This window comes from Mesoplodon mirus (assembly GCF_964341445.2).
Source record: "Mesoplodon mirus genome assembly, chromosome: 5".
Taxonomy (NCBI): Eukaryota; Metazoa; Chordata; class Mammalia; order Artiodactyla; family Ziphiidae; genus Mesoplodon; species Mesoplodon mirus.
Genome location: NC_138980.1, coordinates 46,876,959 through 46,945,983, shown reverse-complemented (window position 1 = coordinate 46,945,983; position 69,025 = coordinate 46,876,959). Strand labels below are relative to the sequence as shown.

General features: G+C 49.3%; 4 protein-coding genes and 1 long non-coding RNA gene across 13 annotated transcripts; 3 read left to right on the top strand and 2 right to left on the bottom strand.

Moving 5' to 3' along the window:
• The first annotated feature begins 2,030 nt into the window (after positions 1–2,030).
• Positions 2,031–17,079, top strand: LOC309805189 (H-2 class I histocompatibility antigen, Q10 alpha chain-like). 2 transcript variants are annotated; one of them, XM_082623081.1, is made up of 8 exons: positions 2,031–2,398; positions 6,207–6,314; positions 10,526–10,786; positions 12,034–12,309; positions 14,478–14,747; positions 15,093–15,188; positions 15,514–15,549; positions 15,797–17,079. In XM_082623081.1, exons 1-8 carry the CDS (start codon positions 2,239–2,241, stop codon positions 15,859–15,861), a joined length of 1,272 nt encoding a protein of 423 aa, XP_082479207.1. In that variant the 5' UTR covers positions 2,031–2,238; the 3' UTR covers positions 15,862–17,079. The 2 variants fall into 2 exon arrangements, with proteins under 2 accessions (XP_082479207.1, XP_082479208.1); XM_082623082.1 differs by lacking the exon at positions 15,514–15,549.
• A 5,050-nt stretch (positions 17,080–22,129) lies between these two features.
• Positions 22,130–24,435, bottom strand: LOC309805192. The gene is made up of 2 exons (XR_014294234.1): positions 24,347–24,435; positions 22,130–23,718 (listed from the first exon to the last, which is right to left on the bottom strand). It is a non-coding gene; the product is annotated as an uncharacterized lncRNA (long non-coding RNA).
• Positions 24,436–25,099: 664 nt separating this feature from the next.
• TRIM52 (tripartite motif containing 52) lies at positions 25,100–35,596 on the top strand. Its single transcript, XM_082623084.1, has 2 exons — positions 25,100–25,887; positions 30,898–35,596. The coding sequence occupies exons 1-2, from the start codon at positions 25,102–25,104 to the stop codon at positions 31,216–31,218; spliced, it is 1,107 nt and encodes a 368-aa protein (XP_082479210.1). The 5' UTR covers positions 25,100–25,101; the 3' UTR covers positions 31,219–35,596.
• Positions 35,597–38,793: 3,197 nt separating this feature from the next.
• On the top strand, positions 38,794–43,606 carry RACK1 (receptor for activated C kinase 1). Its single transcript, XM_082623083.1, has 8 exons — positions 38,794–39,019; positions 40,037–40,208; positions 40,743–40,890; positions 41,127–41,222; positions 41,632–41,742; positions 42,375–42,515; positions 43,026–43,136; positions 43,496–43,606. Exons 1-8 carry the CDS (start codon positions 38,911–38,913, stop codon positions 43,559–43,561), a joined length of 954 nt encoding a protein of 317 aa, XP_082479209.1. The 5' UTR covers positions 38,794–38,910; the 3' UTR covers positions 43,562–43,606.
• An 829-nt stretch (positions 43,607–44,435) lies between these two features.
• TRIM41 (tripartite motif containing 41) lies at positions 44,436–55,417 on the bottom strand. 8 transcript variants are annotated; one of them, XM_082623076.1, is made up of 8 exons: positions 53,218–55,417; positions 49,396–49,491; positions 47,410–47,640; positions 46,817–46,839; positions 46,490–46,719; positions 45,886–46,067; positions 45,245–45,306; positions 44,436–44,888 (listed from the first exon to the last, which is right to left on the bottom strand). In XM_082623076.1, exons 1-8 carry the CDS (start codon positions 54,016–54,018, stop codon positions 44,873–44,875), a joined length of 1,641 nt encoding a protein of 546 aa, XP_082479202.1. In that variant the 5' UTR covers positions 54,019–55,417; the 3' UTR covers positions 44,436–44,872. The 8 variants fall into 8 exon arrangements, 7 of the variants coding, with proteins under 7 accessions (XP_082479202.1, XP_082479203.1, XP_082479200.1 ...); XM_082623077.1 differs by having other exon boundaries at positions 45,892–46,067; XR_014294233.1 differs by having other exon boundaries at positions 45,245–46,067.
• Between the last annotated feature and the right edge of the window lie 13,608 nt (positions 55,418–69,025).

Below are 69,025 nucleotides of genomic sequence, written 5' to 3'. Positions count from 1 at the left end.
CCCGGGTGAGGCGTTTCAAGCAGGTGTAAAGGGGGTCCTCAACTCACAGAAATCTGGGTCTCCAAGGGGAGGGTGCTGGTGAGTGTGAAAACCCAGGTGCTCTGGGTTCCCAGAGCAGAAGTCCTGGGGTGCAAGTATTCGCTGCTTGGGGTTTGTCCCCAGAAACCAGGAGGGGGACAGGGACAGGGAATGCACCCTCTCATCCTGGAAGGGATCAAAGGCTGGGTACCTTTGATCAAAGCTGGGTACCCGGACTTCCCTGGTGGCGCAGTGGTTGAGAGTCCACCTGCCGATGCAGGGGACACGGGTTCGTGCCCCGGTCCGGGAAGATCCCACATGCCGCGGAGCAGCTAGGCCCGTGAGCCATGGCCGCTGTGCCTGTGCATCTGGAGCCTGTGCTCCACAACGGGAGAGACCACAACAGTGAGAGGCCCACATACCGCAAAAAAAAAAAAAAAAAAAAGCTAGGTACCCCGTGTGTCTCCTCCTGGTCCAAGGTGTGGATGGGAAGACTCCCTGGCAGGAAGCTCCAGCACCCCACATCCCCCCTGTAGCTCTCTCTTCCCCTCCATTAACACCCTCTTCATGGGTTTGCTGCCATAAGGCAGGTTTCTCAGGATAAGGTTGACAGGACCATGGTCACTTTAGCTTCACATCCTCACTGGCCAGGAGCCCTCATCCACTTCAACTCCTCTCTCCTTTCACACCACACACGCCCCAGTGTCCCTCCTGACTGTGGACCTGGACAACTTTTAGTATTTCTTCTCTTGCCATGTCTTTCTCTGAAGGTGAGCTAAGCAGACCTTGGAAGGTGGGGGAAGTGTGAGAGAGGGCAAGGGCTCCAGCTCAGAGAACTTTGTGGTTCCTTCGTCCTCTTAGGTGATGGTAGCCAGCCCTCCCCCACAGAAGGAGGCCTGTTTACCACCTTCCTTTCTCCTTCCTCCCCTCAAAGGCCAGAGCAGTGAAGACCTTATTGGTAGATGAAGCTTACCCAAAGGTTGTGAGGGGTGAGAATTGTTTTCTTATAAATTTATTTATTTTTATTTATTTATTTTTGGCTGCATTGGGTCTTCGTTGCTGTGTGCGGGCTTTCTCTAGTTGTGGCAAGTGGGGGCTACTCTTCATTGCAGTGCGTGGGCTTATTGTGGTGTCTTGTTGCAGAGCACGGGCTCTAGGTGCCCGGGCTTCAGTAGTTGTGGCACGTGGTCTCAGTAGCTGTGGCTCACAGGCTCAGTAGTTGTGGCGCACGGGCTTAGTTACTTGCTCCGCAGCATATGGGATCTTCCTGGACCAGGGCTCGAACCCGTGTTCCCGGCATTGGCAGGCGAATTCTTCACCACTGTGCCACCAGGGAAGTCCCTCGGTTAACTAGATTTTTCTGATGCCCATCTTCCTCTATTCTTTCCCCTCCTTGTGTTCTTTTGACAATATTAAAACTCAACAAACGTTGTGTTTTAGACTCAGATCGTTACAATCCGGCTTCTCCTCTCTTGTTGGCCTGGCAGGACACCATGTGTGTGGTGGCCCCGAGACAGCGCAAAGCTGTACTTCTGGCCTTTCCCTCTGTTGTGTAAATTGCTCCCCTCACTTGCCCCAATCAGGCTCACCAAAGCTCTTCCTATGAATTTTCAAATATCAGAAAAGGCCCAGCTGAAAACTATTATCCTGAACATGGGAATCCCTGGTCAGAATTCAGGGGGTCTGTGAACCCAGATGGGGAAAATAACCTCTATTTTCACTAACTTCTAGCTGAAATTTAGCCATTCATCCCGTGATGAGTAGAGGTAGCAAAGCTCAGTGGTGTTAGCAGGACCGTTGCCTCGGTCCCAACAGAAACCACAGGTGTTTTCGAATCACATGGCAGTTGTCTCAGACACCGCCCGACTTTCCAAATGGCTGTAACTTGAGCTTCACTGCCTGGTCTCGTGGTCTCGTTTCGTAAGGCAGTGAAGAAGCATATGTGCTGTATTTCATAATTATCACAAACGATTGGTTTTTTTTCATGTTTTCTTTTCCCGAACCCACCAGAGGGCGCCATCAAGGACCTGCGGGCGGGCCCCAGGGGGCGTGCGGTGGAGCCGCAGCCAGAGCCCGGCCGGAGCCTGAACCTGAGCCAGGGCGGGGTCGCAGCTGCCGCGGCCCTGGGGGCACTGAGCGCTCTCCCGCCCGGACCCCCGCGAGGGACGCGTCCTACGGTCGGCCGGCGGCCGGCGTTGGCACGAGGCCCCTGCCCCACAGATGAAGACGGACTCCACCGGGACCGGCACCCTGGGGCAGCGCGTGAGGCTGCCGATCAGGTGGCCGCAGAGTCCCGGGAGTGCGCGGGACCGGCGGTCGCCGCCGCCACCACCGCTGCTGCTGCTGCTGCTGTTGGAACTTGTGCGGGAGGGCGCAGCAGGTAACCGGGCGGAGAGGTGTGGGAGCCGGGGCGGACCCCCAATCGTCCCCCAGCCTCGCGCCTGTGGCGGCGCTAGGGAGAGATCAGCCAAGAACGCTTGGAAGCTATTCCGGGTTTGGGGGAGGGGGCCGGATGGTGAATTGGAGAGCTGATCCAAGATCTCAGGGGTCTCTGAGCCCCGGGCTAGGCAGGGCCCCTGTTTTGCCGCCTCCCATTTCAGAACCCTGATCGGACTGAGCAGTCAGGAGGGTGGGGACCCCGGGGGGCTGGCGGGGCGCGGGGGCTGGCAGTAACCCCCCTCCCCCGCCCGGGACCCAGCCGACGCCACAGCTTCCTGGGGGTCCCTTGGCCTCTCTGGAGGACGCCGTTCGCGCTCGGCTCCCGGGGCTGGGTCCTCCAGGAAGGCCCTGGGGAAGCTCCGTGGAGGCAGGAACCTGAGCGCCGCCTGCACAGCCTCTGCCTGCTAGCTCGGCGAGGCACCTGCCCATCGCTATAGGTCTCCCTGGCTCCTTGGCGAGGTTCTCTCGGGTTGCCCGGGCAGCCCCTTGTTGAGGTGGCGGGTGATGCGGAGCAACAGAGATTTTTCTGACCTAGCGGGGAATTTCCATCCTTTAGCCATTTCCATCCTGCACGCAGAACTGCAGGGCCGGACCTTCCCTTGGATTCCCCACCGCTCCCACCGAGCACCGCCCACCCTGACCGCACAGAGGCCTGAAAGTTTATTAGCACAGGCGGGGGGAGTGTCCACCATCATGGCAGTAATAATAGCTGATGTCCTTTATTCCAGGCTCTGTTCTAAGGGCTTCACGTCCAAGAAGCCATTTCAGCTCCTAGAACATACAAAATTTACAGTTTACAGATTTAAAATAGGGCCCAGAGCGGGCGCTAGGTGGCAGCACTGGGATCCAGAGTCGGAGTTCTTAGCTTTTTTGTGCTTGGACCCTGTCTCAGAATGTTTTTAACACATAAAATGAAATACATAGGATTCCAAAGGAACCCAATTATGTTTTTATAAAGCTACTAAAAAATTTAACTAGAAGTATAAGTTTGTGATATGTAATATATGTGCTTCTAAGTTAGCACATTAAAGAATGCATTAAATAGCAACAATTCCCAGAATTTGGAAGTAGTGAGGGTAAAGCATATTTCCAGGTGTCTGCAACAACTGTCATGTGATTCGAAAACATCTGTGGCTTCTATCAGGGACCAAAGCACAGGTTCTGCAAATCCTGCTGAGCTTTGTTGCCTCCATTCAGCATGAGAGAAAGGCCAAACTTCAGCTAGAGGTTAGTGAAAATAAAGAGGTTATTTTTTCCCTCCAAGTTGAGGCTCCTGAACGCAATAGGATGCACCTCCAGGAGGATTCAGCCCTCAGCTCCCCATGGGAAACACTTGAAGGAGAATCACCCTGGATGTCTGGGCTGGAGATCAGTGGAGAGAATGGAGCCAGGGATGGGGATGAGTTTGGCCAGTGTCCCTGGAACAGGGACCCCAGGGGAGTGGGGCTGTGAACCTGAAAACCAGGACTGGTTACACTGTGTCTCTGGGCCAAGACTGTAACCAGTCCTGGTTCTCAGGTTCACACAGCCCCTGAGGATCCTTCTTACAGCTCCTCCCAGGGCTGATACAGGGGTGCATAGGCGATTCCAGTTCTGCATGGCAGGGATGGTCATGGGTGTGTGTGCATAGACCCTGTAGCCTTGTGAGGGGAATGGTCAAGGCTGGCCCAGGGGGACAGTTCCCCAAGCCAAGGAGGAGGGAAGAAATGGAAGGTGACCCTGGTGTGTGCCAAACTGTAGGAAAGAGATGGCACATGGCAGGGAGGTAGCTAGGCATCTCCAGCAAGCCCCCTCAAACACTCCTAGATGCCAGGGCTTTCCCTGCAGGAGGTGGGGAATGAGGAAGTGGATTTCAAGGGGCAGATATGATCATGAGTCATGCAGCAAGGAGTTCTAAGCCTCATAGCAGCACCCTATGACAAGGATTCAATTATTATTCCCATGGTAAAGATAGGGAAACTGAGGCTCAGAGAGGTTAACTGGCTACCCAGGGTCTCACAGAGTCTCACGGCTTGTTAGGATTTGGATTCCAGGCTGGCTCTGGAGCCCATGCTGCCTCAGGTAAAAGCTGAGGCAGGGAGTCCTGGCCGGGTGAGAGGTGATGGCAGAACTAATCCGTGGCCCTTGGGATCAAAACTGTGAGAGACAGATTAAGTAGAGATAAATGATTACAAAGCTGGTTACTACAGCAAAGCTGGAATTAGGGCCCGGGGAGTGGGGGTGAGAGCAGGGTAAGGGCCGTACTCTTGGGTATCTGGCCTGGGCAATGAGCTGGCACCGAGACAGGAGCAGCATCAAGGGCAGGCTAGGGGAGGGACTGCAGAGGCCAGTCCTATAGAACTTCAAGGGCCATGACCACTGAGACTACTTCTGGTCTCCCTCTTCCTCTTTCCACCCTCCTCCTCATGTGACTCTGCGTGCCCTCGTTACCCTGCCTCCCCCTTCCTGCACTCCATCTCAGGTTCATCTAAGCCAGGGATTCAGGGTCCCCTCCATGCTGTCCACAGCCACACCCTTTCTCTGGCCCAGACCTTGCCCTTGAACTCTAGCCCATAGGACCTGACCCAATTTGGCCTCAAGGAGAAACTGAGGCACGAAAAGGCAATCTAGCCCTTTTTTTCCTCCCCAGACTCATCTCTTGCATTTGTAGTCATCCCTTGACCTTGGTTTTCCTGAACACACCACACTCTTTTTCATTCCAGGCATTCCCATGTGCTAGTGCTTTTGCCTAGAGCAGTTCTCAAACCTTAGAATCACCCAGAGGGCTTGCTGAACTACAGAAAGCTAGGATCCACCCCCAGAGCTTCTGACTCAGTAGGGTTCGGGCCCAAGAATTTGCATTTCCCCAAGTGAGGCTGATGCAGCAAGTTCTGAAACTACACTAGACTCACACGAGCCCCAAATTTTCTTCGCTCCTCACCCACCCTACTGCCTTGTAACTCACACTGGTGAGGTCTCCTCCAGGTTTCAGCCTACAAGACCCCTCCTGCCCCAGGATGCCCCCGGCACCTGGTACTTCTGTTCCCTGACACTTGTCAGCCCCCACTGGCCTTACTGGATCTGCTTGTTTAATTGCTCAGTTGTCCCCTTCCCTGCCAGACCTGAGCTCCCTGGGGGCTATGTCTGTCTCTCTGTCCCCACACACACCCCCACCTGGCTCAGTGCCTGGCTTGTAGTAGGTGCTCAATAGATGTTTGTCAAATGAGTAATATTGCAAGGGGAGAGGTCAGGGCTGGTACAGCTGAGCAGGCGGGCAGGGCAGAGCCAGGTAGAGCCAGGAGTACCTGGGCAGCACATGAGAATCACCTGGGAGTTTTCAACGCCCACCAGTGTCCAGCCCTCCCTTACCCCCAAATCCACTAAATCCATATCAATGGCAGGGTTGTCAAAGCAGTGTTGGGCAGCCGGATGGAGAACCTCTAGCAAAGCCCAGTCCTGGTTTCCCTCCTCTCTAAGTGGGAACAATCAAGACCTGCCTCACAGGAATGCAGGGAAAACACCACGAATCGATACTTGTAAAGCTCAGGAACCACGCCTGGCACCAAGGCCCAGAAATCAGCCCTGCTGGCTTTGTGCCTGGATGCTGGGGGGAGTTTCCAGCCACTCCTGCGGCAAAGGCCCCACATCCCTCTTCCCTTTCAACGTGCCTCTCATTGTCATTCCATACTATCTCTCCCAGCAAACAGAAGGATGCGTAGGATGTTTATACCTTGAGATTCATACTTCCCTTTTCCATTTCTCCCTTGCAGAGAGTCCCTGGGGGCTGCCCTTGGTGGCCGATAGCCCGGCGGCCAGGGCAAAGGCGGTGATGGCAGAACTGGCACACCTGAAGTTGGAAAAGAAGCCATGGCCTACAAGTAAGATCGTGCCTACCGGGGCTTACCTGGTGGCACAGTGGTTGAGAGTCCGCCTGCCGATGCAGGGGACACGAGTTCGTGCCCCAGTCCGGAAAGATCCCACATGCCGCGGAGTGGCTGGGCCCGTGAGCCATGGCCGCTGAGCCTGCACGTCCGGAGCCTGTGCTCTGCAGCGGGAGAGGCCACAACAGTCAGAGGCCCGCATACCACAAAAAAAAAAAAAAACCAAAAAAAAAAAAAAAAAACAGGAATGCAGGGGAGAAATGAAATGGTGGTATGATTCAGTGTGGTGGTGCCACTCAGTGTCACCCAGAAGTGTGTTCACTAAAGGGCGGGTGCAAGCCAAGGATCACCTTGAGAATCTGGGTGTGCAATCTGTTCCTGCCTTTCACTACTGGTGTGAGCTTTGCAGGTGGCTTTGCCTCCCTGTGGCTCAGTTTCCTTATATGTCATAGATAGGTACAATAGTACCCTCCTGATAAAGTTATGAGGGTGACCTGGCCAACACCTTATAAAGTGCTCAGGACAGGGCCAGACCCTAAGTGCTTTAAAAGTGTTTTGTAAATTTTAAAAAATATATATATTGATCGACTTCCCTTCATTTTAACCAAAAATAACTGGCCACTAAAGCAGCTAACATTAATAAATAGTAACATTACATAGTAAGCAAGGTCATGTACCTGCCCTAACAGAACGACCAGGTGTGTGTTGCTCCCTTTCCCACCAGGCCTGACCTCAGGATCACTTGCTCTTTCCTGCATTTTCCACACCTGGGGAAGAGCACATCAGCCCCTTCACGGCCTCTTCGCTTAGGTGATGGGAGCACCAGGGTTCCTGGGCCTCTACTTCTGTGTCCCTCAGTCTTTGGCACAGCTTTCAGAGGATGTCCTTGCTCCCAGATGGTGCATTCCCCTCTCTCTCTCTCTCCCTCCCCCCTCCACTACCCTCCCCCGGCCCCAGGACTCACTGGCCACCAAACTCTCAGGACCTAATGGGCTTCAGTCGAATACTATTTGTTTCCTGTAGCTGCTGTAACAGATGACCACAACTTGGTGGCTAAAAGGTACACATTTAGGGCTTCCCTGGTGGAGCAGTGGTTGAGAGTCTGCCTGCCGATGCAGGGGACACGGGTTTGTGCCCCGGTCCGGGAAGATCCCACATGCCACGGAGCGGCTGGGCCCGTGAGCCATGGCCGCTGAGCCTGCGTGTCCGAAGCCTGTGCTCCACAACGGGAGAGGCCACAACAGTGAGAGGCCCGCGTACCGCAAAAAAAAAAAAAAAAAAAAAAATATATATATATATATACATATATATATATGTATATACATATATATACACATATACATACATACATATATATAATATATATATATATATATATATATATATATATATATATATATATATATATATATATATATAATGCTACACATTTATTCTATTTCAGTTCTGGAGGTCAGAAGTCCAAAATGGGTTTCACTGGGCTGAAATCAAGGTGTTGGCAGGGCCAGCTCCCTAAAGAGGCTGTAACGGAGAATCTGTTTCCTTGCCTTTTCCAGCTTCTAGAGCTGCATTTCTTGGCACATGGTGCCTTCCTGCATCTTTCTCTTCTCCATCTTCATATCACCTTCTCCTCTGACGTCATGGACTCTCCCTCTGCCTTACTCTTCTAAGGACACATTAGGGGCTGCCTAGACAATCCAGGATAATCTCTCCATCTCAAGGTCCTTAATTTCATCTGCAAAACGCCTGTTACCATATAACGTAACATTCAAAGGTTCCAGGGATATCTGGGGGGGGGGGCATTATTCAGCCTACCACACTATGCTTCCTGAGCTGTGGAGACAGAGGCAGGACAGGAAGCCCAGCTTGCATGGCTTCCTCACCACCCAGGAGGCCAGCAGCTACCCAAAGACACAGGATCTTTGCCCTCCCTCACTTCCAGGGCAGGTAGAGCTGCTGCAGATCAGAGCCAAGGAGTGGGTGGGGGTCACCTTGACACAGAGAAACCGTAGCCTCTGTTCTCCCCAACGCCTTTGTGCCTGTTCACAGCTGCCAGCACAGGAGCACCCCACACTGATCTTAACTCAATGGTGTGCAAGCAAACAGCCCCGTGAGACTCCAGGCATTTCCCAGGAGGCCCACACCAGCCCAGACCCGATGTTAACCCTTCACTCAAACACTCTTAACATTGACCCCTCTTGCCTCCCATGAGGAGGTTTCTCCAGCTGTGAGAAGAGAACACCTCTTTCCTCAGCTTAGAAAAGGCAGCGAACCCTCGGGAGAGAATCTGGGCTGCCTTCTTTCTAGTGCATGCCTTTGAGTGCTATACGTGGCTTCCCCTGGACCTCGGTTCCTTTATCTGTAAAATGGGGCCAACCACACTGACCTCTTAGGTTTATTGTAAAGATCTACTGAGATAGTGAGTGAGGAGCAGTTAAACCAGTGCACACAGTGGTCATTCCAAAAATGGCAGCTGCGATTATTGTCACTGCCATTCATGTTCTTATTTTTTGTCCAGTTCAACAAAGGCCAGAAGTAAGTGCTCACTGTGTGCCAGCTGGGCTGCTAGGCCCTGGGGAAACAGCGATGACAGAGTCAGATGTTTTGCCCACCCTCATGGAGTCCACAGTTTCATAGGGAGCACAGGACACTATTGAGACCCCTTTGAGGGACATCAGGCTGAAATCAGGAGGACTTCCTGGAGGAGGGGACACCTTACTGCAACCTGAGGGATGAGGAAACTGGCTGAGAGAAAACAGAGGGGAGTGCCCAGGGCAGAAGAAACAGCAGGTGCAGAGGGCCTGGGTGGAGCTTGGTGTGGCCTGAAGTAACAAGAAGGCAGTATAAAAAAGAGCTGTGAGTGTGGAGATGTGTTTGACCTCTCCTTTCTCACTTGAATGTTCAGCCATCGAGCACCTACTGTGTGCCAGAAGCTAATCTAGGTGCTGGGGAAACAGAACAATCCATACAGGAATCGCTGCCCTTAGGGAGCTGACACTGCAGAGGAGAGACAGACCATCAGCAAGACAAACAAAGTGCATATTCTCTAGCAAGTGTAGTGCTATGGAGAAAAATAACACAGAGACAGGAGTGTTGAGGGATAAAAGCTTCTGAGCAAAAAGTTTTTAAAAAATTAGGTAAGAGAGTAAGCCAGGGATATCTCGAGAAATGTGGCCTGAGTTTCTTAAGATACAGCATTTGTTTTAATAGCTTGAGTCAGGACTGGCTGCTAAGTAGATTTCATCTCCAGCACCAAGTTTAATTGATGAGTTGGCGCTTTTGGAGACATAGTAGAGAGGCAGCATTTGGACGCAAAGAGAAAAGAGATTGACTTGTAACGTCTGCTGTGGGAGCAGGAGGGAGTGGGGAATGGAGTCAAGGTGCCACCAGCTTGGCAGCAGTGATTCAAGCTAAGAATGATGGCCAGCCTTTCCCAGGCATGTCTGGGCAATGAATAATTCCATGTAAATTAAGCTTCCAAACAACCAACTCTGTTTTTTTTTAAATTAATTAATTAAATTTATTTATTTATTTTTGACTGCGTTGGGTTTTCATTGCTGCACCCGGGCTTTCTCTAGTTGCAGCAAGCGGGGGCCACTCTTCGTTGCGGTGCATGGGCTTCTCATTGTGGTAGCTTCTCTTGTTGCAGAGCGCAGGCTCTAGGTGCACGGGCTTCAGTAACTGTGGCTTGAGGGCTCTAGAGCTCAGGCTCAGTAGTTGTGGTGCACAGGCTTAGTTCATGTGGGATCTTCCCGGACCAGGGCTCAAACCCGTGTCCCCTGCATTGGCAGGCGGATTTTTAACCACTGAGCCACAAAGGAAGTCCCCCAAACAACCAACTCTTAAAAAGAAATATTTTTAATTGTGAAATGGGAAACCAGACAATCATACTTATTAGAGATGAGTATAAAGTATGAATACGTAGGCCCTGAGTGAAGAGCTGAGAAACTTTCTGGGAATAAAATCCATAAGCCTTAATGCATGAACTTCGTTCTCAGTGTTTGACTGATTCTGTCTATATTTAAACTCTTTGCATGCCCTTATTTTTTCCACTGAAATTCCCAGCTCTTGCTCTTGCTGATAACGAATTCTCTGGATAAGTTTCCACTGCCAACCCTACCCAGCACACTGACCACCTCCCCCCGACCCCCACCCAGTGCAGACCCAGGCAGTCCATGTGAGCCTGAGACCAGTCTGTGTTTCCACAGGGACACACTCGCTCCACTACTACTACCTGACCCTATCAGAGCCAGGCCCAAGCCTCCCTAAGTTTCTGGCTGTAGGCTACGTGGACGACCAGCCCTTCATCCGGTTTGACAGTCGTGTGGGCAAGGCTGAGCCCCAGGCCCCATGGATGACGTCAATGGATGCCCAGTACTGGGAGACGGAGACCAGGAAGCAGGAGAAATGGGCGGAGGTGCAGCAGGTGGAGATGTGGACGGTGATGGGCTACCACAACCACAGCACCGGTGCGTTGGGCAGAATTCCCATGCTTCACACTCTGCACACTGACCCTCGAGGCAGCCATGCCTATCATAGGGTGTGGGGCAAGCTTCTGATACTTGGCTCTTCTCAGTCTCCTTCCCCCACAGCCAAGCAGGGGCCTCAGGTCCTCAGAATCAGTCGGGGCTTCAGCAGCCAGCCCACAGGTCAGTGCAGCAAGCATCCACAGGAGCAGAGGGCCCATGATAGCTCCCCCTCTCCCCTTGGCTACCCAGGGTTCTGGACCTCAGCAGACTGGGAGAGGCTTCTCCCTGCCTCACGCACCACCCTCAAATCACGCCTGCCCACCCCAGGTCCTCAAGATGCCATCTCAGTTTCCCCATCTCAGCCACAGCGAGCTTACAGCTACCACCAAGGCTGCTGCTAATTCTCAATAAAGTGCTTACGGAGCACAGCTCATTCACACAACACCCTCCTGCTCTGTGCCCAGACACACCCAAATGACCAGACTTGGCAGGTTGTGTCCCAGGTTCTGGGAACCTTGGCAGGTTCCCAGAGGCCTCAGAAAGAGTAGATATAAAGGACTGAGCCTGGGAAGGGCTGTGCATCAGCTCAGGGCCCTTGGGATAAGCATGGCATGACATAGTCTTAGCACTGAGGACATTATACACCCATAAGTAGTGTGGGATATGAAATAAGGATGTGTCTAATTATGAACTTGAGTGTTCATCCCACATGAGAGGCCCAGCAGGTTTCTCAGCCCAGGCTGCTTATCAAAATTACTTGGGAGATTTTTTTTTATAAACTTATTTATTTTATTTATTTATTTTTGGCTGCATTGGGTCTTCGGTTCTGCGCGTGGGCTTTCTCTAGTTGCGGCGAGCGGGGGCTACTCTTCGCTGCGGTGCGCGGGCTTCTCACTGCGGTGGCTTCTCTTTTTGCAGAGCACGGGCTCTAGGCGCACGGGCTTCAGTAGTTGTGGCTCATGGGCTCTAGAGCGCAGGCTCCATAGTTGTGGCGCACGGGCTTAGTTGCTCCATGGCAACTGGATCTTCCCAGACGAGGGGTAGAACCCATGTCCCCTGCATTGGCAGATGGATTTTTAACCACTGCGCCACAGGGAAGCCCCAGTTTTTGTTTTTGTTTTTTAAATGCTGACACCCTGTCCCTCCACCCTTTGGAGGCCCCTCTGGGTGGTGGGCTTCTCCGTGCCTCTCAGGGACTTGACACCCCCGGCCACCATTAACCAAAGCCTTCCTACCTGCACACACAGGCATGCACAGCACTCAGCGCATGTTCGGCTGTGAGATCCAGGAAGACGGCCGCTACAGGGGCTTCTGGCAGTTTGGCTACGATGGGCAGGACCACCTGTCGCTGGACCTGGAAACCCTGAGCTGGGTGTCAGCTGAGCCCGTGGCCATGCGGACCAAGCACTGGTGGGAGACAGAGCGCTGCTACGCAGAGTACGACAAGGCCTACCTGGAAGGCCCCTGCCTTGCCTCGCTGCACAGATACCTGGAGCTGGGAGGCCAGAGATTCAGCCGGAGAGGTAAGGCCCACCCTGTGGCAATTCAGAATGGCCCCATGCTCCCATCCTCGAGAGCCATCCCATTTGACAGAGAAGCCTTTGGGGGGAGTGAGGAAGCAGGCAGTGTCCTCCTGGCTCAGACAAGCCCACTAGGACCCAGAAAGATGGCCAGCCAGCCAACAGCTTCTTCCTGCAGAGGAAGAAGAAAGTCCAGACCCCAGGCCTTCACTCCAAGTGAGGTGGAGTGGGGAGTTCTGGAGTCTCCCCGTCCCAGTGTGGTCTTGGAGAAGAAACCCCCTTATTCTGGGCCTCATTTTGTTCATCTACAGAGCAAGTGGGTTCAACTAGGTGCTCATAAAGTCCTTTTGGGGTTTAACATCCTTTGGCTCTCCTCCTTGGGAAACAGACCCCAGGCCCCAGGGGATAGCATCCCTCACCACTCCCTGGACCACTGGGGACTGCCTGGGAAACTGAAGCCCTTTGCCCCTGTCCCCCCTCATACCCCTCACGCTGAACATGCTCCCCAGACTCCAGGTGCATCGCAAACTTCTCCTGAACCCAGTCAGCAGGGCTGGAGACACAAGGGCTGGGATGGACACTAGGGAAGGTGGGTGCTTTGGGGTGCCGAGGGTGAAAGCCTCGCGGCTGTGGTGGTCTGGGAGGCTGCTGGGGGTGGGGCTGATCAGAGCACCCAGCACACCGTGATGTCTGGTGATTGAGTAGTGGGATGTGAATCAGTTGAGGTAATGGGGAGGATATTCCTCAAAGGGAGGACAGGACAGATAACATCAGGAGCAGAAGATGTGATTATGAGAGCAGAGCATGGTGGTTCAGGGCTCAGGCACTGGAGCCTAGCCTCTAGATACACATCTCAGCTCCGGGATTTGCTGGCTGTGTGACCTTGGGCAAGTTACTTGCCCTCTCTGTGCCTCAGTTTCCTCATCAGTATAATGAGGATGGTAATAATACCTGCTGCCTCCCCAAAGCAAACATATTGGTGTGCGTTAAATAAGTAGTGTGGAACTCTCATTCAGCACCAGGTGTTGTCCTATGTCCTTCACCTGGTAGATTAGTCAGGATTCTCCACAGAAACAGAAGCCACAGGATGCATAGAGAGAGAAAAAAAGAGATGTGTTCTAAGGAGTTGGGTCACATGACCATGGAGGTAGAGAAGTTCCAAGATCTGCAGTCAGGAAGCTGGAGACCCAGGAAGAGCTGATGTTGCAGTTCCAGTCTGAGACCAAAGACCTGAGAACCGGGAGAACAAATGGTGTAGTTCCAGTCCGAATGCTGGAAAGTTCAAGAAGCAAGAAGAGTCAGTGTTTCATGTTTTGAGTCTCAAGACAGGAAAGACCAGTATTGCAGCTCAGTAGCCAGGCTAGAGGAGCTTCGTATCACTCAGCCTCCTTGTCCTGTTCAGATCTTCAGCTCAGTGAATGGGCTCACAGACATTGCAGAAGGCAATCTGCTTTACTGAGTCCACTGATTCAAATGTTAATACCACCCAGAAACACCATCACACACCCAGAAAGATGTTTGACCAAATGCTTGGGCATCCCGTGGCCCAGGGAAGTTGATACAGAAAATGAACTATCACCCCTGAATTACGTCCTTTGGAACTCGAACTCTGAGTGGAAGGAATGATGAAGGAAGGCCCTGAGCGCTGGCAGAGGGCTGTGGACCAGAGTCAGACTGGGCTTCATAGCCAGGATGTCCAGCTCCGGATCCCACGGTCATAACCATTCTCATTATAGGGTCAGAGAAGTATCATCCTTCTTGCCCTCATTTAAACAAAGTCTTATTAGGCACCTCCTGTATGCAGGAAGTCACAGGGGGAAGTATGTCAAGTCTCCGAGAGAACCCTAGGGTCTCTGTAGGGAGAAGGGGGAGGGTCAGTCTAGGGCCCAACAGCCCCACCCAGGACCCTCCTTGGAGGTTGGGGGCAGGAAGTCATATCCCCCTCATGGAAGTTCCCGGGACAGTGCCCCTCTGGAATGGTGGGCAATGGGTTGTCCCTGCTTGCAGCAGTATTTGGGTGCCTCCCCTGGAGAGAGACCCTGTCCCTACTTCCTTGTCCTCCGCCCTGGAGGATGCGCCCTGGAGGATGCGGGAGGAGCCCAGGATTAAGCATGAGGGATGGGCAGAGCACGGGCACTCACCAGCCTTCCTCGCTCCCCCTCCCCCTGCAGATCCACCCACAGTGCGGATAACGGAACACTCGGCCAAGGATGGGGGCACCACCCTGAGGTGCTGGGCCCTGGGCTTCTATCCACACAAAATCTTGCTGAGCTGGTGGCTGGGGGAGAAGGAACTGGACTCCGAGAATGCAGAGACACGCCCCAGTGGGGACGGCACCTACCAGACGTGGGCGGCTGTGTGGGTGCCGGCGGGGGAGAAGGCCCAGTACACCTGCCACGTGCAGCACTCCAGCCTGAACCACACATACACTGTGTCCTGGGGTGAGATGGGGCTTGGCCCGGAGTGGGTGAGGAGGGGCTGGGAAGGGCCCAGGGCACCTGGAGACAGTCCCATGGACTGGGTGGCGGTGGAGGGAGAGTGGGGCCTTTCTCTGTCTTTTCTTTTTTTTTTTTTTTTGCAGTACGCGGGCCTCTCACTGTTGTGGCCTCTCCCGTTGCGGAGCACAGGCTCCGGACACGCAGGCTCAGCGGCCATGGCTCACGGGCCCAGCCGCTCCGCGGCATGTGGGATCTTCCCGGACCGGGGCACGAACCCACGTCCCCTGCATCGGCAGGCGGACTCTCGACCACTGAGCCACCAGGGAAGCCCTCTCTGTCTTTTCTTAGAGTCCTCTCATCCTGGACCTACTGCCATGGTTATCTCCCTCATCCTGGTCTTGCTGGTGGTTGTTGGTGGTGTGATCTTGACCAAGTGCATTCAAGGTAAGTGGGGAAGAAACAAAGGAGTGGGAGGCCCTCTGGCTGGTCCAGCCTTATGGGGAAGAATGCTGTGCTCCCATCCCTGCAGCTAGAACTGTTCCCTCCTGGGGAGCAGCAACTACTTCTGAGGTCCTGCCCCCTGTCCCCCACCTGTGGAAAAGCCCAAACGTCCCCACCCCACAGCTGCACACCACCCCGAGGACCCTGCAGATCCCACCGTCAGGGGAGACCACTGGGCCTGACTTTGGGAAGGGCCCAGAGCGGGAGCGGGAGGGAGAAGGTGGGGACACACCACCCACCTCCTCTCTTGTGTTTTCTTTCCCCACAGTCAGGAATAAGGAATCTTATTACGAGCAAGCTCCAGGTGATTGTGGGATGGACCGGTTGGGGAGAGGAAGCCCCAGGTGTTCTCAAGCATGGCCGGGATGCCTTGGAACTCAGGATGGGGGCGGGGCATGGGGTGGGTGCTTTCCCTGGCCTCAGCCTCCTGCCCCATCCCACCATCCTGGAGCCAGGCAGAGGGGGTAGGGAACACTCCAGGGAATCACCACCTGGGTTTGGGGGAGGGCCGGGGAGCCGGCTGGGGTCACCTCCCTCCTTTCTCCCTGCAGGTGGAGAGGACCCCCATAATTCCCAAAGCCCAGCAAGAGCAGGGGCTACTCAACTCATCTGCTGACAGAAGGTCACCGTCACAGATCAAGGAGGTGTTTTGTGGGGTGTCTGGGGACCTGAAGGCCCCCTGCACTGGCTGGCTGGTATGAAATCTGACTGTGAAGGGCCCACCCCACTCCAAAACTGAGGCGTCCTCACCCCTATCAGTCTTGTTACAAGCGGTCTGTGCCACTAGGATGGCTTTGCCATCTTCCTGAAGTCCTTTTGAAAGTCTCATTACTTCCTGTTTCGGGGATGGGGAGAAAGGCAGTAGTAATTCCTCAGATGGTTTTACACTTGACAATTTGCAAAATGATTTCATGTTAAGTGTAAACCCCACTTGAGCTTCTCAGGCACCCTGTGAGAGTTTGGCTATGTTATTCTCATTCCCACTTCCCGAATGTGAAAACCAAGGCTCTGGGCAGTCAGGGAAGAACCAGAACCATAGTCAAAGAGTTACAGGGGCAGCATCCTTCATGCACCTGCTAGCGTCAGGAAGAAATGGCTGAATGCCTGCCTCATGTATAAGTGTGTTCTCTTATGTATGTCTGATCCTAATCTTTGTAAAGATTAGGGTGTTGGGGCTGTGAGGGTGTAGGGGAGGCGGCATGGGTGGGAACACGTGTGTGTGAGGGTGTGTGGGTGTGTATGTGTGAGGGTGAGAGAATATAGGGTGTATGTGAGGGTGAGTGTATGTGTGGTGTGTGGGTGTCCTTGTGTATATGAGGAGAAGCTCAGAGAGACAGGTGCCTGGGGGCCTGTTCGTTGGTCCCAGGCAGTTGGAGGATGAGAAACAACACAGGCCATATTTTCCATTATTTCCTGTCCTTTTGAATGATTTGAATTTTTGCAATAAGCACGTGTTACTTTTACAATAAGGGAAAGACCCCTTTTCGCTGTGTCCTGTGGAAATGCTTGTGAAAGATATGTCTGGAGAAGGCCCAGCCTCACCTTTGCATTTTCAGTGGAGCAGAAACCCCATGTCTCCTCTGTGAACGAGAATCCAGTCTCATGGCCATTTGATGTGTTAAGGGGCTGGGACTCCAGAGCCCCGGCAGAGAGAGGGAGTGCTCCACTGTCATAAAGGACATGAGGCCAGACCCCTCCCAGGGCACCTTCTGCCTCCCCTTCAGCTGACCCCAAGGTGTCACAGAGCCTTCTGTGGGGACTTTTGAAACCTCCGTGTCTGCAGCCCTGGGAGGCTCCGAGCCTGAGGATGTGAATGACTGTAATACTAGAAAAAGATTCAACCTGCCCTGGTGGCCTGCAGGACCTCAGCAGTGAGCTTGTAATTATCAGATTGTCCTGAAGACGTGTCTTAAATGTCTGTCTTTCTCAGTGATGTTGTCATGTTCCATATATGCTGAGCAAACCACATACTAAGCAGGGTTCTAAGCACTGTACTGTATACTAAGCTGTTTAACCCTCAAAGCACACCTGTGCGGGAGAATTAATACTCCTGTGCTACAGGTGAGGAAACTGAGGCCCAGGGTCCCACAGCTGGTTCATGCCAGAGCTGGGATGTGAGGCCAGGTAGTCTGGCCACTGCACCAGAAGTCTCAATGACAACTGTGCTGTTCTGTAAATAGGCAAGCAAGTACAGGTCTGCAATCCCTTATCTGCAATTCTGAAATCCAAAAAAACCTCCAAAAGCCAGAAGTTTCTTCCTAACTTCGTCGTCATAACCTGACCTGGGGGATTTCCCTGGTGGTCCAGTGGTTAAGAATCCGCCTTCCAATGCAGGGGACATAGGCTCGATCCCTGGTCAGGGAACAAAGATCCCACATGCCGTGGGGCAACTAAGCCCATGAGCCGCAACTACTGAGACCGTGCGCCACAACTAGAGAGCCTGTGCACCACAACTACTGAGTCTGCTTGCTCTGGAACCTGCGCACCACAACTAGAGAGAAGCCTGTGCGCCATGAGGAAAGATCCCGTGTGCCGCAACTAAGACCCAACACACCCCAAAATAAATAAATAAATATTAAACTAAAACTAAAAAAAAAAACTGACCTGGGAGAGAGGTGGTAGGAAAAACAAACAAACAAAAAACCTTAAAGTGAAGTGATGGTCTGTGCTTCCACTGCAGGGGGCGTGGGTTGGATCCCTGGTTGGGGAACTAAGATCCCACATGTGCGATGTGGCCAAAAAAAGAAAAAAAACCGTGTTATTCATGCTCTTCATTTATTCCTCTAGTGTGCATTTTCACAGTTTTCCAAAGAAATATTGATCTGGGGGATTATGGGGTGTCACCCCAGACCCCTCTGGTAGTATTATGTAATATTCAGCATCCATACCTGGGTAGCTTTCTAAAGCCCAAAGAATTCTAAATTCTGAAATACATCTGGCCCTAAGGGTTTCGGGTAAGAGATTATGGACCTGTATTAATAAGGTTTTGCAGCAATAAACATGTTTTATTTTTACAGTCGTCTGTATGGTGAGACAAGTTAGGAAACAGGGCAGGTCTGGCCCCTGCAGATAGGAGGCACAAGTGCCCAGGTGGACCCTCAAGGTTCCCTCAGCCCTGGGTGCACTTAGGTCCTCCTGAGCAGAAGTGAAACATTCTTCCCTGGGGAACGGGTAGAGGCAGAGTGTGTTTGGGGAGAAGCAGATTGGAGGAGGCTTCTGGCCAGTCATTCTCTCTTTGAATTGGTACAGCTGTGTCACCTTTCTGTACCCTACACATATGGCCAAGGCTTCAGGCTCCCCTACACACCTCCCAGACCCACCTTCTCAGCTTTGGTCCTGCCCAGCTAAGTGTAGACCTTAGACTGGCAATTTGCATGGCTTCTTTGATGCAAGGGCACTGAATATTCAGGGAGCCTTAGATAGAGGGTCCGGCTTCTATACCAAGCCCTGGGCAGAATGGGCCGGAAGTTCCTGTCCAGTTCTGTGCTTCTCTGTGTCTAGGACCCTGAATACCTCTGGGGCCGTGGGATTATAGGACAATCCCTCCAGATGAGGAAAAGGGGCAGAGAGGCCGTGGACTGGAACAGTCCCACAACAGCCCCTACAGGACAGTAGCAGGGCCCCAGGCACCTGCCACCCAAAGGCTACAGTCATTTCCCTCTTCCATTAGCCTCATTGGCTACTTGGTTTAGAAACTGCCAGAGGGCAAAGGCCGAGCAGTCAATATCTGTCCTGGATATCCATCAGCAAACCCTAGTTTTTACACCTCACGGCCTTTTCCTGCTGGCTTTCCTCACTCTCCACTCGGCTTCCTGCCTTCTCACCAGAACACCACATCTGCAAGAAAGCCTGGAGCTCCGGGACCAGGGGACTGGTAGAAGTGCCTGAGGTGAAGAGACAGCCGCTACGCCTACCCTGGCCTGGGGGCCGTTCCTCCCCCTTCCTGAGTCCTACTAACCCTTCCCTGCTGAAGCAGCCCTCACCCCAACTTCGCACCCCAGGCAGAACCTACCGGCCTTTATGCTGCCAATGGCACCACCGTCCTGGCGTTCAGGAAGTGTCTGCTCCATAACTGGATTAGGAGGTCCTTGGCAACTGGGCAACTTCAACTTTATTTTGTTTTAATCATATTTCCCTTAGAGGCTAGCTAGTTCAGTGTTTTGCCCATGGAACCATAAAATACATTTTAGGGGAAAAAAACAAGAAGTATATAAAAATAAAAAATAAAATAGGGCTTCCCTGGTGGCGCAGTGGTTGAGAGTCCGCCTGCCGATGCAGGGGACACGGGTTCATGCCCCCGTCCGGGAAGATCCCACATGCCGTGGAGCGGCTGGGCCTGTGAGCCATGGCCGCTGAGCCTGCGTGTCCGGAGCCTGTGCTCCGCAACGGGAGAGGCCACGGCAGTGAGAGGCCCGTGTACCGCAAAACAAAACAAAAATAATAATAATAATACATTTAAGACCTAAAGGGATCCTAAAGCATCTCTAGGAGCCCCTGATAATTTGACACTCTCACTAACTACCCCACCCCATCATGCGACTTCCCTCTGCTGAGGTCTTGAGGGCTCTCACATTACAGTCCTTCCTGTCCAGGCTGTGAGCTCTCTCAAGTGTGTCTCTCTCTTACCTCCCACCCCCTCCCCAACACAGATTGGTCTAAGTCTGGTGCACCTGCAAAAACTGAAGCAAAGGCAGATGATTCAACTAGCACCCGCCAACCAGGTAGGAGGTGAACCTAGGGGCCCTGAGTCTGATTCCACAGAGGGATGAACAGGCCCAGAAAGCATGGCAGTTTCCCCTAACCCAGGCTTTACTCCCCCCTCATTTTTGTTTCCCTGCTTAGTAGCAGCTTGTCAGTGGTTTCAACCAAAGTCCGGGGCTCTGGGCCCAACTGGACCAGCCCGGATGCCTGCCTCTCTCCTGGGTTCCTTCCTCAGCCACCCCTACCAGGTGAGAAACTTGTGAGGGGATGGAAGGCAGCCACAGTGGGAGTTCATCTGAGCCCTGAGTGTTCCCCTCCGCGGCCCCAACAGCTACCACAGTCTCAGGAGTGGACAGAGACAGGAAGGCAAGGAAGGAGGGCTCTGAGTGCCCTTGGAAGCACAGAAGGGGCATGCGAATCTGGCAGGGGTAGGATGGCAGCTTTGCAAGGGCTCTTCCCTCAGAGACCTGAGGCAACAGCCTTCCTACCCAGCAGGGCACTGACTTTGTGTCCTGAGGGTACTGCCACAGACCTCTCCTGGCTGTGGCTGGACCGGGCTGGCTGTGGCTCAGAATTGTGGGATCTCCACCCGAAGACCCACCCCTCGCTCACCCTGTGGGTAGAGTCCAGACTTCAAGACCTCAGGCCACCCTGATATCCTCCGCACCCCCCTTTGCACAAATCTCACATGCTGACCACTCACTCAGGAGTCCTGTCCCAAACCACAGCTTTTCAGGGGCCACTACATTCAGAGCAGAATCTCTGGCTGCTCAGTGTGGCCTGGTGCTTTGTGATTATGTGTCAAATGAATGAAGGAATTCATTAATGAATCATAATGAATCATGGGTATTCAGTGAATGACATTAGAATCCAAACTCACCGAATGGCAAGCCTTTCTTACAAGCCATCTTCAATGCAGCCTCACTCCCCCAGTTACCCTCACGGTTCCAGCCATGCCTGCCCTCCCCCAAGGCCTTCCAGAATCCTGGAGACCTGGCCATCCTTGCCATGGGTACCATGATGAATAATGCAGGACATATCCAGGCAGCCAGGGCCTGGCCAGATGGGAACATACGACAAAGGCCAACTGGAAGGCCCAGCCCTGGGTTGGTCTTTTTTTTCTCCTCTAATTTCCTAGCCCCTCCAGGCACCTTTGCTCCACAGTGACAGAGCCAGGACAGGGAAGAGACCCAGGAAGCCAGAGCTATCTGCACTGCAGCAGGGGCGGAGGAGAAGCTGGGCCTGAGTTAAGGAAAAGCAAGGCTGACCCACTGGTCATACTCACTCTGCCCAGCCAGGACCTCTGGAATCTGACTGGGAGGAGAGAGTGCTAGGGTGCTGGGGCCGAGCCCGAGTCTTGAACCCAGAGGGGAGAAACAAGCCAGAACTGTAACATCAGAAGGCATTCTGGAGGTCCTCCATTCCAGCCTCCTAGCACAGGGGTCAGTAAACTTTTCCCGTAAAGGGTCAGATAGTAGATATTTTGGACTTTTGTGGCCACATACAGTCTCTGTCCTAATATTCACCTTTGTTTTCTTTTTTTACAACCCCTTTAAAATTTAAAAATTGTTCTTTGCTCTTGGGCCTCCCAAAAAGAAACCGAGGGCCAGATTTGCCAATCCCTGTGTGACCAAGCCCGTGCTAGACTGCCTCTCTGGTACCTCTGATAAGTGGTCCCCAGTGTCTGTGTGACAAGTACCTGCCTCCTCACCATAAGCTGGAATTTAATCATCTGCAGTTGTGTGGGGTTCTTCAGCCTAAAAAGGCTGATGTAAGTTTCCATGGATAAATTTTCTGAAATCAGAGTCCTGAGAAAAATGCACTGGCAGCCACCACCATTGCTGAGCCCTTGTTCCTGAGTGCCCTCCGCTGCAGCTGTTTTCCCAGTGCCCCTGGGACAATGGCACCTGAGGCCCTGTGTGTGCTAAATGGTCTACTCCAACAACCCACAGCTCCCAGCTGAGTTCAGGAGAAGGCTAGCAGTCTTCCTATGAATAGAAGAGTGTGCCTGGTTGCTGGGGATGTGGAATTTGCAAGAGGGCTTAAAACCAAGCCTCCCATATACCCTGATAAATAACAGCTAAGCCTCACAACCTGAGGGAATCTAAACAAAGCCGCCTCTCCCAGCTGCCACTTGGATTTGAGGAGACGTAATTCAGAGGTAAAAGAAGATAAAATAGGTATTGAACTTTACAGGTCTTTATTCACCTAGGTATGCTTGATAATGGGTGTCCACTCTATGTTCCTTTTAAGTCTCAACAGTTCCTTCAGGATGATCCCCCAAGCCTTCTCTCACCATCTTCTTCCGCCCATTCCCCCTTGCTCTTTCTCCAGCTCTCCTTCCCACCTGGGCCCTGCTCCCTGGGGCAAGCAGGAACTTGCTTTTATAAGCAGCCCCGTCTTCCCTTGGTCTGCTCCCCAGCTCTTTGCCCACCCGCTTCCATGTGCAGGGGAGAACCTGCATTTAGAGATGGGGAAGTATTCCAGCCTTGAAACTCAGTTCCAGTTCTCATTGCTCATATTTTCCCCGTGGCTTCTCAGGGTCAGTCGTGACCTCCAGGATGGTTCCCAGATTGTATATGGGAGTTTACTTGCTAGTTTTCTAACAAACACCAGCAATAGGTGTCCCACCTTAGGCAGGTCAGACCTGGGTTTCAACTCCCTCCCTCTCCAGACAAAAGGGTCTCAGAACCCCTAGCATGACAGGGAATTCCCTGGCGGTCCAGTGGTTAGGACTCCAAGCTTCTACTACAGGGGGCACGGGTTCGATCCCTGTCCAGGGAACTAAGATCCTGAGCACTGTGGCCAGAAAGAAAAAAAACAACCTAGGATGACACATGGCATATTATTTTTCCCCTCAGCATTCAAATCACTTGACCCTACTCAAAGTGGGAGAGAATAGGAGATAAGGGAGAGTTTCTTCTAAGGCTTATCTACTACAGGAAAGGAATATAGTGACAGGTGATGAGGATAAAAAGATAACTCCAGTGGGCACTGTTCAAACCATTTTACAATTAATCCAACTTCACAACAACCCATGACGTGTGTGCTACTATCATCTTTATGTTGCAGATGGGGAAACTGCAGCACAGGGATGTTAAGAAACGAATCCAAGGTCATACAGAGAGTGACAGAGTTGGGGTGTGAACACAGCCTGGTGCCAGCCTCAGGGAAGAGTCTCCTTCAGGAGATTATGCCTGGGCAGAGACTTGAAGGTTAATTAGGGATTATATCCAAGTGAAGCAGTGAGGTGAGAGCCTTCTAGGTGAGTGAACAACATGCCCAAAGACATAGAGGCAACAGCTTGGCTTGAGTGTGTCAGACTTTCATTTCAGGTGAACGGTACTGGTGGCTGAAAGATGGACTTAAATGAGGCCAAGTGACCCTTCAGGAAACTTCTTGTCCATTTGGAAGCTGATGGGGTCAGATGTAGGCTGGAAGGAACAGAGATAGAGAAGACCTAGATTTCAGGAGATAAAAACCAGCAAAACTCGATGGTAGCAATTTGTTGGGTTCCATTTATTTACTCAGCAGATATGTAGGGAGTACTCGCTATATATTCAGCACTATGACAGAAGAGCTATGTGTACAATGTTGAATAGCACGTTTACCATTCTTGCTCTGTGGGACTTAGAGTCCAAGCTTGGGCCCAGAGAGGGAAAGGAAGGGATCCAGGGCTCGCTGAAGTTTCCTTTAGGGCAGGTGGAGTTCCTCAAACCAAAGTGACCAATTATTGAGAGGTGCAATCACTCCAATGGGTGTTGAACAGCATCTTATTGAAGTAAAACAGAACATATCAGAGTGACTTGAACGCCCTAAGGAAAAGAACAATTTCCCCCAATTTTGTTTCTGTCATATATGTGCAAGTCTGTATTGGATCAATATGTGCAATGTACTTCTTACTGAGGGTCAAGTTAAAAAAAGAAAAAAATAAACCTTGCGAACCTTGGGTGAAGGACGACCGCTCGCCTATAACTCTATACTCCTTGAAGGAACAATCATGCCTTACTCATTTTTTTGTTCCTATAACGTGGATAGATGAAAATGGGGGGATAAATGGATGGATGGGTTATGCATGCATATGATGGATGGATGGAGAGATAGAGGGATGGATGAAAAATGGTTATTTGGGTGGGTGGATGCGTGCATGCATGGTGAGTGGATGGTGAATGGAAGGATTATAGATGGAGGTAAAAAGATCCACAGGCCGAGTTGGTGCCTGCTGAGGGCAGGCAGCAAGAAAGGGGTGAATTGGTCTGAGGAAAGTTGGAAGCACCCAAGTCTTCACGCGAGATGCTTTGATCTCACCGCCACCCAACCGCGCAGCGAGCTCGATCCCGCCAGGTTGCTACAGACCACGCCCTCGAGCGCTGTAGCAGTGTAGATAGAATGCTCCCTACCACAAAGGCCTCTGGGTAGAGGGGCCGGAAGTGCACGAGAGTACCAGAGGGCGGCCGCCGTAGTCCCCACCATTTTGGGCCCATGTGGGAACGGGCTTTCCTGAGAGGCTGTTGGACCCTCTGCGTCTGGCTGATTAGAGCGCTCAGTGGCTTAAACTGATTCTCTCGCCGCCTCCACCCATTCTGACCAGGCCGTCTTTCCTGTCTGGGGCGGCTGGATGGGCTGCAGGGGTCTCCGGGGTGCGCGTCTCCGGGGGAAACCATAGAGAGGTGGCCCTCCGTCCGCCCAGTCCGCCCCCTCCCGAGTGTGGGTTAACGCGCCTACGTCATTTTCGGTCTCCTCTGGCGGGCTGAGGAGCGCCGGCTTGCGAGGCGGACGGCTTGTGAGGCGGACGGCTTGTGAGGCGGACGGCTTGTGAGGCGGACGCCGCTGGGTCAGGCAAACCGGGAGGGAGGCGAGAAACGTGGAGGGATCCGAGTTTGCACGCTGAGTCTCGAAGGGAAGTGGGGGCCGCAGCCTGGTTCCGCCCCCACTGCCTTCCGAGGGCAGCTGTGAGTTCGGGCCTGGGGCTTTCGCGCTTAAAGCTGAGGAGTCTGAGAGAGGAGAGCAAGGCTTCTCTGAGGGCCCGAGTAGGCAGAGCAGGGTTGGGGACAGCTTTGGATCACCAGCGTAGCTTGGAGGCAGGCGTGCCGGTGTGTCCCCCGCTTCTCAGCTGTGAGCTGACGCATCCATACCAAACCGGCAGCGCGTTAAGATGGCTGCCTATACCGCTGCTCCCAACACCCTGCAGACCCTTCAGGAGGAAGTGGTGTGTGCCATCTGCCTGGATTACTTCAAGGATCCCGTGACCATCGACTGCGGGCATAACTTCTGCCGAGGGTGTGTGACGCAGCTGTGGGGCAAGGAAGATGAGGAAGTCAGGGACGAAAAGAAAGATGAATGGGAGGAGGACGGCGAGGCGGTGGGGGCCATCGGTGGATGGGGCAACTCCATTCGAGAGGTTTTATACCAGGGGAATGCTGACGAGGAGTTGTTCCAGGACCAAGACGATGATGAACTCTGGGACGGTGACGGTGGCGTAAGGGATTATGTGTGGGACCAGGAGGAAGAAGAGGAGGATACGGACTATTACCTGGGAGGCGTGAGACATGACCTGAGAACTGACGTCTACCCAGAAGAAAAGGAGATATTGGAAGAATACGATGAGGACAACCAAGAGCTGTATCCTGACACTCACCTGCCTCCTCCCCCGGCCCCTCCACGGCAGTTCACCTGCCCCCAGTGCCAAAAGAGCTTTACGCGTCGCAGTTTTCGTCTCAACTTGCAGCTGGCCAACATGGTCCAGATAATTCGCCAGATATGCCCCACTCCTAATCGAGGGAGCCAGGGGAATGATCAGGGCATCCGCTCCAAACACCAAGAAGCTCTGAAACTATCCTATGAGGTGGACAAAGAGGCTACCCGTGTGGTGTGTCCAGAATCCAGGAGCCAAAAACAGCACAGTGTGGTGCCAATGGAGGAAGTGGTTCATGAGTACGAGGTGAGCGGCATGAGGGAATGTGGGGATTTGAAGGGAGTGGAGGAGAAACCAGGGGAGCTGGGGACTTGGTAGTTGAGCCTCTTCTTTTGTGAGGGATGGGGCACAGGGTGGAGAGAGATGGGCATATGCGGACGAAGGAGACATTGGCTGAGGCTGACTGGCTTCCCCAGAGGAAACTGAGTAAAGACAAAAGACAGCAACTGGGAGCTGACCACTGTTGTTACTCCCTTTCAATCTACCGAAGTATAAGGGGGTATAAGTGACAGACCCCACCCCACCCCCAGTACTTAATTTCCCTCTGATGTGAGTCCTGAGTCTATACCTGACCAAGACTCGGGGATCCTTCATATACAGGAATGGAAAGCCACAGTACTGGTAGATAACAGACATTCGGGACGCCAGCACAAGCAGTATCAAAACAGAGAACTAATACTGGTGAGACCAAAAAGCCAGGCGCGATTCCTGGACTAATAAGAGCAACTGGACACACCCACCCTCCCAAAGTCTGGGGTCACTTTCCCACCTTCAGTAGGGCCCATTTTCCCTGCAGAGAAAGGCAGAGGGCATAAACATCTTTGATGGATCAGAATAAACCTCTTGGCCTGATCACTTTCCTTACCTGGTATTTTATCAGAGTGGAAGAAGTTAAGGATTTAGGATCAGATGACCTGGCTCTGCAATTTACTGTCTAATCTTGGGCAAGTCTCAACCTCTTAGCTTTACTTTTCCCCTAGGCTTGTTAAGATTAAAAGAGATCATATATGTGAAAGTATTTTATAAACCATAAAGCGCTGAACAGATGTTTCTTTAGTTTGACTTTCCTCTAGTTTCTTTTCATTCCTTTGGGTTCTGATTTGGTTAATACCTTGCTTTCTAGGCCTGATCTGAGTATTAGAAAATTGTCTCAATGACAGCATGAATACTGTTAAAAAGCCTAGATGGATGTGACTCCTAGCAGTACCCAGGGAGGGAGAGGTTGTCTTCAAGTCCATAAAAGTCTTATAATCAATAGCAACTGCTCACGTCTTAGTAGTGCTTTACAGTTTATAAAATGTATTTCCTCATGTTCTACAGCAGTGGTTTTCAAACCATAGATTTTGACCAATTAGTGGGTCTTAAAATAAATGGATCATGCCCAGCATTATTTTTAAATGAAACAGAAAATATCAGAGTGCATGGGAGCACAGTAAGGGTAAGTATTGTTTTATGAAACTTTTAAATTATATGTACACAGGTGTATACTTGGTTTCAAAACACAAACAGAACACTGCCCTACAGGAATTATATATTAGATAATATCATCACCCCCCGTTTCACAGTAACTATTGGCAAGTGCACAGTTAAGACACAAATCTTCACTACAAACCACTGCTAATTCCATCATATTAATATGATTTAAGGATAAACCCTACTACCATGCTTTCCCCCCAGGGTAATAATTAAGTTTGCTTACAGAAGAAACTATGTCCTATATTTTTGGGTTTTGGTACATTGAAGCTGAGGAGAGGGGGTAACCTTTCATTCCTCTGCTAGGATTTTCTAGGAAGGATTTTGAAACCAAAATTTTAATTGAAAGCCAATTTAGACAAGAGAAAAGAGGTGGTCTTTTCATCTGGGGAGGCCAGCTAACACTCATTTGAAACCTCAGAAGTTATTTATAAAGCACCTTAGTAAGTATAAACAGCAAAACCAAGTTAAACAAATAGAAGATAATCCCTTTCAAAATATGTAATATTTTTTTAAAAAAATAAAACTTTTATTTTCAAACATATACCAGAACTTAGGTTGATGGTGTTACCAAATATAGGAGTTACACTGAAGACGTAAAAATTATGTAGGCTATGTGTAAACTGATATTAACTGACATATTCTTTCATTCTTTATACAGTTTATAGTTTTGTCACTTCCTTTCATTGGTAAACATGCACCTTACAGTAGCATGATTTAGAATCATAGCATACAAACCTCTCACAATAATAGTTAACATCATATGGAACTATTTTTATATAATAGTTTATTTTATATGCTATACATTAGCCACCACACAGTTCTGGTTACATTAAATTCTCTCTTGTCGGCTACTAATTCAACAAAATTTTAATCTTACTTTGGAGATGATCAAGCTTTTTTAGCTTTAGGGGCTATGAGTCGGAAGTTGTTACTCATAGACTCAAGGAATAGGTCAGTGATTTTCAGGAATAGAAAAGAAAGGCATTCTCTCCCCCTCCCTTCACACATTATATCAGCATTGCAGGGTATGGGGAGAGTTATCATTTATAAAATCATATTTAGTATTATAATGTTAAAAAGAAAAAAGATGTAATTTTTCATAATATAAGAAATAAATTGGAAAGAACTCCTTGGCTGGTGGGAATACAAAGATGGAGCAAGAATCATTCAGAGTAAGGCCTTTTGTCAATGAGGTGTATAACTAGTTGGATACCCAGAGATGTTGTGGATATGGTGCCATTTATACCGCTATTCCTTAAAGTTTAATTCTGTGTAAGAAGAGGCTTTTTAGCTCTGAAAAGTTTACTTATTTACATCTTCCATTTTGTCCATACCATGAGTTAGAGTTCATCTTGACTCTTCAAGCTAGAATCAGAGGATTATGAAAATAAGATCATTTAGATTGACCAAGGGCACCATTAAATGGTGTCAGGTTTTAGGAGGCAGACAGGTGTATAAAAAGAAAATGAACAAAGATTTCACTTGTTGAGGCTCAGGCATAACTGGATGCCTGTATTGCCCTGCCACCCAGCTGCCGCTGATAAAATCATTCATCGCTTTGCAAGAGGGACCAGATGCTTCCATCATCAGTACTCCTTGTTTTTCTGTTTTCTCCTTTGAGGTAGCTAAAGATGGCAGCCAAAAATTTTTTGAGGCTTTTATCAAGTATGGATTCATGTATGACGCAGAAGATAGGGTCAACTTCTTCAGCTGAGTTATCTGAAAGTGTTGGGCAGTGACACATGCCAAACACTGTTAAAGTTATGCCACTAAAAACAGTATTCTGCAAAGCACAATCCTCTGCAGTTTTACGATTGGACAGTATTGGAATATTAACAGGAATCTTCAAAGGCAATGAAAGCCTACTATTAAATAGCCCTTTTAATTGCAAAGGAGAAAAAAAATGGAGAAACTTGTGAAACCTTGCATTCAGAATCCTGCCACAACTTTGAGAGGAAATTGAGGAATTCCAGAATTTCTTCATCGATCTGCGTCTGAACTCTGAATTCACTGAGCATATCAAATGTCAGGTTTTAAAAAAAACAGCTCATCCTTCTTTGCTATTAGTTGAGATTAATCTACTGATAAAGAAAATTGTGCTTTGCTTATGTTCAGAATAAGGCTTTAAAAGCTGTGGATGTGCTATTTTCACTAAGCGAGCACTAAAGAATATTTTTGAAGTTGTATGAAATGAACTTAGTTGGAAGAAAAAAATTATAGGAGTATATGTTGGTGGTGCTACAGCAATGACATGTTTTAGATATGGGTCTTTGTCAAAAATTCAAGAAAACTGGCATTCAAGATGTACTGCAGGGCTTCCCTGGTGGCGTAGTGGTTAAGAATCCGCCTGCCAATGCAGGGAACACAGGTTCGAGCCCTGGTCAGGGAAGATACCACATGCCGCAGAGCAACTAAGCCCGTGCGCCACAACTACTGAGCCTGTGCTCTAGAGCCTATGAGCCACAACTACTGAGCCCGCATGCCACAACTATTGAGCCCGCATGCCACAACTACTGAAGCCCGCACGCCTAGAGCCTGTGCTCTGCAACAAGAGAAGCCACTGCAGTGAGGCACACCGCAATGAAGAAGAGTAGCCCCTGCTCACCGCAACTAGAGAAGGCCCATGCACAGCAACAAAGACCCAACACAGCCGTAAATAAATAAATTTATTTTTTAAAAAAGAAAGAAAGATGTACTGCAGCAGTCACCCATCAAGCATCGACTTCCATCAGTCTGCCCATAATCTACTGGAAATCTTAAGCCTTGCTGTCAACATAACTGTTGTGAAAAATAGTACATTTGATCCCAGTTTGCCTTGGTTTTCGAATATCTGAATGCTGCTAAGAGTGTTTTCTGTCATATACTGAGGTTCTTTGGTTGTCAAAGAACTTAGTTCAGCTGAATTTATGGACAGAACTGATTTTGGGACACCTGTGATAAAGAATCTATATTTTAAAACTTCAAAAATTAAAACTTCAAGCATAATTTAACACATTGAAGCTTAAAATACATTGACCCCAAAATGTCAGGGGGCAAACACCAACATCACTGCTCCTTATGAAATACTTTAAGTACTTGCCAAAAATCTAGCTACAGATAGCAAACTCATGCTAAAAATGTCTGGCCAATCTTTAGAGAATGGGATACATGAATGTTATTTCCAGGAAAGGAAGAAAGAGAGAAGGAAGGAAGGAAAGAAAAGGAAGGAAAAGGAAGGAAGGAAGGGAATCTAAAACTATTTTGGGTGATGTGTTCTTGACCTTGTTCTTGAAACCCACCTGCGGTAGCTTTTGGGAAGAATGTTTCACACTGATGTTCAATCCTCACTGGAAGAACTTCAGGAGGAGTTTGTGGAACTCAAAGTCTGATTGTTTTGACTAGAAACTTTCAGACTTTAATCCATTCATTATTCCATTTTCTCCTTATATCTTAAAAGCTTTTTTTTTTTTTGGTATAACTAACTGTGGGAGAAAACACTGCAAGAGTGTTGTCAAAGCAGCTTGTGTTTTGTTGCATCTTGTATACACCATCCAGGAAAGAAAAGTTAAGGCTTAACAGTGACGTGGTTATTACATCATCTGAATAAATTTTTGCCTTCCAAAATTACCATTGCTTTGAAACTTAATTTTGAAATTTTAAATAACACTGAAGGAGATAGAATGTGAGATGTTAAGCTATATGGAAAGTAAAGGTGTGGGTTACAAAAACATTGAGAAAAACTGATATATATATCTATATGCACCAGACACTCATCTGTTTATTGAATGTCTTCCCTACTAGGTTCAGCTGTTGACTGCTGTATCACAAGTCAGACTGTTTAAACTTGCTCCTCTCTACTCCTGTGGCTCTACCCTGGACTTCATCTTCACACAGACTTGCTACACATTTGAAATCCTGAACCCCAATTGCACCATGACCTTAGCTCTTAGCATTCTAGTGCAGTTAAACACACTCCAGTTATACCTGCCCTTCATCTTTATGGATGTCACTGTTGCACTGACTCCTAATTTTTTTCTTTCCCAATTTATCAGACACTTGTTAGCCTCACTTACTATCCTTCTGACCCTGGACCGCATGATTAGTCTTGGCACGAAGAACTGATCCATGTTGTGGTCTAGACCAGGGTTTCTCAACCTCAGCACTCTTGACATTTTGAGTGAGATAGTTCTTTGCTTTGGGGCGTGGGGGATGTCCTGTGCATTCAAGGATGCGTAGTAGCATCCGTGGACTCTACCCACTAGATGTATGTAGCACTCCTCCACCATTGTGACAACCAGAAGTGTCTCCAGATCTTGCCAAATGTCTTGGGGAGGGGTGGTGCAAAAAGCATCCCTGGTTGAGAACCACTTGTCTAGTCCCAGGGAAAAGTGGTCATATCTACAGACGTGCCATTACTAGCCTCACTTAGGCCCTATAGCCAGTGCCTAGCACAGGTGTTCAAAAGTGTTCAGTGGAAGAACAGCCTCACCTATCTGGAATTTTATTAAATGTAGCCTTAGCATCAGTGGATTAATTGATAATGGCCCCCCACTTCTCCCAGCTCTTGGCATACAGGTGGCAGGGTCAACAGGCCTTTTGTAAACATTAGAACTGCCTATATCACTGCCATCAAGGACTAAAACAGATAAAGCAGTATATGAAATTGAGATCTAGAAACAATTAGTAAGAAAAGGCAATCACTTCAGCTATTCCTTAGTTTCAGCAGGGCCATAGGGCAATTGTTTATTTTGTTTTTTTAAGTATTATTCAGAACTTATAGATAAGACCAGAGCCTCTCTTCCTGTCAGAGTGGGAGAAGCCCTGGGCTGATACATATTATATAACATCAGCCCTTAAAGCACTTCCTTAGCGGGCTTTCCTGGTGGCGCAGTGGTTGAGAGTCTGCCTGCCAATGCAGGGGACACGGGTTCGTGCCCCGGTCCGGGAAGATCCCACATGCCGCGGAGCGGCTGGGCCCGTGAGCCATGGCCGCTGAGCCTGCGTGTCCGGAGCCTGTGCTCCGCAACGGGAGAAGCCACAACAGTGAGAGGCCCGTGTACCGCAAAAAAAAAAAAAAAAAGCACTTCCTTAAAATCTAAGGCTCCTCCTTAGATTGGCCATCAACCTCTGGTCCCTATGCCATCCGTTCTGAAACCTTTATAGGACCAAGAGATTCTATGCTGTTTCCCACCCCTAATCCCTGACCACCTTTGAAAGCTATCCTATAACAGTGAAGTTATCACAATAATATTTATTGACTGATAAAACAGGATTACAAAAAGGGGGAGACAGGGACACTAGCCCTCTATACCAGCTCTAAAAGGACTTTCTGCAATGATGGAAGTGTTCTAAATCTGCTATGCAATATAGTAGAGGTACCACTGGCTGCATATGACTTGAGCTCTTGAAACGTGTTAAGTGCAACTCAGGAACCGAATTTTTCATTGTATTTAATTTTAATTTAAATAGTCATATATGGCTAGTGGCTGTCAAATCATGTTGAACTGTACAGTTCTATACAAAAAAGGCAGGTTGAATTCTGGTCCTTCCTAGGACCTTCAGGAGTAGTAAAATCCAAAGGGAAGAAAAGGGAGAAGTAAGACAACTTTCTTTTCTCAATCAGGAGAGAGACGGCTATAAGGTGATATTTTTAGGTATAAAAGGAGAAAAGGCAGCTCTTTTTTTTTTTTTAATCTGACCAAAATGGCCTTGAGCCAGTTAAATTGTGATCCATGTGGATCACATGTAACAGATGTGACAGGGGAGAACTCTAGTGAAAAGCAGCTAAAAAAAACCCCCATTACCCCCTTCCCAAAAAGAGCTGGGGCTAGAACCTCAAAACAGGAGTGTAAGTATAAATAAGGTTTTATGTCATGCCTGACTTTTTGAAAATGGGATGAGGGGCAGAACCTAGTATTAAAGCAGGTAAGGAGGTTCTTCCCTTTCTCCTTTCACACTAGATCCTGACAGAAGGTGGTGAGGAGGTCTTGGAGTCCTGGAAGGGAAAGCAGTTTGTGCTGGCAGCGTTAACGAGAGAAGATGAAGTGAGAGGTTCTAAGAATAACAGGGCTGAAGAGGAGACTGTGAGAGCTAAAGGTAATGATAAATCTAACTTTTAATGATAGTGTTTGCCCACAAACCAGAGTCCTCAGAGGTATAGTATGAGAATCTGGGGCTTGGGGAAACAGCTCATCTGTGCATGTGGGAAGTATAGGAGGAGATGCCACAAGGCTCCTGTTACTAGGGGACCTGTTACCCTTCTCCCCAACTATCCCCCTTCCCAAAAGGGGGGAAAATGGATACCTCAAGGATTTGAATTAGATATAGCCTTAAAGGGAGGTTCATTCCTCCATATCTCACTAACTGAGGTTCATGCTTAGGCCTTCCTTGCTTTTTCTCCCATCCTAAAGGATTCAGATCCAAAGTTGGTCAGAGACTTCTGGTCGAAAATTCCACTTGGCATCTAGCAGGGCCCCTGCAAAGATAAATGGGGATCCAGGTGGCCTGCAAGAGGATCCCTGGAAGTCACACCCCCTTTTTTGTCTACCGTTTCCTAGGCATATAAAATCCCTCCTCTCCCTCTGTAGCAAAGGATGGAATTTCTCAGCAGGCTCTGGCTGTTATCCCAGGTGTGAGCAGGGAAGGGTTATGAGAGCTGAGGGCTGTCTCCTCAGCTGTCATATCTTGTAGTGAGCTAGCTAGCCTCAACGTTCCATTTCAACATAATCTCCTGACCCTGGTTCATATGAAATCCTCTTCCTGGTAAAAAGCCGAGAACAGGCACCTTGGGTCACCTTTTGTCTCTCCCTACCACCTAATGCTGCTTTAAATCCTTTAACAAGGCAAGAAGCTTGCCTTCTGCTGGCATTTCTTATAGTTCTGCCTGGAATATAGCCACCTGACCAGATCATGCCCACTTTCATAGCCTCTGACTCTGCACATCTGCTAAAGCATTCAGGCCCTGGGGAATCCCACAGTCCCTCTCGCAGGGAAGACCCAATAGAATGCCTTAGCAGCGTTCTGGGCGACTGTTAGACCTCAGATTACTGCCTAAGATGGACAAGGAATCTTTTTCAAGAGACATTAAAAAATGGCATGTGGGGCCTCCCTGGTGGCGCAGTGGTTGAGAGTCCGCCTGCCGATGCAGGGGATACGGGTTCGTGCCCCGGTCTGGGAGGATCCCATATGCCGCGGAGCGGCTGGGCCCGTGAGCCATGGCCGCTGGGCCTGCGCATCCGGAGCCTGTGCTCCGCAACGGGGGAGGCCACAACAGTGAGAGGCCCGCATACCGCAAAAAAAAAAAAAAAAAAAAAAAAAAAAAAAAAAAAAATGGCATGTGATTTCTTTGTAAGATCTGTTCCCAGCATTAAGTTAATGCCACATCCCCACCTCTCACTAGGAAGAATGGAACAGAACCTATAATTACAGTCTCACATTTCCTTGTCTCCAGCCTTTTTGAACTTAATTCTTTAGGCCTCAATCATTAAATAGCTTCTGTATTCAGAACCCAACTCTAGACCCTGGAGTAAAGGAAGCAGGGTAGAGATGGATTGGAAGAGATGGTCAACCCCTCACTCATAAGGCCTTTGGTTAAGTCCTCTGTCCTTTCCTTTGTAAGACTCTCATGACCCTCTAGGAGACCCTCCTGTCCAGCTTCTGAACTCTACTTGTTTCTAGTCTTACTCCTCCAACCTAGCCTTCACTCTGACTACAGATGCCTTTCAGTAAAGTCAAGGCTAGGCAGGAGAGGGATGAGATAATCCTAAAGAGACTGTCCTGGGCTTCAGGACAAAAGCAGTAGGGTTCCCTGCCCACCTTGGATTTCACTCTACTTTCCTTCTTGAAACCATCACTCCCAAACTTGAGCATGCAAACCACTTGCACACCTCGTCCCCCAAGCTGATCCCTCTGCCTGGAGCGCCCTCCCTTTAACCACTTGCCCCTAACTACTCAGCCTGTGAGGCTGGCCACCAAGATTAGAATCTTCCTCATACCAAACCCTCTACCAGGTGCTGGGAATGCAACATGTGAGCAGAAACAGCCTAGTCCCTGTCCTTAGGGCACTCGAGGAGACGGTGGCACAATTTAAATGAGACCCAACAAACACTGCACCACTACTATGACAGCATGAAATAGAGGAGCCTGACCTACATCTGAGGGTCACAGAGGGCGGCAACCGGAGCTGAGACCTGAAGGAAGCTTAGACTTAACTAAGAAAAGGGGGTTAGACACGGTGGGCCTTCCGGGCAGAAGAACAATACGTGTTCTGTGTGGGAGAGAACTGATGAGTTGGAGGAGCAAGGGAGGGCCAATGTAGTCACAGCAACAGAGTATGGGGCATGCCAGAGCCAACCACACTGGATCCGCAGGAGGACAGTAAAATGAAGGGAAACCGCCTGCCCAGGGCTGGCAGTCAGCAGGCCCTCTGGTCCTGGCCACCCACCTTTCCCTTAGTCCCTTACCCGGCACCTACAGAAGCCCTCACCTCAGCATTCAAGGGAAGACCTCTCTCACCTCTTGAATGCTGGCAGGAGGGGATGGAGGCCTCTGCTCCTGGAGATCATGGGCCTCTGGCAAGAAGCCTAGGGGGCTCTTTCCAGCTGTGTGGGTCCTGGGGGCTCCCTTCAGAAAAGGAATAGTGAGACAGACTTCCTTAGAAGAGCCTCTCCAATTTCTTCCGTGGGATTCTTACCTTGTGTGGAATGGAGGTGGTGCCCGTCGGGACGGGAAGGATGGGGCAGCCCAGGGGCTCATATGATAAGTGGGTGAGACAACACTAAACTCAGGGCCAGGACCAGTTCTGCCTATAGGGCGTGGGCGGCCTGGAGAAGAGGGAAGATGGCTTGGAGGAGAGCTGAATCTTCCCCAAAGGGCAGGTGAGAGCAGGCTTCCACCTCCCTGAGGTTGGAGAAAAGAGGCCCTGGGTGAGAAGGAAGAGGCCTGGAGGCCCGGCCCAACCTGGCTAGGGTAGTTAGTAGACTTCGTTGTGAAAGGCACAGCTGATTCTCAAACTATCCAGCAGCGGAGGGACATCACTCTGCTGGAAGGGGCCAGGCTCCCTTTGCTAATCGAGAGTGAACCTACAGATTCCTACTTGAGAGGGGTGAGGAGACCAGGTGGACCCTAACCGGGCCAAGTGAGGACCTGGATGCCCAAAGGGAGCCACGGATGCCCTTGAGGGAAGCGGGCATGGATGGGGCTCAACTGCAGCAGGGGCTGGGCAGGAAAGGCTGCTCCACCCCCCCCCCCGCGGGAGCTACTGCCAGAGGTTCCCAGCGTCCCCAGGGTTGGGGCAAGGCCTCCTTCGGCTAAAGATTGTCTTTCAGTGGCATTATGGCCTGCTGGCCTACCCTCCAAGAAAGGATAGGCCAGGTGGTGGTTGGAGGAAAACTCTGAAGTGGAAAGCCTGAATCCTGCAAGGTCTCTGGTCGACAGGAAATTCCACTACATCCCATTTCTCTCTCCTCCACTGGCTTAGTCCTGGTGGGCTCCAGGGCAAAACCTGAATTCCCTCCTTGGCCCCATAGGAGGCAGCACTGCGAGAATGTCTCAAGAGTAGAGACAAGTGTGGGGAGAGGCCTGCGGGTCGGGAAAGGCACCTTCAAGGGTCTCAGCCCAGAGGCAGGGCAAGGAGGACTTGGGAGGGCCTGGGCAGAGGTGGGCTGGGGAACCCGGGAGGGCAGGGCTTATCTGGGAGGCTTCTGGAAAAGAGCCTAGTGTTACAGAAAGGTCCCATCTTTGAGCCGACGTGAAGGACCTGGCTGGCTCCTTTTAAACCTAGTCTCCTGGTGTCCTACCTCAGGGATGCAGATTCCACAGGGGCACCCCGGGCGAAGTTCAAGAAACATAGAGCCGAATGAGGTTTCTCGAGGGGAAAAAATGTAATAATGTGATTGAGTGATGGCGTCTTTGGAGAGTGGAGGTAGGAGGTGGAGGAGCCAGTGTTCTCGAGGGCAGAGAGGAGATGCTGGGCAACATTCCACATTCCACACTGAGATGACCAAGAATCGCTCACCTCTCCACTGTGCTGAGCGCCCAGTGGGGCGCAGGCACGGCGGGAGTCGTGGGCAGCGAGCTGGATACTGGAGTGAGTAAACGCAAGGGTCTACCACGACCATAGGAGAAACAGAACACGTGGGTGGGGGTAGAGTTCAGTGTTGGAAAAGCGACAGGATAGCCAGGTGGGGGCGCCATGGAGGCAGGTGATGTACAAGCCTGGAAGCCTTAAAGGACAGTCGTTAGGTGATGGAGGAGCCCAGCGTGGCTGCGGAGGAAGGCAGGCGTCCGCAAGGGACCAGGAGAGTAGCTGCCCTCAAGCGATGGATTCTGGCCTTCTTCGCACACTTGAGTGGCCATAACCCACAGCAGCTTTGCCATTGCCCCTCGCCTTTTTTCCCAAAGGCAGGCGTTCTAGCACGGCTTTCCAAGGTCCTTCCCCCAGACTGCGAGGCCCTCAGTCAATTGCCCTCCACCTCCATCTCATTGTTTTGGTCCCCACGGCCTCCAACGCTCCAGCTCTGTACTTTCGCACTGACTCTTCCCTCCGATTGGAACATTATCCCCCCCCCCATAAATTCTCAGGGCTTTCTCCCACATCTTCCTGTCTTTGTTAAAATCTCCCCCTCGAGCTCTCTTCTCCCCATCCCATCGGATGTAAACTCAAAAAACAACAAAGAAACAGGTACGTTTTATCTTGTTCACAGCTGTATTCCCAAGACCTAAAATAGGGTCTGGTACCCAAGAGGTTCTCACTAAGTTGTGTGCATTTACTCTGCCAGGCATTTTTCTGGGCGTTTTACCTATCTTAACCCATTTACTCTCCACACCATGAGAGGTAGGTACTATTATTCCCACTCTTATTTCACAGATGAGAAAATAAAGTTAATACATGTTACAAACAGGAATGAAATATTTGGGCACGCCTGAACCCGCAAACCCCTCACCTTTCTGTGAGTGGTTTGGCCTGAGTACGGAGAAGTCAGAACCCGGAGGTCCTTCCTCTTGGGGCTTTTCAGTTTCTGCGAGAGCTCTCCGCGCTCTTGCCTAGGCGGGAGCGGGCTACTGTCCAGCAGCCCACAGACTGATTTTTTCCTCCATCCCCGGTTTTCGCTCCGTAACCCATTCCTGCCTTAGCCCTGGGTGGACTAAATCTTTCCGGGCATGGAGTTCCTCAACCAAAACCATCAGAACATCAATCTCTTGAGGGAAGAGTTGCCCCCCGCGCGCAAGGAAATCTGTTAGGGTTTAATAGTTCACCTGAGCACAGTTTATTTTTAAAATTTAATACCGTATTTTTCACATTGCCCACCGTTACTCACAGTTGCGCCCACGAAATTACGCTCCCTCTCCGCTGCCCTCCAAGCCATCAAGCGGAAAGGGCGGGGTTCGCGCTGAGCCACGTAGGGACAGTGAAGACGCTAGGCGATCCTTACGGGAATGGGGCGTGCACTTTCTCTCTTCCGCTTTTTAGACCTCATACCCCAACCGTGAGGCGCCTTTTTTAAATATTCGGGCGTGTTGGTTTCGGAATGTATTTGTAAGGTGTTGCCAAATTATGTTGCGCGGCGGAGGAGACCATGAGGTCTTCTTATTTTACATCCCACCGTGCACTACACGGCTCCACCATCTTGAGCAGAAGTGAATTATAGGAGGGCGCCATTTTGCTCGAGAGGGCGGATATTTCCGGTTCCGGCGTGGAGTTGCTCGCTCTTTTTCTCCGCAGGGCCGCGGAGGGGACGTGTGTTTGTGGGTCGTCTCTCTGAGCAATCGAGTTCCATCCTTGTCGCTGCGGCGACACCCGCACCCGTCGCCGTCATGACTGAACAGATGACCCTTCGTGGCACCCTCAAGGGCCACAACGGCTGGGTGACCCAGATCGCTACCACTCCCCAGTTCCCGGACATGATACTGTCCGCCTCTCGAGGTACGGCTGAGGTGCCAGGTAGAGGATTGAGGGGTAGGGGGCGTTGCGCGCGTCGCATGACTGGGCCCGTGGGCCGCGAGGTGGAGTGTGAGTTGACCCCTGCCTAGGTGTTAGCACGGCTAAACCCATGAGGCGTCCCCACTTTGCAGACTCCGAAACACGGATGGCTGCCGGGAGGGTTGCACGGTTGGGGGCTTTTTAAAAATCTCTGGCCCCCTAACCCGCGTGTGTGGCTGTGTGCCCAGGAGCCTACGGGTCGGGCGGCGCGGTGATGAACCCAACATGCCATCTGAGTGCCCATGCTGAAACCCAGAGGCTGTTTCTGAGCTGCCGCCCGGCCGTCTACTCGGTGGGAAGTGGGGGGACTCCACGGAGAACCTCGTGACACCAGTCTCACGGCTAACCCGGGTCTGCCCATTCTGCTCTGGGTTTTTCTTATTCACTGTGTACCTGGTTGCCTTTGGAGACTTCTTGTGCCTTGCGTTTGCGCCCACGCTATTTAAAAATGGATCATCTAAGGCTAGGATCACATCTGGCACTTAATAGGAAAGCTTGTTGAGTGGAACACGTTGCAGGGAGAGCATGCAGTCCTGTAGCGCCTAAAGTGACTTCTGATTCCAGCACTTCTTGCAGCCCTCAGCAGTAGTCTCTGGAGGCCCACAGCTAGTCTTCCCACACCCAGGCTGCTGTGTTCATGCATTAGACCTCAGACCTCAGAAAATAATTAAAATAGACGTTGAATTGGTCTGAATCTCCAAAAGGGGCATCCCTAACCTGGTGAAGTTCCACACACCTGAGTTAAATTCTCAGGGTACCAGTTAGCTCTACTTGACTCTTGAATAGAGAGTCACTTGGATTTGGCTAGTAACTGCACTCATAGCCTGTAGTTCCCCTACCCCCTAAATGCCCTTAATTTATCTTGTGAGCCCACCAGTCACCTTGAGGCATTATCCAGTAGGTCAGAGGGTGGCCTGTGGGGTTTCTCACTGGGTTTTCTTTTGTTTTACCTGCCCTTAGACAAGACCATCATCATGTGGAAGCTAACCAGAGATGAGACCAACTACGGTATCCCACAGCGTGCTCTTCGGGGTCACTCCCACTTTGTTAGTGACGTGGTCATCTCCTCAGATGGCCAGTTTGCCCTCTCAGGCTCCTGGGATGGAACCCTTCGCCTCTGGGATCTCACAACGCAAGTAGCTGCTCTGGGGCACTGGGGGAAAGCCTGGTAGAAATGAGGTAGATAATATCTGGAAGTGGTTTCCCAGGGGTGATTGGGTTCGTTGTGGGAACTATAAGGAGAGAATACCTGGAGAAGATAGTTGTGGTTGTTTGGCCACCCTCCTTGTTTTTAATGTTATACAGAATTGCTGAGGAGTGGTCTGGCTGAGCAGTTTTATCAGATATTGCACTTGGGAGCAGGCAAAGTTTGACCATGTTGTGTGCTGGGAGCTCGGTCTTTGGATGGTCGGGCATAACGGAGGATCCTGGTGATGAGAGGTGACATTGTCAGCCAATCCCCACATGGGAGTGAGGACATGTCCTGCAATTCTGAAGGGATTCTCCGGCATATTCTTGGCCAAGGGCCTGCTGTTATCAAAGCCACGTCCAGGGTTGTGTGAGTGATGCCGCTCCATTGGGAGAGGAACCAGGCCAGGGAAACAGTCTGACTGTGTAAGAATGTTTGCAGAGTCGGTCTAGAGAGTAACCACATCTTTCCTCTCAGGGGCACCACCACGCGCCGATTTGTAGGCCATACCAAGGATGTGCTGAGTGTGGCCTTCTCTTCTGACAACCGGCAAATTGTCTCTGGCTCCCGAGATAAAACCATCAAGCTATGGAATACTCTGGGTGTATGCAAATATACTGTCCAGGTAAAGTGAAGGCACGTGTAGGGAGCACATGTTGAACACTTTCTCCCATCCTTCTTTATGGTGCCTTTATATGGTGATTTCAAGCCTCATCTGGGGTTCTGTCAATCTTAAAGGTTTGGGTTCTGAAGGTATGAATACACGACTGTCAACATCCCACGTAACTGAGGGGAGGGGTGGGGGTCTACAGTTTCATGGGACAAGACAGTTTCTCCTTATTTCCTTTCCATCCTTTGCAGGATGAGAGCCACTCAGAGTGGGTGTCTTGCGTCCGCTTCTCGCCCAACAGCAGCAATCCCATTATTGTCTCCTGTGGCTGGGACAAGCTGGTCAAGGTGAGCTTGGACCCAGGGTGTTAGGCCTTTACCAACCAGAATGTATTCCCACTGCCTCCCAGTTGGTCACTCTGAAAGCTTTGTTCCTCAACTGACCATTTTCTTCTTGATATTTTCTCATTACAGGCCATTAAATTTTGACATTTGGTCTGAAGTAGCTAATTGGGAACCCAGAGTCCCTTGTAAGATGGCAACACAGAAAGCTTTTTTCCCCCCCGTTTTAATCCTCACTGTCCTTACGTGGTCAAGACAGATTCTTTGACCCTTTTTTGTTACTGATAGAATGGAAATTGGCTATCCTATCCAGGAATACTTTTAAGCACGGTGCCATGCCTTTTATTTGAGCTGAGCCCTCTTGACCCTGATGGATCCCCAGGCCAGGTTCTTCACCTGTGACCCACAATTTCAGGTATGGAACTTGGCAAACTGTAAGCTGAAGACCAATCACATTGGCCACACAGGCTACCTGAACACTGTGACCGTCTCTCCAGATGGATCCCTCTGTGCTTCTGGAGGCAAGGTATTGAGAAGCCAGGAGTCTCCTACTCAGTGGGGGACAGTGTCTTAGAATACCTAAGATAGTGAGATAGCAATTTAAGAGTAAATGTTTCTGAAGAATATTCTGAGAATGATGTAGATACGGTATGCTCTTTAAAAGAGATCGTTTTCTGTGAAGCTGGTTTCTTAAAGCTGCTGATGAGATTAGGATCCTGTGTTTTTGGAGCTTATAGTGATGCATTTTCAAGTTGTCAGAGACTCTTGATAGGGTTAGTGAGGTGTCATGTATTAAAGGAAAAGCATACAGAGATAAATGCTGATACTTGAGAGGAGGTCAGGGTACTGTGATAAGCAGTTAGGAATTAAGGCAGAGGGCTTCCCTGGTGGCGCAGTGGTTGAGAGTCCGCCTGCCAATGCAGGGGACACGGGTTCGTGCCCCGGTCCGGGAAGATCCCACATGCCGTGGAGCGGCTGGGCCCGTGAGCCATGGCCGCTGAGCCTGTGCGTCCGGAGCCTGTGCTCCACAACGGGAGAGGCCACAACAGTGAGAGGCCCGCGTACAGCAAAAAAAAAAAAAAGAATCTTGAGACAAGGTGGGTGGGATTAACATCTGGAAGAAGTCACATTGCCCTGACTCGTGCTTTGTCCACCCAGGATGGCCAGGCCATGTTGTGGGACCTCAATGAAGGCAAGCACCTTTACACGCTAGATGGTGGGGACATCATCAATGCCCTGTGCTTCAGTCCCAACCGCTACTGGCTCTGTGCTGCTACAGGCCCTAGCATCAAGATCTGGGTGAGTGTGGGCTGCAGTTGAGGCCAGATACCTGGCTCTGCAAGCCCCGGCAATGTTATTTCCTAACGTGTCATGTGGCTCACTGGTGGGATTTGAACTTCCTGAACAACTGAACCATCACACTGCCAGTGGATACCTGAAAAGAATGAGTAAAACTTCTTGGGATTGGGATTTGCAGTGGTGGGAGATCTTTGCCTACTGAAAAAGGACGACGACCAAGTGTAGCAATTTACTCAGCCTCAGCACAATTGACACTTTGAGTAATCCATTGTTGGAAGAGGCAGTCTTGTGCACTTTAGGATGTGTAACAGCCTCCCAAGCCGCTGCTTCCTACAAGATACCTGTAGCAAACTAGTGGCAAACAAAAATGCCTCTCGGCATTGCCAACTGTCCCCAAGGGGGCAAAAACATCATTCTCTTTTGAGAACTACTGAATTACAGATCAGAGAGGCTTTTGAGAGTGGCATTGAAGTGCTGAGTGTCCTCACCCTGGGTTTACCCCTTCCCCAGGACTTGGAGGGCAAAATCATTGTAGATGAACTGAAGCAAGAAGTTATCAGTACCAGCAGCAAGGCAGAGCCGCCTCAGTGTACCTCTCTGGCCTGGTCGGCTGATGGCCAGGTAAGTGGGTCTGTCCTCAGGTGATTCGGCTTTTAACCTTTCTCACTTTCTGCTCGTCAGCCATTTACAAAACCAGTGTCTTTGACATAAGTAAAATGATTATTGTCATTTTACTGACACAGCGTCAGTAGGAAGATTGTGGTCTATGGGGCAGTGGTTATCTGTCTTCAATTAAGACCTTGGTTAACTTCACCAGTTTACAAACCTGTGAGTGCTTAGTGCCAGCTGTTGCTTCCTCTAGGAATACATAACTACCCGTGAATAGTAGTGGGTGATTAAAAAGAAGGGCCATCTTTGTTGCAGTAGCAGGACTGCAGAATTCCATGGCTCTGACTTAATCTGTCATCTCTCCCTTGCAGACTCTGTTTGCTGGCTACACAGACAACCTGGTGCGAGTGTGGCAGGTGACCATCGGCACCCGCTAAAAACATGGGAGAGCTTTAAAAATTAAAAAAACTGGTTTTCTTTTATAGTGAGTGTCTTCTCTGAAAACTTCCTGAAACTCATCAGGTTTGTGCAGTCTGCATCAGATTGTGGGGCTCTGGTTAAAAAGGTTTTTTGCTTTTCTTGTTTTAATCCTTTAAGGCAGCGCTCCCCAACCTTTTTGACAGTAGGGACTTGTTTCATGGAAGGCACTTTTTCCATGGACCGGGGTTTGGGGAGAGGTTGGTTTGGGCAGTAATGTGAGCAATGGGGAGCAGCAGACCAAGGCTTCCTTGCTCGCCCGCCACTCGCCAGAGGTTGGGGACCCCTGCTTTAAGGCAGGGCAACTCACCAGAAGAGCTGCTGCGTAATGACTCCTTTGCACTCCTTCCATAATTGAAGATTTAAAATAGTGTGGGATGGTCTAGAGGTGTTAATAATCAGAGATGGCTTTTCCTCAAGTGGCAACTAAATGACAAATGTGCAGCATATTGAGGTCTCTTACATATACCCTCCAACTCATAATGGCAATGCGTCTTTTCTTTGACTTCAATTTAGTGGGACTTCAACTAGATATAATGACATATAAAAAGACTTTGGAGATGTAGTGTGCCTGAGTCTTGGGCTTGAGGGCCATGGTATGGTATAAAGTCTCATAGCAGTGGTAGAAAAGAAGTGGCAAATGATCTTCAAGTAGGTATTCTGAGGGGCCTGCCAGTAACAGGCTAGGCAGGGTATTCAAATGGAGGGGGGTAAGATTTATACCTCAGTCTGTTGAAACAGAATCACACCTGATAGGGAAGGTACAATTAATCTGACCTCCATTTGGTGGCATCTCCTTACTTTATACTTTTCTAAAGGAGTGGACTCCACAAAAGCAGCAAATAAACTTTTTATTTCCGCAACACAACCCATCTTCCCTTTCCCCCAGGAGCATAAACTGACCCCAGCCATCAAAGCAGAGGACAAAAGCTGATAAGTGACAGAAGGCAAAGGGTTACTAGAAAAATAGATTCTGCCCAAGACTCTCCTCCCAGGGATTCAAATCCCTGTCCCCAGGCTCCCCTCCAGGGCTCACCAAATGGAACTAAGCACAAGAAGAGAGGCTGGAAACCTGACAAAAGGAACTCCACTGAACAAAAGGGAAAGGAGCCTGGCAGTGAAAAGACCTGAGGGTTTGGGGAGGGGAGGAGCTTTGCTCCTAGATTAAGTGCTGGAAAAAAGGAAGGCAGTGGGGGGGGAGGAATAATTTATTGGGTGATGTGACGTTTGGAGTTGCGATCATGTCGGCCATTCCAGATCTCTCACTGAAGCTAAATTCTGGCCAGTCTATGGAGGTAGAAATTGGGGATGGAAGAAAAATTAGAATCCTTCGTACTTCCCCCAGAGAGTAGACTGTTTATTATCCAGGTCTACCCTTTTCTCAGCCTGCCTCCCCCCAAAAAGCTTCCAAATCCCTTAGCTAAAATTTACATCAGAAAATGGAATTGGAAATGAGGGCTGTCATGAGTCTTGCCCAAATCCTCCAGTCTCAGAACTGACATGAAAGTTGAACAGGGATGGGGAAAGGGAAGTTGATAATGAGATTACAATCTCCCCTCATCCCCTACTCAAAAACTCAGATCCCTGGGCAGAGGGAGGGAGAGAAGACCAGGCAACTGTTTTCATCAGGGACCCATGCAGACCTGTTGGACAGACTTAGTAGATGAGAAGACTGAGCTGGAGGCTGGGGGCATTCATTAGGCTCCTAGAGGAAGAAGCAGGGGCCTGGGGTCAAGGAGGAGCAGGAAGCAACGCAGTCACAAATAGAGGAGCCTTTGAGCTCCCAAACTTATGGGCTACTTTCCACCACCACCCGCCCCCCCAGTGCTAACCAGAGGGGCCCCTGCGGGTGGCAGGTTGATCAAGGGCAGAGCTTGATACGGGTACCCTTGGAGAGCACCCGGAAGAAAGGGAAGACACGCTCGCCCAGGAAGGCAGCCGAAAAGGTGTGCACGTGAGCCAGAGTCTCTGCATTGTAGAAGCCCAGGCGCCCGGCCTCATAGTCCAGGTACACACCAAAGCGCCTTGGTTTCTCACTTGGGCTCAGCAGTGTCTGCTCCGTTGAGCTCTGTGCCTGGTAGCGTTTGCCATTGGTGCCCACACACCACACTTCCCGCTGGAGCAGGGGCTGCTGGGGCAGGTGGAGCCGGCGGCGGCGGTGGTGATGGCGAGAGGAGGAGCTGGCATCACTGCTGCCCACAGAGGACCCCCCAGAGCCCACCTTCTCCTTATGATGGGTTGATTCACGGGCAGCACCCACTGCCCAACCCCGCCGCCCACCCACCTCTACCTCCCAGTAGTGCCGGCCAGAGCGGAAGCCCTGGGCCCCCAGCACGCAGCAGTCTGCCGAGAAGCGCTTGGAATGGTCAGCAACCTCCTGCCGCCGCTCTGCCAGGCGGACCCCCCGGCGGTCAGGGGACAGCATCAGGGCCGGGTGAGCCGTGTCGGGGTCCAGCGTCAGGTCCACTTGGGAGGAGGGAGGACAAATACGCCAAGGCTGGAACGACTGTTCCCCATTGGCAGCTCACTCCAAGGTTTGGCCTTTCCTGCTGCCCTTCCCTTCACCTCTCTCCCTCCCCACCATCCAGCTGTCCTCAGCTCCCCACCCCAACCTAGAGTCCAGGCTCGAGTTCCTAGGGGCTCCCCTTCTTTCCCCACTCTGTTTTCAGGACACCAGACAGGTTTTCCCTCTGGCCCCAGCTCTTATTCCCCAACACCTACCTGGGCTAGGACAAAAGCTACTCTTGGCTTGAAGCCCCCCCCAGTTGGCCTCCCTGTATCCTGTATCTCAGCACCCACTATTCCCCCAGGGCCCAACTTCCCTCAGAACCCAATCTCAGGTATGTGAAGAAAAAGGCAAAGGAAGGTCAAACAGATGACCTCCCTACCTCGGGCAGCCTGACAGAACATCCGGCTCATTTTCCTCACGATGGCGTCTGTCAGGAAGTCATGGCTATGGGGTTGACACGGGTCAGGGGACCAGACCTCTGGGGGCTGCAGCTGTACCTCTTCACACCTGGAGGAAGGGGACCGGGCAGGGGGTGGGACCATGATATTCCCAGAGGGAAGAGCAGAAGCTGAGGGGAAGGAGAGGGTCCAGGAGGCAGAAACTCGGGTCCTGGGGAAGGAAGGAGAGGAGCAGGATATCCGAGAGAGGCAGGGATGGGGAACCATCTATGCCACTGGGTCACAAAGGATAAAGGGTGGGAACACACCTATTGAAAGTCTCCTTGATGTCCTGGGAATAACAGAAACAAAAAGAGGGAGAGGGAGAAAGAGACAAAGAGAGAGTCAGCTGCACAGGGATGGCTCCCTTCTCCCCATCTGATTCCAGCCAGAGAAAGAACTGAACTTGAACAAGGGAGTGAGAAAAAGGACACAAGGCCCTCAGTAAACAAGGCCCTCAGTAAACATGCATCCATCTCGACCACCCCTGTGCTTCAGTATGCCTAATTTAACTCATCCTGCTGTGGGTCAAATAGAATTGTCAACCCCAGTAAAAGGATTTTCACAATACAACTTGGTCATATTTTTCAGGATGCCACTGTCAAAAATTCTTTCCTCAACTCTTAAAACCCTCCTCCTACGAACGGAATCTTCGTTCTTTTCATTGCGTATAATCAACACACACACCACATTTGGCATCAACTACTCTGCAGCCTCCAAAACCTTTTGGTCTTCAGGTTAAATCATTGTGGGTTCCTCCCAATGAGAAGAGAGGCAGCTCTGGACAGGTGTTTGGTAAGCACCGCCTGACAGAGCAGACACAGGGTTCTGGAGGGTGGACAGGGAAGGGGCCATTGCTCACCTGGAGCAGCCGCAGGCCCCCCTGCTGGCTCCGCTCCTGGGCCTCAGCCAGCAGGCGGCTCAGCTGGGCAGCCTGCTCCGAGAGGCGGCTGGCCGCTGCTCCCGCGCGCCCCAGCTGAGCTTCGTGCATCTCTCGGAGGCGCCGCTCTAGCCCTGCCTGCTCTTCGGCCAGAAACCGTGTCAGCCGCCCAAATTCTGAGGCCACAGCTGCCAGCTCTGACTTCATCTGGCTCTGGGATGATGCAAAGGGGATGGTGGATACCACCTCAACACACAGAAACATAAACCTCCAATTTTGCAACTGTTGCCCCTCAATCCAAGGCAAAGGAGCCCTACATTCTGAATGGAAAAAGGGCCCTGTCCCCTTCCCCATCTCCTGGCTTTAGCAGGCACCACTTACATGCTCCTGGCACACTAGTCCCAAACTCACCAACCAATGCCTGCAACACTTATCTCCACCCTGGCTACCTAACTTGACTCGTTCTTCAGGTCTAAGCTTAAACAGTCCTAAGAGAAGTATCTCTCTTCCAGATCTAAATCAGGACCACCCTCATAAATATCATTGTATCTCCTCATGGCATATATCTCAATTTGAAATGTTGTATTTACAGTGGAGTATCTTTTAACATTGTCTTCACCCACTTCTCTGTAAGCGCTGTTGCCACAGGGTCCTCGGACCCTGGCACAGTGCCGACCACAGAGTAGGTGCTGGTAAGAAGTTTTTGAAATGAATAAAAAATTCAGGAATCAAGATATGAAATTGGGGTCCTGGCTATACCACTAATGACCTTGGGAAAGTCACCCAATCCTTCTAGATCAGGAGTCAGCAAACTTCTTCTGTAAAGGGTCAGATAATATTTTACACTTTATGGGCCAAGAGGCAAAATCAAGGATATTATTATGTAGGTAACTTCGATATATAATGAGAGAAAACCTCTGCCCATTCCCACCCCATCTGCCTGGGCTGGACAATCCCAGATGATGGGCGCACTTTTCGCCCAGATATAAGCTGGAGACATTCTTAGGAAAAAGAGTAACAGGCCAGAGTGGGGAGGAAAGTCCTGGCTGGCCAAGTGGGTGAAGGAAATAGTCAGTTTCACTCTCTGTCCCAGTGAAACTCAGATCCTGACACCTCTGCACTCCAGGAGCCCAAAAGTCTCAACTTGGGCAGCTGGCTTAGAAGCAAGATAACTCCCCAACTCCCAGACTCAGATTTCACCACTCAGTGCCTAGCAATTGCCAGCAACAGAGTCCCTAATGTGTAGGTGGCAATGAATGAGCACGGGCCCTGGAAGTGGCAAGGCTCAGCCACCCTCTCAGGGTGGCAGGCATTGGAGGGATGGTGGAAGAGGACAGACAGGAAGGATGCCCTGGCTTGGTCTCCAAAGCTCAGCGCTAGGCTATTCCAGTGCCTCCCGGCCTTACAAAAAGAGGCAGAGGTAAGGGGTGGGAATTAGGGGGAAAATATCTAAAAATACTCCTTGGGGAGGGGTGAGCAATAATTTAAAAAAAGGCTGAGAAACACCGGACTAGAAGATATTAGGTCTCTGCAGTGCTAACATTCCTCCCCTCATGCTCAGGGCTGCTTTGCCCACCATTTGCCACCTATCCTGGAACCTGGAGCTTCTCTGATACCTGATATCTGAATTTTGCCTTGCCCTCTTCTGCTCTCTGTGTTATCTGGTGTGGTGGGCACAGCAGTATGGAGCAGCAGCTCTTGGGTTGGGTGTCTGGGGTGGTAAACCTGCTCTGCAGCCTTGGGCCAGGCACCAACCCTCTCCAAGCTAAACCTGTTTCACTCCATTTTGGAACCTAGGAACAAACATGCCTCTTGATCCACTAAGGCCCCTCTCTCCTCACAACCCTGGGAAGGTGTCTACCTCTCTCCCAGGCCTCGGCTGCCCCTCTTCAGCAGATCTAGTCACCCCTTGTGAGAGCCCATCTTCTCTGCTCTGACCACAGAGCCCTGTCAAGGACATTTACTCACCTTCAACTCTGTCACCCGCCTCTCCTCCTTGGCCTTCATCTTCTGCACAGCCTCCAAGTGCTTCCTCAGTGGTTCCACATGCCCCTGCAGTTTGGCCTAAGGAAACGGGGAAAGGAAGATTAGAGGCCTGGGATGCGAGAGGCACCTGTTCTCAGAGCCCACATACCCCATTCTCCCATTTGGGGTTGGGGCTCAATGCCTGATCACCATCACAGGTATCAAAGGAGCATCACACTCCCTTCCTCCCCTTTCTTCTCTTCAGATGATGACAAAGGCCTCCAACCCTCCACCTGCTCTCATGTACAAAGCCCTGGGTGTGCTCTGAAGGTAGGATCCTGGGACTTCCCAGGCAGTCCAGCAGTTAAGATTCCACGCTTCCACTGCAGGGAGCGAGGGTTCGATCCCTGGTCAGGGAACTAAAATCCCGCATACCATGCAGCGCAGCCAAAAAGTAAAAAAAAATAAAATAAAAATAAAGGTAGGATCCTGATGACTACATAGCCCCACACTCAGAGTTGGAGTAAACCTGGCTTGAGCCCCTCACCACACAAAGTCCTTCCATATGAATGTTCCTACCTATAGTCCCTTCCCCCTCATAAGCAATCTTCCTCATAATTTTCATCTCTAAATACTCTTCTGATGATTTTAAGCCTGTGCTAAAAATCTTTCAACAGTTCTCCATGACTTGCAAAATATGAGGCTTTCATTGCTCCTTCATTTCTAGCCTCCCCTCCTACACCCCCTCAACATAGACTCTTATTTTTAGTCACATAAAACTTGTCTTTTCCTGAGCATAATTCCATACCTTTATCCATGCTGTTCCCTCTGCCTGGGGCTGCCCTTCTACACTTAGCCCAAGGCATTCTTCCTTTAAAACCCAGCTACCTGACCATGCCCCTGATGGTCCCCAACTTCCTCTGTGATCCCAAGGAACACGAATACGCCTTTACAATACTCCCCTGCACTGCAATCATTTACAAGTGTGCTGCCCCCAGGACACACAGGCTCATGGCAGCAGGAACCCCGCTTTACTTATTGTAATTTCTGCGCTTCTCTCTGTCCATTGGCTTTCTCTCCTACTCAGTTACTTGCTAAATGGAAAACAAATACCCTCTCCTCCTAAAGTTTTAACTCTCTCAGCAAATATGCTCTTGAGCTCTGTGTTCTAATCATCTGTAGCAGAATCTTTTGCTTTAAAGGGCTGTTAGACTAGAATGGAGGAGATAAGCCCGACTTTTGTGCTCTTTCCTTTTTTATGCCATCTACTCCTTCTGCCTTCTATGCCTTCTCCTTTTCCTTAAGGGGTAATACAGCATAGGAGAGCTCAAGCCTAGACTCTGATCTGAACCTGAATGCAGCCCGAGACAAGCCATGCTTCCAGTTTCCGCATCTCAAAAAGGGAACTGGGAATAACAGAATCTACCTCACAGACACTATGCTTAGCACAGTGTCTGGCATGGAGCAAAAGATCAGTACTAAATGTTATCTAGAATTCCCTACCCAAGCCTAAGCTGCCAATGACAGCCTGATAATGACCCTTGATCTAAAGAGGTCAGTGTCCCAGAGCACAAAAGGTAGTCGTTGCACAGGTTAACTGGTCGAAGAAAAAAATCATAATAAAATTACAATCAATCCATAACATAAACATAACATAAACTACACAAAATTTTGCCTTTTGCTATTACTATCTACTTTTCTCCACGATAATTTCAACTCTATTAAGTCAGAATTCATGATGCATAAATTTCTCATTTAATATTTTTCCTAAATTGTTGACAAAAAATTCATACACACAAATTCAAATAGAGTACCATTTAAGAGAAAGTTTCAAGAACGTTTAACTTTTTTGAAGCTTTATTTATACATCATTTGTGCATTATTACCTATTCAATAAGGAGATCTCTCTACAAAACAACAGTGTGCCAAACTAATGCTAGTTAGTGTACATATCTGAAAAGTAACTACCTGCCTGTAAAATACCCTGTAAGTTAGAAAGGGAGTCACTCAAATTAGTTTGACATAATGAAACTTACGTATTTGCATTTGCTGATCAGATTATTTGTGTCTATGTGGCCTCTCCAAATTGCACAGCTCTACTGGCCTGGCATTCAACAGCTATGGCTAACACAAATTAAAATCCAGTTTCAGAAGCTCTTCAGAAGAGTTCTGCAAGGGGAGGGTGGAGAAGGGGTGGAATGCTCATGGATATTCCGCCCTGGGATCCAGTTAACAAAGTGACTGCACATTGTATGATGAGTACAATTAACTAGAAACTGAGGGGATACAAAATGGAAGGACAAAAGGAGCTCACAATCTCCCCTAATAATGTAGGGCCTAAAAGGCAGGTGGTATTACCAGTTCAGTGATTCCCATACTAGCTTGGGCTTTCTAAAGATATTCTCCCTGTCACTGATTCAGAATCTCTAACGGTAGGGCGCACTGTACTTCTGAAAACCTCCACTAATAATTGGAACCATCAGCCACGTTTGACAATCACTGTGTGCAAGGAGTAGTTACTTGTCATGAGGGGTGTAGGTTTGTGTTAGCTGTACGTATCACAGCTGAGAAGCTCTAGACACCTCACTCTAAAACTGGGGTAATGATAATAATACCTAAATAACGTTACTGTAGGAATCAGGGGAAGGTGTGAAAACGCAAGTCATAAAACAAAAAAGCTCTGTGCAGACTACGTAGAAGAAGCTACCCTCTCCTCCTGGTTGCACTGCTACAAACCCATCTGGGCCTTTGCTAAATAATGTTATTTCTACTGGCTGTCTCACACACAAATCTCCTTTATCTGTGTCCAAAGAATCAAGATCAGAAGTAGGAGGCAAGATATTAACTAAACTAGAATCAGACTCCAAGAAGAAAAGTCACATGTCAGAAAAGTCAAACAAACAGCAGACATCCAAACGGCGCTGACCCTGTTAACGGTATAGGCCAGGGCTGGGGGTGGTCATAACCAAGTCCATCAGTTACTAGTAGCTGTGGGGCCCTGTGTATATTACTTACATCTCTGTTTCCCAATCTGTAAAACAGGAATACAAACCATATCAAACTCACAGGATTGTTTTCAGTTTTAAATGAGACAGTCCATGAAAAGTGCTTAGTACAGTGCTGGGGTACATACTAAGAAATTAAAGTTCAAAGACATTCAGAGACTAAAAGCCAGGTCTTCTGACTTAAAAACCTCTCCCTTTTTTCTGAATTCCCAGGAAAGGTAAGAAGCCCTGGCCGCGACACCAGAGTGATGCAGATCCACGTAGAGAACCAAGCCGTACCTTGGAGTGGGTGGGGAACGCCTTAGAAAGCCAGTGAGGAGCGTGTGGGTCTGATACGAGCAGTCAATACTACATTCCTGCCCCTCAGAGCCCCTTCTTATTTGAGCCCCAAGTTCTTTCCATTGCGAGGGGTTTTAGTCAAGGATACATTTAAGAGTCACCCAGAGTTAAATGAGACTGGTAGTAAAGCCCTAGGGGCTTGTCACTTGCATTCCTATTACTTAGGGACAGTGGAAGTGTAAAAGAGCAGTGGCTTTTCCCCAGAAGACAAAGCCCAGAGATATGGCATCACCAATTTTGCCAGATCTCCTTTGAGGAAGCCAGTCTTCCCTGGTCTTCTTCACTGTGTCTACTTTGTCTGTGTCCAGGATCCTTCTCACTCTAACCCATCCTGGTGCCAGTAAGTGCTTAGGTAAGGAGAATCAGCTCAACAGTACATGAGGTTCTTGGGGGGGGGCGGGGGGGAAGACATGTTTCCTTTTCCCAGCTCCTCTTACTTCCTCTCCACCCCCACTAAACTCCCATCTTCTACTTCTCTCACCTTGTACTCCTGCACCACCTCCTCCAATGGCACCACGCTGTGTTGTTTGTGGCTCCTGGATTCTCGGCACACCACACAGATGGCTTCTTCATCCACCTCGCAAAAGAGCTTCAGGGCTTCTTGGTGTTTGGGACAAATGCCCTGCTCGTTCCCACGGCTCCCTCGACCAGGGGTTGGGTGCATCTGCCGAATCACCTGGACCATGTTGGCCAGCTGCAGGTTGGGGCGGAAGCTCCGCCTGGGAAAGCTCTTGCGGCACTGGGGGCAGGTGAAGCACCTCCGAGGGGCTGGAGGCGGGGTCAGTGGGGTGACAGGATCTAGCTCCTCTTCCTCGTCCTCCTCCAGCACTTCCTCCTCATCCTCCTCGTCCTCCCCCCTCAGGTCCCCCTCCACGTTCCCCAAGTAGTAGTCCAGGTCTTCCTCCTCGTCCTCCTCCTCCCACACGTAGTCCATGTTTTCCCAGTTGGACCCGCCCATGCCACTGGTCCAGAACACACCCTCCTCTTCCTCCTCGACTTCCTCCTCCATGTCGCCCTCATAGTCTTCATCCCGCATGGGGGTGTCCCACCCCCCACCGGCCTCCACTTCCTCCTCCTCTCCGTCCTCCTCCTCTTCCTCCCGGTCTAACTCGTCCCTGTCCTCTTCATCCTCCCCTCCCCACAGCTGGGTTACACACACTCGGCAGAAGTTGTGCCCGCAGCCGATGGACACAGGGTCCGTGAAGTAATCGAGGCAGATGGCGCACACCGCCTCCTCCTGAAGGGTCTGCACAGGGTTGGGTGCCATGGCAACGGCAGCCATCTTAGTGTCCAGTCAGCCAGTGTAGACGGGCGGTGGGGGGGTGGGGGCGGGGGGGGTCTTCCCTCTCAGACGCCCTGACGACCCAGCCCCACCCCCAGCCCTGCCTCTCCACACCTTGCCTCAAGCGCAGCCAGAGAAATGTCCTCCCGACAACCCACCCCTCCGCACAGAGTTCCCTACTCCCAGACGACAACCGTGTCCCTGAGAGGGGAGGGGACACAGCTGAGCGATACCGCCAAGTCCCTCAGGTGGCCCTGAGTGCAAATCTACCCCAAAGGTCCGTTGGCCTCCTCATAAACCCCCGCCCCTCCTCACTTCCTGGCTCCGCCCCCTCATTTCCGTCCCCCCAACACTTCCGGTGCTGTGAGCCACCCAAGCTCGCGAGTTCCATCCGCGGTCACGCTACATCCCTTTCTACCCCTCTCCCTACCCTTACCCGCCCCGGGCCCCTGGGTGACAGAAAACGGTGAGAAGACACTCTAGCAGGCACTCGGGAACAGGGCGGGAGACCTAGAAAGACGGAGGCGCACGCCTCTGTGATGCGAGGGAGCAAGGAACGCAGACGAAACAGAAAGCTCGGCCTCCCCCATCGCGCGCCACTGGGGATAAACTTCGGGGGACGGTGGAAGGGCTTGGCGCCCGTCTGCTCTCGGTGCTATGACCGCATCGGCCCGGCGCCATCCTACCGACCGGACACGGAGAACTGCAGCAGGGACTCCGCCGCCGGTACCGGAAGCGGAGGGGCGGCGGTTGGTGAGCGCCCTGAAGTACTTCCGGCCCTTCTAGGCGAAGGACTTTGTTGTTTGAGGGCTCTGAGCGTCCCTCCGAGACTAGGGGGCGGGGCCTGTAGAAGTGCGGTGGAGGTGGGACCGGAGACCCTCCCCCTCCTCCTCCCCTCTGTAGTTGGCATTTCCACACCCGTTTTAGAAACTGCGGTCGGTCACTATCGCATCGTTTAGATGAACTTTCCTAATTGCCATCAGTAAAGGAACGGTTGCAAATCATGACATGCACATTCACACATTGGAACACTTTAGATATAAAAAAGGAATCCTCTTCAAAATGTACAGGATTCTGAAGTGAAAAAAGCAAGGTGCTGAATAGTGTGTAGAGTACATCTGTAAAAAATGGGGGGGGGAATAGGATGTTAAATGTATGTAATAGCTTTATAGTCTTGTGTTTATTCATAAAGTAAGGGCAGTTGTTTCTATCTAAGAGGGCTTAGTGAAATTAATGTAATGCAAAGCTATTAGAATGTTGCTTAGCTACAAGGTTTAGCTACCCATTATTATCGTCGTCGTCGTCTGTCTCTGGAAGAATACTAGTTTCTCTGGGAAGTCTGAGGATCCAGGATAGGAAGGACACTTTTCCGTAAATGTCGTTGTGTGTGTTTTGAATTTTGAACCATGTCAATGTATTGCCTTAAAAAAAAAAGTGTTTTTTTTCCCCCAAGTGCTGTCGATTCATTTAACACTTTCTGAGCTGTGCACCACGCGTGCTCCACGCCCAGAAAACCTCGAGGTCTGTCTTCGTGGAGTCGCAGTCTAAGAGCAGGGACTCAGAATGGGTTTGCGGAATTGATTTTACTTGAGAGAATCCTAGGGGGCATGTAGAACGGCATCAGTAAAGATACTGCTGTGGTACTCAGAGCAACTCTGCCAAAGAGATTATTTGTGCAATAGAAATAATACTTGATGCTTTAAAATATATATATATATATATCGCTTAATTAAAAATTAAAAAAAAAAGAACTGCGGGGAAAGTTACAGGACCTATATCCATGTACAGAATCCCCAGCGAGTGTCGGACGCTGCGCGATGCCAGGGCTGGGCACGCAGAATTGACCCTGATCTCGAGGCCCTTCCCGCCTCTTGGGGAAGCGCCAAATGGACGTGCTTTCTAAAGTGGTGGTCCGAACGCGCCAAAACCACGAATCCTCGTGCGTGAACTGTACTAGGCCGTGCCGGGAGCTGCGAGCGCTACTGTGGCAGAAAAATGGGGCCACAAGACCTGAACACGGTTCAGCCGGCCCCTGATGCCAGCCCCTTATGCCTCTGGATTTGTGGCGTTTCTCAACCCCGCCAGTTCCGGCCACGTATAGATTTCAGGGTGTAATCAGGTTGCCTTGCTATGGGTGTTTCCGTAGTGTAGTGGTTATCACGTTCGCCTCACACGCGAAAGGTCCCCGGTTCGAAACCGGGCGGAAACAACTTTTGGTCCTAGTCACCGTCTCTTCCGCATCCCGGAGAGTGAAGGCTGTCACATGAAGTACAAGTGTGTGTTTATCTCTATTTCTATTTCTCGGAGACTGGCCGTGAGGCGGTACCGTGGCAGTCTATATACTCCATAAGTGCTCCAACGTAAATTCAGGTCTCGTTACCTCAGCTAATCTCTTTGTTCTTCTCCCCGGAAGCCTGCACGGCCACCTCTTCCGTGTCGAGGGGGCGTAGACTTCGGACCCCTCGGCCCTAGTCATTAGGGCAGAGCCAGGCGCACCGTTGGCGTTCCATAATACTTCTGCGGTTGCTTAGCAGTGTGCCTGCATCCTTGCTTGTGGATCTTGGTCTCTTGGGACAGAAAACGTACCGTCACTAGTCGCCCGGCTAGCTCAGTCGGTAGAGCATGAGACTCTTAATCTCAGGGTCGTGGGTTCGAGCCCCACGTTGGGCGTTAGTTCGTTTTGGAAATTAGGATAATAAAAGAGCTTTTAATGCTAAGGGCAGCAAGGTATTCTCCAGACCAAGACCCGCACTCGAGATGGAGTGCACCCAGCTCTAAGGCCTATCGCTTCCCGAAAGGGAGAGTGAAGGGTGACTGCCGGCGGACAAATTCCTAGGGGCCTGTTCTTCAGACCAGATTCCACTTACTGACATCCGCCTATCAGCGCTCAACATGTATTAGGCGCCCTCTATTTAAGAGACGACCTGCCCGCGTGTCCCGGGCAAGCTTCCCTGGGAGGGAGGGCACTGAGTGACCCCCGGAAGCTGCGGTAGGATCCCAGGGCCCGCTGATTAGCGACCACCTTACCAGGTGATTTAGAGGTTAGTATTCCGCGCTCTCACCGCCGCCGCCCTGTTTCGATGTCCGAGACCCTCATGTCCAGTATACTCTCTTTATGCGCCATACTGAGTCGATCTTTTGTGAAATGTTGCCCCACACATCCCAGCCTCCACATTCCCCCTCCACATAAAGGAACGTGAAAATGTCCTTTCTTGGAACACCCTAACATGAACATCTTCGGTTTACCGGTCTTGTCACGAAATTCTTCCTTAACTTCACTTGAATTCATTCTTTTCCATTTATTGTTCCTTAGTCCTGCAAATTCAGCCCATTTTCTATTTTCCGTCTGTAGAAGTCTCCCCACATACATACCAGACCACAAGAGAAGTCTGTTGATTATATAAAGCTGGTTTATTAAACTTGCTAAGCGAAGGATACTACCACCTTCGGTCTCAGAAGTGTATCAAAAGGGAGCGTTAGGGAGGATTTAGCATGACACCCTCTGAGAGCATTGTGGACAGGAATTGGGCAGAGTTGGTAAAATAGGCAGAGTTGCTAGTACAGGCCTACCTCACGCGTCCCTGGGGAGTTAGTGTTATTATGGTCTTTTCTTGGAACGTTTGGGTCTAAACAAGACGGTGTTAGAAGAGTTTGAACTTTGGCATTTCGTCTTGCACAAATGCTTGTGGATTCGTTTGCAAAGTGGTTTCAGGGTTATTTTTTACCACCTTTAGTGGGACTGGAAAACATTCCTAAAAGATTCTGGCTTTTTCATTAAGAGAAAGCAGAAGTGCATGACAGGAATAAAGATGCAGAAGTAGAGAATGGACATGAGGACACGGGGAGAGGGAAGGGTAAGCTGGAACAAAGTGAGAGAGTGGCATGGACATATATACACTACCAAATGTAAAATAGATAGCTAGTGGGAAGTAGCTGCATAGCACAGGGAGATCAGCTCGGTGCTTGTGTCCATCTACAGGGGTGGGATAGGGAGAGTGGGAGGGAGATGCAAGAGGGAGGAGATATGGGAATATATGTATATGTATAGCTGATTCACTTTGTTATACAGCAGAAACTAACACACCACTGTAAAGCAATTATACTCCCATAAAGATGTTAAAAAAAAAAAAGAGGGAGCGAGAGAAAGCCTAAGTGGACAAGCTTCTCTTCCCTGTCTCCCAACAAGCCCAGGGCACGCCCGCCCGAGCTTTCTGCTACAATTCCTGCTTTTCTCTCCTCTCCACTCCTTCCACCGCCGCCCCTCGGGCCAGGTCTGGTTTAGAATCCCTGTGCTAGTAAGTGACCCACGTTGCTTTTGGCATTCATAGGTTCAGACGTTAGGCAAACGCATGGTAGGATCTTCGGTCTTTTTCTCGAGCGGTAGTAAAAGCTGCAGAGGCAGAAGGACTCGCACTGATTTACGTCTTGGATTCTTTCAGGAATGATGAGCAGAAGGTGTGAGGGGACTGAGACCGCGTCAGGGAGAGGGGCCGGAAGGAAACAGTCACGGTCCAGACAGGAGGTGGCTGGCGCCAGGGGCAAGGCAGCAGCTGACCGGAGAAGCGGTGAAGAAGCTGGATGTATGGTTTGTACTCAGGGCAGGAGAGGGGTCTCCTGGATTTCTGCTTTCGATGGTTTAACAACCGAGATCGGATACTGAAGATTGGAAGTGGTGGGGCAGAGAGGAGTAATGAGTTCAGTCTTGAACAAGTTGGGAGACATCTAAAGGGACATGTGCAAGACAGGGGAGAGCAGTCTTAGCTGGAGTCTCAGTTGCAGGGATACAGTGTGGGTCAAGCAGTGAGCTGGGATCTGACCCTCAGGGAGATGGCCTCAGGTAAAAGAAGGAGGAGTCGGAATAGGAGGAAAGCCAGCAGCGAAGCTTTCATTGAAGCCAAGGGAGTCGAGATGTGCAAAAAGGGACGACAAGTGGGTAGAATCAAATTATAGTCTAGGAAGGGAAAATGGTAAAGCGTCCATGGATTGGGCCACTTGAAGGCCCCTTGGTAACCTTGAACTAGACTTGGACAAGAGGGCCTCCTGCCCTGTGCTCTGGGGGAGAGGGCCTTCCGTGTCACAGACACTTCAAGGATCCCTACTCAGTAGGACTCAGCCTCTGTTCCAATTCCTGGTTACCTAGGTCTTTGGGAACAAGCATCGGCAACAGAAAAACATTTTGCAATATTATACCATCGATACTACTCTTAAATCTGCATACATGTAGATCTACATATAGCATATGTTAAACCTCATCCCAATTCCGGAAATTGAATGAGTTTTATTTTTATAAAATACTTAAAAGATTTCACTACGTTTTCAAAATTTAATAAATATTTTCAGCTTTATTTAAGTAACATCGACTTAAAATTTGATATTCACTAATTTCAGTCTCCCCTTTATTCTTAATAATTTTGTATAATTTCTAAGAAATATATAATTATATTGAAAGCATATGTAAAATTAATTTCATTGTTGCTTGTTCGTATCTAATTTACATTTTGACGAAAATATATTCAAATCTCATATACTTTGAATGTATTTGAACCCTTTAGATCTAACTGTCAGTAGAGCACAAATTATCTGAAAATTTAAACCCGGCAGCTATCTATCTCCCTAGAAGACAGAGATAATGGAGAGGGTTATCCAGCCTCAAGCCACATTTTACCTCCCCTCCCACGAGGCCCGCTGCTTTCATTCACACTTTTTTTTTTTAATTGCTACACTTGATTGATTTCACTACCCACTAATGGATCCCGAGGCCACCAAGGGACCGGTATTCCAGGGCAGAATGGTTCGGGGGGCTCTGAGCCAGCGGGTGGGTAGGGGGTCCTGGACATTGACCATGATCATAAGTCCTATAAAATATATGGGAAGACAAGCACCTGTGTGTTTCCGTAGTGTAGTGGTTATCACGTTCGCCTAACACGCGAAAGGTCCCCGGTTCGAAACCGGGCGGAAACAACAACGTTCCCTGTTTTTTTTTTTTTTTTTTTCTTCTTCTCCCCTGCTAAAACAGTTCCTTCCAGTTAACTTGACTACTTCTGTCATTTGTTGCTGGAATGTATGTGCATAAAAGTATGCATAACTTTTACAGTTTTATCCATACTCCTGTCTTTTCCAATCTATTACCAGTTCCCTTCAAGCTAATATGTTCCACATCTCTAGGTCTGTAATGCAAAACCAGGTGGTCTATGTCATTAGAGCCAGACTTCACAGAACTTAAAATCCTAGAAGATTTAGAGGCAGCAAAAGGCGGGAATCCCACTCAACGACAAATGAAATATTAAAAAAAAAAAGTACAAGAAGGAGTGCGTTGGAAACGTATAGTGGAAGTCAGGCCGGGGAATTATTCACAGGAAAGATAGCAGTAATAACCATACCATCTATCACATCACGTTGACTCTGTCTGGTCCTGTTGTAGGTGTCTCCCTCTACTGTAGGTGAGGCCACTGAGGCACAGACACATCACATAAGGTGAGCAAATGTGGGGTAGAGGAAATAGTAGACGGTGCTAAAGGACGGAGAATGGGAGAAGAAACAGGGCACCGAGAGAAATTCAAGTTAGCACAGCCCGAAAAACAGCTGGTTCTGCCAGTGATCTGCTGGCGACTGGCTCCCGCTCGGCGCTGCTGCTATCGTGACAACCTGCACCTTACAGACACCACCGTGAGCGAGTCTGAGTTTTTCTACCCTGACTGGTTTCACTCCCATCCTGCGCCTCCTCATCAAACCGTCCTCAGCGGCAGTGCAGAACAGTAAAAAGAACCATCAGTCTCTCCAGAGGTGTCTCGGTCAGCCGCCTTCTTCACCGATCTCACTTGCTGCGCATCTGTTTCGGGCCCGTGCGAAGTGACAGGTGTGTTGAGAAACGGGCTCCAGAGATCAAGGGGAAAAGGCAGTGAAGGCTTCACAGAAGCAGACCAGCGGTGCTTGGAGTCCCCAAAACAGAGTTCCCGGCCGGAGAGATGTCAGTAGAGAAGCACACGATGTGGACTTTTGCAGTGCAGCCTGGAAAATGGGGTTCACACTTTCATACACCTGACGGTACACCAACTTACACGTGAGAGAAGCAACTTCTTTCCCAGGACTTCTGTCAAACTTGAAAGTCAAGTAGAGAAAACATCAAAGTGGTAAATCAAATTCTCTTTCAAGTTTCACGCACTTTTTTTTTTTCTTTTTTGGCTTCGCTTCGCAGCTTGCGGGATCTCATTTCCCAGACTAGGGATCAAATCCTGGCCCTGGCAGTGAAAGCGCCGAGTCCTAACCATTGGACCTCCAGGGAATTCCCTAAAATTTCACACATCTTAAATGCAGACAAAACATAACCAAAAATAGCCCAGTGATGGCAAAACTTGTTAGGCCACCTGCATTCACATAACTTACACACACACACAATATCGGGCCCATCTCTTTATCATTGCTCTTTTATACTTATTTGTATGCCTTACCTGGGTTTACAGATGTAAACCCAACCAAGAATGACAGGGCCCTGTCATGCAACTTAGAGCCCTACAAGAGTGAGGAATTTTGGACCCCACTTGGAAGAATTCTCCCAGGCTTTCCCCTGCTGACCCAATTTCTTTTTTTTTCCTCGTGTTTTTCAGACTAATTTGAGATGAGTCAGTACAGTCCCTGCATCCGAGGCTCCAGACTGCCAGAGGTTCTCTTGCAACCCCTCCAAGCCGACCCAGGACTCTGGAAGGCCAGGACCATCACTCAGTCCTGTCACTCTTCTCCAGGTGGATTTTGGTCTGTGCCTCAGCTAATATAAGAGTTGTCATCTGACTTCCTCGGGGAGACAGTAAACAAATTCAGTGCAACACAATTAACACCAAAGAACCAGCTGGACTGAGCAATAAGCTCCACAGAAAGCTGTCTCACGTGAGTCATATTTCTTTTGGGTTACATTTAACGCTAAATTGTCAGCAGGACTTGACAGCTTTCCTAGATTCATCTTGTTTCAATTAATGCTAAAATTATTCTCTTTTTGATGCTTAAATTGTAGCTGCTTGTCAGTGGAAGCCCCTCTAAATTGGCCCCTTGGTCCTTTCAGCATTGCCCTGGCAATTTGAGAGCATCCTTGTTTCCTGGTAGAAACTCACACTTCGGGCCTATCTATAATTTTTCCTGGATGCAGGAGAATGTTCAGGGAGCTTGATTGATTGATTGATTTTTAGTGAAGAGTAAAAGAAAAGAGCCAAATCTGGGTGTCAGGACAGTGCATGGGGCCAAAAGTCCCTGGCTCCTCCACTTCTGACGTACCCTAGGGAAATCCTTTAAAGGATGTAAGCTTACACTGAGAGCTCTATTTAATTGTAGCTTTGCTAGATCTTTACTTTTTTATTTCAAATAAACCTCAACATCATTACTCTACAAAATCATTTACCTAAATCTCTCACTCAAAAGTAATTGTATTCCTTTTTACTTTCATTTTTTAAACTTTTATTAGAAAATTTAAAGTAGACAGAATGGTATTAGGAAACCCCAAGTACTAATCACTCAGCTTCAACACTTTTCTTCCACCATTTCTGTTTTATCTGTACATCTACCACTTCCCATCCCACTGCCTCTTTTCTTCATAATCCTCATAGATCTCATGGAATAGCCTTCTATAGTCACTCTATTGATCATCTCCCTTTCCCTCTGGTTCTTTTATGTGTAAAACTTCAAGGTTAGGAAATAATATTAATAGCTACAAATCTCATGAATTGGGTCCTTACCATGGACTAGAAACTGTTCTAGGTGCTGGGCATCATTGACTCCTTTGCACCCTTGCAACAAACCTATGGTGTGCCACTATTAAAAGGAAACTTCATTCACTCATTCATTTACATTGCAGTGAAAAAGACAGACCAGGTCCCTGCCCTCCTGATGTTTACCTTCTGATGGGCAATTAAAATAACAAACAAATAAACAGGTAGAAAAATAATCTCAGAGAGTGATAAGGACTGTGAGAAAATTAATGAGGGTGATCTGATAGAGTGTCAGGCAGAGCACAGTATTAGAGAGATAGGCCAGAAAAGATGCATTAGAAGAGGTGACAATGAGCTGAGTCAGGAAGATAAGAAAGAGCCAGCCTTCCAAATATCTTGGGGAAGAGGCCTTTGGGAGAGGGAGCAGAGAGTTCAAAGGCCCTGAAGTAGGAGTAAACTTGGTGGTTTCAAGGACGGAAGACTGAGGGCTTGGAGGCTAAGGAGCCACACCTATACCTCCTTAGCTCTGCATTCGGATGACTGCCTCCGCACCATTTGCTGGTTTTGTTTGCAGGTGGATAGAAAAATGAGTGGAGGACACGGTACCTTATGTCTTTGAGGACTCCCAGGCAAATGAAGAGCACAGTAGAGTTTTTAACACAATGTGGAGTTTTTAACGACAAATGAATTAACACATAGGTTCATTCAGAAAATTTCAAATAAACAATTAACACCAGCTCTAGATTCCAGCTGTGACCTAATCACTGCCTCCCCAGTGCCTCCCTCACCTCACCACGAATTGAAGTTTCAGATAAATTCTGTAATTGTCATTTAAAATGTCTAAGAGAATATCACCAGTGGCTTAGATGTTCAGGACGATGCCTTTTGGTAACCTTAATTCATGAAAGAACCAGTGAAAGGGATTGTTCCATTTGTTTCAAAAATTTCTAGCTTTATACGAAGAACAACAATATTTGTAAATTAAATTTAAAACCTTGAGGAAAACTAGGCTTTAACATTTGCAACTGTAATACATTGAATGTTAATCACAAAAGAAGTATGTATTGAAAAGAATACATACTTTTCCCTATTCAAAAAACTCCCCCTTGCCCTTAGGCACTAAACATCTCAAATGATAGCAGAGAGGGTTTCCCAAAATAGCCAGTGATTTTAGTTCAGTTGGTCCTGACACAGAATAGAGGAGCAGGTCATTCTGGGTCATCTTTTTTGGCCACTCTTCCTTTTGCAGGCAGTCCTCCAGAATTAGCTTGCTCTGGTTGACATTTTGTCTTCCTCCTTACCCACAATTCACATTCCCCATGACACCAGCGTGTGACTGAGACCTGCCTTTTTCCTGGGGGGACTTGCACCCTTAAACCAATGTGATATGACATAAACAGCAATGAAATAATGGGTGAGCATTTGATAATGATTGAACCTTCTCTCCTGATGCTACACAGACCATAGAAGAATGATTTTCTCAAGTTTAGTAAAGGGAAACCAGTGGCTGTTAAAGAAAAAGATGATACTGGAGTATTTTTAGACTAGTTAGAATATAGCCATGAATATATTAAACCTGGAAATAATCTTCTGTTTCAAATGAGGTTTTTAAATAAGAATATTCATGTGGATGGTTGATTAATAATTTACATATAAATTATATATAATCATTGTTTTAGACCACTTCACAAACTACATGCATGATCTAATAATTTATATATCCCCCATATGACACCAAGACCTTATATAATATCACATACAAATTTAATGTCTTATATCTGGTTGGAATCTTCTTGTCCAAGGGGAAAATTTGCCGAGTAAAAAATAACTGAGCAGGCCTTTCCAATGATGTCATGGCTTTGCAAGTGAAGAAAACATGATGGCCTCCCACAGAAACAGGACTGAAAAGAGAAAAAAATAATGTCCTGTAGAATTGGATTAGAAACCATAAATTAGAGTGACAATGTGATCTTCAAAATCTTTTGTCCAAGTATGTGCCTGTGAGAGGCAAAAGGGAGGTCCCTCTCCCTGTTGGCCCTGCAATGGTTATTATCCTATAGGACAGACAGTAAGGGGCCCTGTTAATTTTAAGGGGGTAGGGACAGTCACATGTTAGGTTTGTTGTTAAAGCATCCCGATGCCACCAAGGCAGTGTAGAAACAGTCAATCTCATTCATGACTGGTGGCAATCTCATTCATGACTGGGTCCTGTAGGACCCACAGCCTGGTGATTTGTCTATTTTACATTACAACTTCATATATACCTTGACCCAGGAATCTTACTTCTTGGGAATTTGCCAAACGGATATAAGTTCAAAAGCACAAAATGACAACGCTACATGCTTATTAACTGCAGCATTGATTGTAATAGCAAGAGATTGGAAACTATGAATATCCATCAGTAGGTGATCTGTTAAACTAGGATTCATCTACAGTGGAATATTATGCAGCTGCAAAAAAGACTGAGGAAAATTTCTATGTCTTGAGATGGAAAGATCATCAAAATATAACAGAGCTGTAATTATATTTTTGTGTAAAATAGGGGAAAACAAAAATATATTTGCATTAAAAAACTCTGGAAGAATATGTACATAGATACAAAACTTGTTACCTAAGAAGGGAGGATGGAAGTTAGATTCTTTTCACTGAATATTTTTATAAATGGTTCAATTTTTGAACAGTACAGTTTATTACCTACTCAAAAGATGTTTTAAAAACTCATTTTGTGGTGTAGCCTCTGTGGAAAATTGTATGGCAATTTCACAAAAAGTTAAACAGGGAAATACCATATATCAGCAAATCCACTTCTAGATATATACCCAAAAGAGGTGAAAGCAAGAACTCAGACATGTGTACTAATAGTACACCCATGTTCATAGCAGCATTATCCACAATCGCCAAAAGATGGAAGGGACCCAAGTGTCTATTGAGAGATAAATGGATAAACAAAATGTGGTATATACATACACTCGAATATTATGTAGCCTTAAAAGGAAGGAATTCGGACACATGCTACAACATGGAAGAACCTTGAAGACATTATGCTAAGTAAAATAAGCCAATTACAAAAGAACAAATATTGTATGGTTCATCTTATATGAGGTCCCTAGAGTAGTCAAATTCATAGAGACAGAGAGTAGAATGGTGGTTGCCAGGGGCTGGGAGAAAGATAGTTAGGGAGTTAATGTTCACTGGGTACAGAGTTGCAGCTGGGGAATATGAAAAAGTTCTGGAGATGGATGGTGGTGACGGTTGCCCAACAATGTGAATGTGTTTAAAGCCACAGAGCTGTGAACTTTAAAATGGTGAAAATGAACAACAAGGTCCTACTGTATAGCACAGGGAACTATATTCAATATCTTGTAATAAACCATAATGGAAAAGAATATGAAAAACAATCTATATATCTATATCTATCTATATTATCTTTGCTGTACATCAGAAGCTAACACAACATTGTATATCAACTATACTTCAGTTTTTTAAAATGGTGAAAGTGGTACATTTTATTATGTATGTCTTAAACAATTTTTAAAAACCCACTTTGTTAGTAGGTAAAGGATAGATTAACCAATGAACAGGAGAGTGACAACAAAACGCCCTAGTGAATATCACACACAGGGAATTTCCCCGTACAGGATTGCTTTATTTCTTCCGAAAGCTGGTCAGGCAAGGAAGTGCTTTCGTGTGACCAAAATAGACACCTCGCCCAACGTGGGGCTCGAACCCACGACCCTGAGATTAAGAGTCTCATGCTCTACCGACTGAGCTAGCCGGGCGCATATATCATGTCTACTAATTTTTACTTCAAGGTAGGATTCGAGCTGTATCTAGCTCCAGGTTTGAAGTTAGTTGGGACAAGATCTGGCCACTAAAGACAAGATTCTTAGCAGCCCCGGAAACTCAAGCTCTACCGATCGTGCTTGACTGACCGTCCCTCCTACTTCCGTCCGTTTTCTTCTTGCCCTTTTCTGCCAGCGACCTCGCCCTCTTCCATCCCTGGAAAACGTACGGCTCAGTGCAGGGAAAAACTGCGCACGCTGATGCCATCAACGAACTCACCCTGTGATTTTTCATTCCGAAGTTTAAAGGCAGGGCCGCGGGCTTGGGCTTGTAGTGGGTCAGGGCCGCCGGCTCCTCCAACCTGCGCAAACTCTACTCTTTAGGGTTTTTTCTAGTGTTCTGCAAAAACCCTGCCTTTCGAAACTTGGAAGGAAAGGAAGCAAAACTGTCACGCACACCTGTGCTGGAGATGCCGGGGATCGAACCCGGGGCCTCATACATGCAAAGCATGCGCTCTACCACTGAGCTACATCCCCACTCTCCCAAAAATGCGTTTTCCATCTTCCCTTAGTCCTTTATTGGCGAAAGGCAAGGGTGAATGAATGACATCGCCAGTCGCGACAACCCAAACGCAGCAAAGCTCGGCGGCCAGCGCCAGGAGCTGTTCCAGGGTCCTCTACTGATTCTAGGCGAGGGGACCTCTACCGAGGGTCGCCCGGAGGCGGGGGGGTGGGGTGGGGGTGGGGGTGGGGGAGAGCACAGGACCGGGATAAACCCTTGGAGGCAGCGGGGAAAAAGAAGGGAAAGTCATCCGGCACGATGCCCAAAATGAACTGTGAGCCGAAATAAGGTAAGTTAAGACTGGGTGCAGGATGTTACTTTTGTTAAACAAAAAGAGGGGGAGTGTAGCAAAATATGTAATATTTGTATAAAGTAATTCAGAATTGCAAAGTTGATTGCTTGGGATTGTAAGGGAACTGGGACGTAGGTGATGGGCAGATTTTTCACTGTTAACCGCTCTGTACATCTGAATTTTGAGCCACATTTAAATCAATTCAATCCAAGAAAAGTTTACCGAGCTCTACTGTGTTCCAAGAACTGCTCTAGAAAACTGGAGGTTCAACCGTGAACAAAACTGACATAGTCCATTACATCTATCAGCTCCTATTCCAGAGGAGGTAGAGTGCTAGAGAGAAAACAGAGCCAGCGTTGAGGGAGAGAATGTAGTAATGTGTGATTTTGAGAAGGTGACTTTTGAAAAAAGGCTTGAAGGAGATGGGACCTGAGCCATGCAGGTATCTGAGGAAAGAGAGGTCCAAGTAAAGGTAACAGCCAGTTTATAGGCCCTGAGGTAGGATCTTTCTGACATGTTATTTCAGGAATAGTAAGGAGGTCCATGTGGCAGGGGAGAGTGATAGGAGCTGAGGGTGGACAGGTTGTGTGCAGGGGATGGAGAGGAAGAATGGGTAGGGCCTTTAGACGATTGTGAAGACTTTGACTTTTACTCTGAGAGAGATGGGAGCCACAGGAGGATTTGAGCAAAGGAGAGCCCCTATCTGATGTAACATTTTAACAGGATTGTTCTCACAGCTGGATGGAGAAGATAGGGCAGGAGTGGGACAGAAGGGGAGAAAACTGTTGTGATCATCAAATTGTAGGAGATGATGCGGTGGAGGGGGTGAGAGAGTGAGGAGATGCTGAGGACTGGGAGTGGGGCCTTCGCATTTCCCCTGTCTGGGGGAGCCTCAGAGGACTCACCCCTTTGGGCCTGAGCACCTGGAGGGGTGGAGTTGTTAAATGCGATGGGGTGGGGAAGGCTGTGGGCTGAGCAGGTGGAGGGGCAGAGCAGAAGTGCATTGTGGAAACTGTGAGTGTGTGCCTCCCCCTTAGAACGCTGCATGTGGAGATGCTGCCCAGTGAGTTGGATGTGGGAGCCAGGCATCCTAGGAAGAGCTGGGCTGGGGCTTTGTACTGTGGAGCAGGGAGAGGGGCTTTTAAGCAAGAAAGTGGAAGAGATCACAAGGAAGTGAGTATAGACAGAAGTCCAAGGGTTGAGCAAGGGCAGGGAGAGGAGGAGGAAACCACTGCTGTGGCCAAGAAGTGGGTAGGAGGCCATGGAGGTGGGAGGAGAGTCAGGGAGTACAGCATCCCGGCAGGCGCTGAGAAAGGGTGTCCGGAAGGGGGAAGCATCAGAGGAGAGGGGAGGTAAGGCCTGAAAAGGGGCCTGCTTTCACCTCTGGGTTAGGATCGCTGTGGTCACTGGTGACCTTTGACAAGAGCAGTTTCTGAGGTTGGGGAAGAAAATCTGCCCCGAGTGCCCTCCAGAGGGAGTGAGGTGAGAGAGGGTGTGAGCAAATAACACTGGCAGTTCTGGGCGGTGGGTAGGGGGACTGTAGAAACGAGCTAGAGAAACAAAGGATTGGGTTTCGGAGGGGTATAACACCGAATAAAGTGGGGGAATTGACTGTAAGTGTATTACTTGCTTTAAAAAAACAAAAAGAATAAACGGGGAGGCGGGGGGACACAATCGC

Coding starts and splice junctions, on each gene's coding strand:
- LOC309805189 (XM_082623081.1), top strand. CDS start 2,239: ATGAAGACGGACTCCACCGGGACCGGCACCCTGGGGCAGCGCGTGAGG. Junction 2,399..6,206: donor TGTGCGGGAGGGCGCAGCAG/GTAACCGGGCGG, acceptor TCTCCCTTGCAG/AGAGTCCCTGGGGGCTGCCC. Junction 10,787..12,033: donor CTACCACAACCACAGCACCG/GTGCGTTGGGCA, acceptor CTGCACACACAG/GCATGCACAGCACTCAGCGC.
- TRIM52 (XM_082623084.1), top strand. CDS start 25,102: ATGGCTGCCTATACCGCTGCTCCCAACACCCTGCAGACCCTTCAGGAG. Junction 25,888..30,897: donor AAGTGGTTCATGAGTACGAG/GTGAGCGGCATG, acceptor CTTCCCTACTAG/GTTCAGCTGTTGACTGCTGT.
- RACK1 (XM_082623083.1), top strand. CDS start 38,911: ATGACTGAACAGATGACCCTTCGTGGCACCCTCAAGGGCCACAACGGC. Junction 39,020..40,036: donor GATACTGTCCGCCTCTCGAG/GTACGGCTGAGG, acceptor ACCTGCCCTTAG/ACAAGACCATCATCATGTGG. Junction 43,137..43,495: donor CCTGGTCGGCTGATGGCCAG/GTAAGTGGGTCT, acceptor TCTCCCTTGCAG/ACTCTGTTTGCTGGCTACAC.
- TRIM41 (XM_082623072.1), bottom strand. CDS start 54,018: ATGGCTGCCGTTGCCATGGCACCCAACCCTGTGCAGACCCTTCAGGAG. Junction 46,840..47,409: donor GGGGCCTGCGGCTGCTCCAG/GTGAGCAATGGC, acceptor TGTTATTCCCAG/GACATCAAGGAGACTTTCAA. Junction 46,068..46,489: donor GTTCTGTCAGGCTGCCCGAG/GTAGGGAGGTCA, acceptor CCTCCTCCCAAG/TGGACCTGACGCTGGACCCC.